Consider the following 69,396-nt stretch of genomic DNA (forward strand, 5'->3'; position numbering starts at 1 on the left):
AGGAAGACTGGACTGGATAGCCTTCGGGTGACACTTCATCAGGTGACCTCTTGAGAAGTAGTTAGGGACTAGAACCCCATCCCTCACTCCCCATTGCAGTCTTTTCATAGCAGTTCAATCCTACAGTACCAGGGATCATCAATCCTAGGAGTATTCTCCCCACCACCACCTCTGCCCTGAAGTGTGGTCTAAGTAGCAGACCCTAAGTTATCTTCTTTTCCTCCATTTCCTCTTCTAGTCATATGGGTGGGATCCACAAGGCATTCCCCATTTCTTAACTATTTTCATAGACTGAGAATGTCTCCATTGCTGAGGTAGTTACTAATTAGCTCTCCCTTCAGAGAAGTGGAATCTCTCCAATGCAGGAAATGCTATCTCACAGCTAGCTGGCCTAAATTCCAAGTGCTCCAAGGTCAGGCTCTCTCAGACAATGCATTTCTCCTTGGGAAGAAGATTTGACCCAGAGAACAGCTAAGTCTGGGCATCAGAAAACAGTTTTTAGGGACAAGCTATTTGGGAAATATGACAGAGAAGACAGAATGTTTTGTTATGTGATCATGGAAGACCTTCAGCCTTTATGAAATAGTATTTAATGGTAGGAGAGGAGAGGAAAGAATGGTTCCAGAAAAGGAGGAAAAGGAGATGGCTTTTCTAAGTCCCAAAGTATGACATCAAGACCTAGTGGATCAGAGATGAGATGTGAAAATTATCCCGAAAGAAGCAAATGATCACATGAAGGTTTGGGCCTGTGAACAATGAGGCAAAGTAGTGTGAACATCTTGCAGAGGGACAGCTAAGGAAATTCTGTCTGATGCCTCTGTCAGACAAGGCCTAATCTCCAGAGGCCTGGCAGAAGGAGCCCTATCATGGGGATGAACACGACAGATTGTCAGTGAATTGTTGAGTCTTAGTTCATCTCCTTTCCTCTAGCACTCCCCTAGTAGCCTTCTGAGGGTAACTCCCCAAATTGATGGTGCAAATTTTCCTGCAAATTCTAGGGTGATGTAGCTGCTATGAAGACATTTGATCTGAACACACTAAACAAAGGCTATTTCTTGGCCACATTCCTCTTTACGCCTATATCCTGCTTCATTTTCCCTTATAGTACTTTATGACTTGACGTTATCTATTTGTTGCATATGGCTTATCTTCCTGCAACTTTCACTCCAATAATAATGTCTATGTTTTCTTCTTCACTGTTGTATCTCATACCTGGAAGAGTAGCTTGCATTTAATTGAAGCTTAATTTGTAGGATGAGTAGCTATTTTTTTGTCAGCTGATGACAGCTTTGATAAAGTGAGACAACATCCCAGATTTTGATCAACTCTGGGACATTGACAAGAATTTACTGAGAAGCCTTGGAGCCTAAACAGTGCCAGATTAGCTGGGGAAAATGCCAGTGTGTGGAGACTTGTGAGGCGGCCAGCTGGCTTCTTCTGGTTGCTCTTTTCTGTGTCCTTCGCGCTTGCCATGTAGGCCTCCAATCCCAGATACAAATCATTGCCAATAAGCGCATGCAAACACGAATTATTAATAACACCACCACCAACCACCACACCTATTAAGGGCTTTCTGTGTGCCGGAGTATCTGTAGATATCATTCTATTATATCACAAACTCATTTAGAGAAGTGAAAGCTCACCAGGAAGACATGAGAGGACCTGAGTTTTGATCTCAGCTTTGCTAGACTTGACAGGGTCTCTCCTCCACCTGTATCTTTGGGTTTTTAAATTATTATTATTATTCATTTTTAATTGCTTAAGAGTATATTGCACACATTACACTTTAACCTTAAACACTTCTTTGGAAACGGAATTTGTCCTCACATATCACAGTGAAATTATCATTATTATATAGTAGTCTTCTCTAGTCTCTTGACTCATAAAATTTGCCCATTTTCTCAATAACATCCTTTATGATGAAAACTGAAGATCATGCACAGAATTAATGTCTTTGTAATCTTTTTTCTCTTTTCTTACCCCCAATCATCATCTCCTTAAACAGTCCCATAGTTTGAATCACTGTTCTCCTATGTATATATGTATCTATATCTATACATTTATCTCTCTATATATATGTGTACATGTATGTATGTGTACTTATATATGCACATGTCCGTGATTATATATGTCTTTTAGGTCAAATAAGGGGAAAATGTGATGCTTGGATTTCTGAGCTTGGTTTATCTTGCCAGTGCCATCCATTTTCCTGCAAATAACATGATTTTATTTTTTCCCTGTGACTGTGTATGTATATGTATGTATGTTACTGTATATGTATGTTTCTGTATATATGTATATACGTGTATGCATACATCAGTTGTTGAGTGTTTAGGCTGATGACATGGTTTGGATATTGTGAGCAGTGTTGCAGTAAGGATGGGTGGATGGGTATAGAAGTATCCTTCTTCTATATTGATTTACAGTCTTTCAGATATATAGCCATGATTGTATGGCAGGGACATGGGTAGGTCTATTTCTAGATATTTGAGAAATCCACATACTGATTTCTGTAGTGGTTGCACAAGTTCGCATTCCCATCATCAGCATTTGTTGCCTTGTTATCTTGATGGCTGTCATAGTAACTGGAATGAGATGGAATTTTAAGGTAGTTTTAAGTTGCACTTCTTCTATGGTTAATAATGTCAAACATTTCTTCGTGTCTCTATTAGCCATTTTTACTTCTGCTACGAATTATTGAATTCTTTGGTCTATTTATTAATTAGATTATTTGTTATTTTATTGTTTAATTTTTTTGAGTTCTTTTCATTCTATGAATGTACTCTTTATCTTTTGAATAGCAGGTAAAGATTTTTCCCATTTCATGAGTTGTCTCTTGGTTCTGATAATGGTTTCTTTTGCAGTGCAGAAAAATTTTAACTTGATGTATTCCCATTTGTTAATCTTTATTCATACTTTCTGATCAATTGGAGTCCTATTCTGAAAATAATAACCTGTGCCTATAACTTCCAGAGTTATCCTGATGGAGGGTTAAAATTTTAGATCTCGGGGCTGGGAAGGTGGCTCAGTGGTAGAGCGCTTGTCTTGCATGCATGAGGCCCTGGGTTGGTTCAATTCCTCAGCACCACATAAGCAAAAAGAAAAAAGCCGGAAGTGGCGCTGTGGCTCAAGTTGTAGAGCACTAGCCTTGAGCTGAAGAGCTGAGGGACAGCGCCCAGGCCCAGAGTTCAGGCCCTATGACCGGACCCCCCCAAAAAATAAAATAAATAAAAATAAAAATTTTAGATCTCCGAGTTCTTTGCTCCATTTGGAGTATAGGTGTATGTGTGTGTGTGTGTGTGTGTGTGTGTGTGTGTGTGTGTGTTTTACTCCTTTGTTGAAAATTAGATGGTTTTAGATATGGGGCTGTATTTCTGGGACTCCCATTCTGCTCCATTGGTCTTTGAATCTGTTTTTGTGCCAGTACCATACTGTTTTTGTTACTATGGCTTTGTGGTACAATTTGAAATCTGGTATTGTGATACCTCTAACATTTCTCTTTTCACTCTAGGTTGCTTTTGCTATTAGGAGTCTTTTTCACTTCCATATGAATGTTTTAAATTGATTCTTCTATTTCCACATTGGAAGTTTGATGGGCATTGAATTGAATCTGTGGATTGCTTTTGGCAGTATAGCCATTTTCACAACATTAATTCTGGCAATCCGTGTATGCACTCCCATCTATGGGAATGGAACTCTGGGTTTTTATTGTAATTTGTAAAATTGTAAAATTACTAATTTGTAAAATTGTAAAAGTACTAATTTGTAAAATTGTAAAAGTACTAATTTGTAAAATTGGATGACCTCAGTAGATTCTACACTAAAAAAAATGAACACCAATGCCCTATTTTCAAACATGTTTTGGTTCTGAGCCACCCCCCATATGTAAAAAGATTAAAAACAGAGTATCTCGGGTGGAAGCTGCAGCCTGACAGCTGTCTCCCTTCAGCATTGCCTGAAACAACTCTTTGGGAAGCCCAGGAGAATAGGTTAAAAGCCGGTGGAGCCTCTCTCACGTTCTCCAAAGCCCAGTTCAAGAAGAAAACAGACAGTGTCCTTTCATGGCTCTTCTCAGGGGAAAGAAACGATTTGTGATTGGAAACAAAAGACATTGCTGGCTGGGGAACTTCCTCTCCGCTCCAACAGAACAGAAGAGCAGGCAAAATGTACAATCTTCCAACTTCAGCTTTCAGTGGAATCACTTGAGGACCTTGCTTGGTAGGCAGGTGGCCACATTCTTCACACAAACCCTTTCCTGACTCAGTGAGTCTACAGTGAAGCCAGAGGTAGAGAGATTTTAATTGTCCTTTAGTGTAACAGTAAGCTAAGTAGTAAAACATTTATATTTTGAGAGCAATAAGCACAGGAAAACCAAGAGGGCATGCAGCCCAGAGGAACACATGCTAGTTCATCTGAGGAAAGATAGGAAGACACTGTGCTTCAGAGATTAAAATGAGGGAAGTGTGTGTTTATGTGTGCGTGTGCACGCTGCTCTGGAAGGTGTGATACTTTGGAGAATGAAGACAGAATTGTTCAGGGGTGTGGTTAGGTGGAACCAGCCTGATGTGTGCTATCTCTAAATGAATAGGTGGCAGGTCTGGTGAATGAATGGGCTGCTAGCATGGAAACCTCCAAGCCAGGCTGTGCAGGCTGGCAATGGGGCCAGCCTTCAAAACGGGCTGAGTGCTGCCTGCTGATGTTCTCAAACAAACCTATTCATGCATCTTATGTTAGGAGACCTCTCACATCTCTTTAATAGCCACAGACCTGGCCCACTACCAAGGGGTCCTCATCTTCGTAATGCTAGAGCTCATGATCTTTGCCTCACCAGTCTTCAATGCAACCACAGCCTGATCCACTGATTCCTCACTATGCACCACAACCACTCTATACAGTGAGTGTTGTGCACATAAAGACACCAAGCAATTTGGCTCCAGATGCAGGGTCTTCTGCACTGTTTACCCTGCTGTCTCCTTACAGTTCTCAGGGTAATTTACTGCCAATAAGTGCTACGATGGCCATCTCATAGGAAGTGCTTTAAGAAGATTTTGCACCTGATCTAGGGTAAACGCACAGCTCGTTCATCCTCATTATTAATAACTGGGAAAGAAAGAAAATGCTTAAATGGGGATTGTTCTGCCATGTATAGTGGCACATGCCTGTAATCCCAGCACTTGGGCAGTAGAGATAGAATAAGCTTTAAGTTGTACCTTCAGTACTACAAAGAAAACAAAACAAGCAAGAAGCCTGAAACTATCCCAGAAACCTGGATATATATCTTCTCATCTCTTTTACAAGGTGGGTCTTCTCTCTCTCTTTTAAAGAAATTTCTAATGTTTTATCCCTCTGTATCCAAGAACTAATTTTCCATCTGATTTTATGCCTTTGTGCCTGAAGAACTTCTTTGCTAATTTTTTAAATTTAAATTTCATTGTAAAGGTGATGTACAGAGGGGTTCCAGTTACTGGTTTTTCTCTTGCTATGCCCACCCTTCATTTAAACTTTTAGTTTCTGCAGATAACATTGTTCTGCGGAGAAAGATGAAAAGACCAGAAGGACTGTGCTTAACTTTTTAGCACATACAAGCCAACCTTCATCTCTGCCTATTCTTTCTTATTATAGTGCATGACTATCTTATAATGTTCTTCCTGTGTACTGAATCTCAGCTCCCTCACACCTTCTGGAGGTGAGGGGCAGATAGAGGAGAAGACCATTCGTTATTCATCTTTGTGTGTGTGTGTGTGAGAGAGAGAGAGAGAGAGAGAGAGAGAGAGAGACAGACAGACAGACAGACAGACAGACAGACAGACAGAAAGACAGAGAGACAGAGAGAGAGAGAGAGATTGGAGACCAGCCTGGGCACTGTCCCTAAACATTTTGCTTAAAGCTAGTGCTCTACCACTTGAGCCACAGCTCCACTTCTGGCTTTTTTTTTTTTTTGGGTCCGGTCGTGGGACCTGAACTCTGGGCCTGGGCGCTGTCCCTCAGCTCTTCAGCTCAAGGCTAGTGCTCTACCACTTGAGCCACAGTGCCACTTCTGGCTTTTTTCTTATGTGGTGCTGAGGAATCGAACCCAGGGCCTCATGCATGCAAGGCAACCACTCTACCACTGAGCCACCTTCCCAGCCCCTCTGGCTTTTTTGATATTTATTGGAGATAAGAATCTCACAGACTTGCTGGGAAGGTGGCTCAGTGGTAGAGCGCTTGCCTTGCATGCATGAGGTCCTGGGTTCGATTCCTCAGCACCACATAAGCAAAAAGAAAAAAGCTGGAAGTGGCGCTGTGGCTCAAGTGGTAGAGCGCTAGCTTTGAGCTGAAGAGCTGAGGGACAGCGCCCAGGCCCAGAGTTCAGGCTCTCACAGACTTACCTTCCAGGGATGGCTTTGAACTGCAAACCTCAGTACCTCAGCCTACTAAAGAGCTAGGATTACAGGCGTGAGCCACCAGCACCTGGAAATCCATCATTCCTTCAGTCTGTCTCTCATATCCACATCGCACATCTTAAGAAAGATCACCAGCAATAAGTTTTCCCTTTGTGTTTTCCCTTTTCTCATTCCAAATTTCACTTCCCCCTCAAAGGTAAACTTGAGATAGAATAACATAATTTCTTGAACAGGTCTACAAAGTCCTAGTTTTCTAAGACTTTTCTAGGACAAAGTCTGTTTTTCTAGCCTCACCCTACCTCTTCCCACCGCTCTCTCCTGCATGGTCCCCCTGCTCTGATGCTCTCTCTGCCACAGTGTGCTCTGCTGTCTCCCACTTCAACGACTGTGCAGCCTGCTCCCACTGGGAGAAACATTTTTTCTCTCTTGTTTCTTAATGACTCCTTCGGGTACACTTCAACAATTTGCAGTTTCAGCTCTCTTCAGCCACCTTCATGGTTCAGCTGGATAGTCACACTTTGAACATGGACACTTAAGAGAGGAAAGGGAAAGGGAAAGCCCCAAGGCAAAAGGAGTCTCCGGGATGGAAGACACATGCTGGTCTTCATATGTTTTGCCTTGGGAAGGAGGTAATTTATTTGGAATTTACTTGTTCATGCCTCTGCTGTTATGAGTCTCCATCATTCCAAAGAACAGCTGAGGAGACTAAAGCAAAGGTTTGGCTAGGCCTTCCTCCCACACTGTCCATCAGAACACATCCAGCTTTCTACTGTTTTCTATATACCAGAGCTTTATATCAGAATTAGAGTAGAAGGTTTCTCATTGGTTTATCTAGTCTTCAAGACCAAGACTGAAGAAAGTACAGGTCTATCTAAATGTTGCTGGTACAACTAACTACTTTATCATATATAATAATATCTTAGTGGGTTTTTTCCCCTGAACTAATGTGGGTAGAGAGAGTCTTTCTGGGAGGTGATCCAAGAAGGAATGAGGAGAATGAGACAGGGAAAGGAGAAAAACCACTAACAGGTGTGTCAATAGCTGATCACTGCTATGGACAACTGGTGTGCAATCTCTCAGAAAAACCATAAAGAACATGCCTCAGAATTGTCCCATGGAAGGGCAGGGGAGTGGGGACATCGATTTGCCAACGCAGTGCTCCATTGGCTAATGTATTGGTCACATGCATTCTTCCCAGCTGCACCTCTGTATGCCTGCATGTGCTGGGTGGCCTCCCTCAGTTGCAGAGAAAGTCAGGAAGCAGAAAAGCAGAGCCTACCTAAGGTGCAAACTTCAGTAGTCATAAAACTATCCACAAGGTGATCAATGGGCTGTGTGACCGAGCTCTGAGTGTGTGCTGTGAACAAGATGTTAGAATGAATCTCTTCCTGCTTGACTATACTGACTGGCAATGTGAAGAAGGTCAAAAGACTAAAAACAGTGCAACGGAGAATTTACAGTGGAAATTAAGGAGCCCCTTAATTCCTTTTTGGAGCTCCTATTCCACAGAGGGTTGAGAGAGAGCAACTGGAGGTGAGGGGAAGTCTCTTTGGAAATAACTGCTACTTTTCTGTGAGTCCCCATTCTTATCCATAAGATAACTGTTGTTCCCTCTGACAACAAGCTGAATAAAGGGGCTTCAAAGAGAACACTTGTGAAGTGTTAGAATGGTCCTGAAGATACAAATTTCCTATTCTCAGGAGCCTAAGAAAGACCTAAAACAGTCAAAACTGACTGTGGCTAGGCATTAGTGGATCATGCCTATCATTCTATCTACTTGGGAGGCTGAGACCTAGAGAGCTGGGTTCAAAGCCAGCTTAAGCAGAAAAGTCTGTGAGATTCCATCTTCAATTAACCGGCAAAAAGCCAGGCTGGAGGAATAGCTCAAGTAGTCAAGCAAGCCAAGAAAGTGTGAGGTGAGTTCAAGCCCCAGTACTGGCAAAAAGAAAACAAAAACAAACAAAAAACCCAAAAGACAAAACCCAAAAAATCGGATTATGGTCTAAGGTCTGACTCTTACTAAGGAGCTACAGCAGGTATCATGATGTAGAATTTGGAATCTGTCAGGCAAAGAATGTTTGTGGTGGGCAATAGCTGTTTTTAGTTGCCTATGGTTCTCCACAATAGAGACATCAGGAAGGGACCAGGGTGAGAAGAGACTGGAGGTATATGGCCAGATATCCAGGGACTAAGAAGGGAGTTGCAAGGACCACCCAGAAGAGAGATGCATCCATTCTGAACCAAGCTTGGGAAAGAGGAAGCAGAAAGAAACTGAACCAGCAAAGCTGTTCCTCAACAGAAAATGCTTTTTAACCTCTTAAGCCAGGCCCACAGAATGCAAAGCTGCACAACCAGATAAGAATTACTTATCACACATACTCCCATCTTTCTGAAGAGTGAATCAAGAGTTAGGGGAATGATTTTAGGGGGGTACCAGTGAAGAGATGGGGATGTGGCGGGGGGGGGGGGGGGAAGGTGAGCTGAGGGTGAGGAGAGTTGAGAAGTCTTTTTCCTCCATTGTAGACTTCTATCTCCAGACAGGCCCAAACCAGGGGAAAGAGCTCCAAGCTTGTAAATAGGTTTGACACTTTATATATTACATGAAGCAGGAAATTCTCATTTCGGAACTAAGACCAGAAATTAGGGATCTTCCTCCAGGACAAGCAAAGACTATCCTAGTGAGTAAGAGTAAAGGAGCAGTGTGAGAGAAAGTTGCATTTGGTCACAATCCATGTGCTGGAATGAGCATTACTGGGAAAATCACTCTGAGAAGTGAGTTTTTCCAGACTGGACTGGGAAAACTTAGGGAGGATGAGAGGTAAGTTTCCTCTTCCTGATAGTGATAATGAAGTGCTTATACTTCACTTGTGGAGACAGGTTCAATAAAGCTGAGCACAGTTAGCCTCTGTCGATCAGTGTACTCATTGTAGCAGCCACGAGGATGCCTCTAGGCTCTCCCTTCAAGAAAAAACTTACCTTCAGCTGCAAGAAGTGCTGTGAACTGACAACCTCCAGCTATAGCACCTTCAGAGTCCTTGCTCTTTCTCGATAGCTTCAGCCCAGAGTGGATGTCAGCATCCGGATGGTCTTGCACAGTGATTACTACTGTCTGGGCATTCTGGGCATACTGTCTGGGCCCAGCTCAGGCCTCCTTTACTGGGCAACCTTGTTCCAGGTTGACTCCTTGTTGAGCTAGCAGACTGTGAGATCTGCATCCCTGCCTGAAGTTGTCCCTGAAGCTGTGACTCATCAATCCTGCTTATGGACATTACCCCCCATTGAACTTCTTTTATTCCAGCCATCTGCTTCTCAGAGAAGCTGGCTGATGTGCTGTCTCTTTAAACTCTGAAAAACCTGCATATGATCTTGGTGGCTCCCCCCCCCCACGGCCACTTTTCTTGCTTCATTCATTCATTCATTCATACATACATACATTTAGTGCCAGTCCTGGAGCTGGGGCTTGAAGATAGATAGAAAAGTGTGAGAGACTTGGCTACTTTCCAAGCCAATCCATCATATTCTGGACAGCTCTGACTGATGGGAAGCCTTTCTTTCTTACTTTCTCACTTTCTTTCTTTTTCTTTCTCTCTCTCTCTTTCCTTCCTTCCTTCCCCCCCTCTTTCTTTCTCTGTCCCTCTTTTCCTTCCTTCCTTCTTTCCTTCCTTCCTTCCTTTCTTCCTTCCTCCCTCCCTTTCTCCCTTCCTTCCTTCCTTCCTTCCTTTCCTTCCTTCCTTTCTTCCTCCCTCTCTTTCTCCCTCCCTTCCTTTCTTTCTTCCTTCCTTCCTTCCTTTCTTCCTTCCTTCCTTCCTTCTTCCTTTCCTTCCTTTTTTCCTTCTTCCTCCTTCCTCCCTTCCTCCTTTCCTCCCTTTCTTCTTTCTTTCATTCTCTTACTCTTACCTTTCCTTAAACTGTTGTTTATTTGTATACATTTATTGTACAAAATTATGCATTTATTGTGAATTTTTCATCAATGAATATAACATACCTAGATTTTGAATTTGAGAGAAAATATGCAATATTTTTTCTTTCTAAGTCTCATTTGTTTTAAACATGTGATTTCTAGTTTTGTGTATTTTTCTGTAAGCAACATGATTTTCTTCTTCCATACAGCTAAATAATATGTGCATATATCATATAAATATATGCCATATATACTTCATTTTCTTTATCCATTCATCCTTTGATGGGCCACATAGCTGAGCCCATAGGCAGGGCACAGCCATAGTGAATAGTGCTACAATAAATATGGGTACACAGTGTCTCTATAGTAAACTTATTGATTCCTTTGGATGCATACCCAATAGTGGTATAGTTAGATTATAGTTCTGTTTGAAGTTTTTGAAGCACCTCTTTACTGACTCTCATAATGACTGGACTAATTTTTAGTTCCACCCACAGTGTATGAGGGCTCCTTCTTTTCTTTTTCAGGAAGTCGTTTCTGCTTCTCCATGATCTCTTCCTGAATCTGATTTTACACAGCTTTGACAAACAATGATCTGAGTGACTTAACATCTTTCTCTAATATTGATAACCTAGATAAATTCTGGTCAAAATATTTTACTTTAATGAATTAATGAATTATTAATTAGTTAATTTAGTGCCAGTACTGAGGCTTGAATGGAATGGCTGGGTTCTGTCCCTTAGCTTTTGTCACATGCTCAGGGCTGGAGCTCTGCCTGCCACTTGAGCCACATTCGGCTTTTGGCCTTTTGGTGATTAATTGGAGATAAAGTTGGCTTCAACTGTGATCATCAGATCCCAGCCTTTTACATAGCAAGGACTCAAGAGTCACCTGTGCCTAGCTCTAAATATTTTAAATAGGGTGATTTTTCCCCCTTCTGAATAGGATCTCATTTGGAAACATAATTTAGCTTAAAGAGAAAAATATCTTTGATCTGGTCTAAAGATATCAATTGAATGTGAACATGTATCCAGCAATCATGAGAAATAGAAAAAAATGAACTATATCTGGGGAGATAAAGATGTGTATAGGATCAAATGACCACACTCAATATAGGAACCACCAAGAGAGCTGGGACACAGTATGCAGATTGCCAAACAATAGGCTAGGGAGAATTCAGGGCATGTGCTACATATATGAGGGTCTAGGCATAGAAAGAACAGGACATCTATAAAGACTTTATCAAACAGAGGGATTTGAGCTGAGTTTGGTGGATGGGCTCCATGAGTCAGTGTGATAAACCATCTTGACATCAGGCTAGAGCAGTAGCTCCCTCCATGAGGGATGGGAGAGGCTTAGTGGGGATGGAGGAAGTTGGGTTGGTAACTATTTTCCTCTCTGGTTCCTGCCAATCAGTGTCTCAGTCTCTCAGTCTCTTAACAGCTTGTCTTCTCTATAGCCTGGAGTATGGACCAAGTTACCCTGGGACTGGGCCACAGTTGCTGACATGGAAGCCTTTCCATGGCTGCTCCTCCTGCTGCTCCCAGAAGATGAATGGCTACCTGCATAGTGCTGTCTCCTTCCCCTCCAGTTTTCCTGTCTGATAGTCATTGATCCAGTGAGATCCTTCCTTTGGAAATGTCAGCCTTCCTGGACAAGGAACAGAGTGGCATCAGGGAAGGCTCAAGCAAGAAGAATGTCTGGGGATAAGGAAGGGAGAGCAGAATCAAGATGGCAAAAGAGAAAGAAAAAAGTTAGAGAGTGAAGAGACAGATGAGAGTGACCCCTGGCAGGTGCTCAACTCAGGGATAATGGGAATCTAACATCAGAAGAGGCAACTTTAGGACAAGATCTAGTGTGTAGGTCATAGAAGCTGCTCCATAGTGATAGATGCAGTTTCTGATATCGGGTTCAGCACCTAGAAGACACTAGCTGTGTTATTTCTACCTCTTTTCTACCTACATTTGCAGCCAAAGCATTCTCTGGAGATGGTGCTGATCCTGAGGAAGTAGTTGCAGTCCTTCAGGAGTCAATTAGCTTCCCTCTGGGAGAAGTGAAGAAGTTGAGAGCATCATCTGGTCCTCACAGAAAAGCATCAGTATAGTGACGCCAGGGAACAAAGGTCAGCCAGCGTCCATCTTGGTGATGGACCCTCCTACCAGGGCTGAGTGAGCTTTTTGGAGCCCATCTACTCTCTTTATATTAGCAATCTGGCCTGGGAGGACTCAGGACTTTATCAAGCTCACGTCAACCTGAGGATGTCCTCATTCTCTATCATACAACATTATAATCTACATGTCTATCGTGAGTTAATTTGACTCCTTTCCCCCATCCCCCACCCTCCTGGTTCTCATGGGCTTGCTTATGCCATGGAGGAGGGGTTAGGCTTTGAGAAGCCAGGAGTAGAAGGCAGACTGCCTCCAGCATGCCTCAGCCCTAGTATCTGAGCTACAGCAACAGATAGGTAAGTTGGAGCAAGTGCCACGGAGGGTCCCAAATGCAGTGAGAAGGATGAGAGGCTTTTTGTAAAGACCCTCTAAGGGGCCTTTCTCTCTCAGGGAGAAAGAATGAACATTTATTGAGCCTTTTATTACCCTGTATAATTTGAGGACTACTAATCTGGATCTTTCTTCAACTAAAGCCCAACCTGTCATGTTGAATCTTACTGATAAATGGCTTGGGAATAGTGATAATATTTTGTGTGATCAATGAGGCCCAAGAGGGCTCTGAAGGAGGTATATGAAAGTAAGGAAGAACAAGCAGAAGAAGAAATGGAAGCTATCAACAGCTCTGTTTTCCACCTTAGCAGTTGTTGCTGTGGCCATCCAGAAACAAGAAGTTTTATGATGGTTGATTTTTTGGGTGGTCGCTTATTTGTTGTTTGGGTGAAGGGGCTGTCAAAGGAGGATCAGTTCTTCAGTACTCCAGAGTTTAGAGGTTTGAAAAACAGGTGTCACCACTGTTCAGTGGGTCATTGGGTTTTCCTCTCACCTAGGATGACTGTTGTAGCCTTGAGTCACTGTGAATATTGAGATCTCTGGGGAAGATCACTGTGATGTGTTCCTGACATGTTCTGTAGAGACAGCGGGCATGGATGTGACCTACAGCTGGCTCTCATCAGGGGACAGCAGTGCTATGGTGCAGGAAGGCCTGGTCCTCAACACATCCTGGAGTCCTGGTGAAAATGCTCTTTCCTATACATGCAGGGCCAGCAACCCCATCAGCAACATCAGTTCCCATTCCATCCCTTCTGGGCTCTTCTGTGCAGGTAGCAGCACCCTAAAGACAATCCCCAAGCTTGTGCAAAACTCCTGCCAGACACACATACTCTCTTTCTTCCAACCCCAAGTCTTCTAAAGAGTACATGTACTCCATAGCCTAGCCCTATTCCAAGAGGGTTGAAATCTAGATGGGTGGGGGTGGGGGGGGTGGTAATCACCTTCTGGTGTCTAATTCTCCCAACTTTCAAAGGTCTTGTCTCTTGAGTGGGTTATAACATGTATGTCTAGAGACATATGCAAAGGGATATCCACCGATTATGAACCTGAGACCTCCTCTCTGGAATTTGAGGTAGGAGTTCTTAATCTTAACTTGCCAGTTCCTCTCATGAGACCTTTACCCTTTCCTTCTTTTATCCTAGATTCTGGATATCCTGAAAAGTCTTCAATGGCTTTCTGTTTCCTAGCCAAGGGATTGCTCCTCCTCCTGCTCCTAGTCACAACGCTCTGCGCTCTTTGGGTCCAGAAAAAATGTGCAAAGATAAGAATAAGGAAAATCAAAAGAAACAGAATGAAACTGGAAGAAGAAGCCTATTCCCAGCCTGGCCTGACTGCCTCCTGGGGTCCTTTGTCCTAGGCTTGGTGTTTTCTCAGCTCCAAGGGAATCCAACAAAGGGGGTAACCAGGGCTGCGAAGGGCCATCTTCCTAAAAGCATGGCAATAAAGTCAAGTTGAGTATCTGCTCCTCAGAGGAGATATGCCTACTCTTTCTGTCCTTGCTGGAAGATGGGTAAATTTTCTCCCCACCTTTACTTTCCACTCTGGACACTGAACATTTCTCCAAGAACAGGTGGGGTTTTTTGTTGTTGTTGTTTTGTTTTTTGTTTTTGTCAGTTCAGGGCTTGAACTCAGACTGGGCACTGTCCCTGAGCTCGTCTGCTCAAGGCTAGTGCTTTACCACTTTGAGCCACAGCTCCACTTCCGATTTTCGAGTAGTTAATTGGAGATAAGAGTCTCGTGGAGACTTTTTCACTCCACTTCCAATTTTTGAGTGGTTAATTGAAAATAAGAGTCTCACAGGGACTTTTCTGCCACAGTTGGTTTCAAATCACAATCCTCAGTTCCCAGCCTTCTGAGTGGCTAGGATTATAGGTGTGAGCCACTGGTACATGGCTGGTAAGTATACAATGATGGGTGTGTGTGTGTGTGTGTGTGTGTGTGTGTGTGTGTGTGAGTCATGGGGTTTGAACTCAGGGCCTCTGCACTGTCCCTGAGCTCTTTTGCTCAAGGCTAGTATTCTACCACTTTGAGCCACATTAACACTTCCAGTGGCTTGTTGTTATTGTTGTTGTTTTATTTTTTCTTCGGGCCCATCTTTGGGGAAGAAAGTAAGCCCAAAGACTCCCTCAGAATGAGGTGTTTGCTTTTTACTAGGCCCACCCAGTACTCTATCAGTATAAATCATATATGCTTTAAATTAGACAGAGTTCTTTTAACCTAACTGAAACCTCAGTTAGCTTCCTAAATGGACCGTTTCCAGTCCTTAGAATAGACACGAAGTGGTATTGTACTTGTTAAGTTTCTTTAACTCTTTTGCCTCCATTTCATCCTGGTAGATAAATTTACTAAAGTATTCTGCCCCACAGAGAAGGTGAAGGACCCTTGTTTGATCTTATTCTGGACCAGAGTTGAACATTGTGACCACAATTGTCTTCCTCATGCCAGTTGCTCTAGGCCTCTGGTGACTACTTCAAAGCAATGACAATTTCCAGGATCAGAACCCTTAACTTCTTTTTGTCGCTGGCATTGTTATCCTGTGTGTTTGTTTCTTCCCTGTAGATTTCCATGTCTTGTGTCTTTTCTCTAGGATCTTGACTGGGATTAATACCCACTCTTCACTCTCTGGCCAAGGTTCTTATGTGTATACTCTTGGTCTTTCCCTAGTCCTGTGACTAGCCTGAATTTCTCCTTGAGGGCTGCTGTGCTGCTTCCTGTGTCTATCAATTGCTCTTTTGAATTTTTCTTGTATAACTGCCAGAGAGAGAACTGGAGGACACTTAAGTGCAGGCAGTAAGTGATTCTGGAGAAGTGGCACAGGATGGGGTAGGAAGGGAGCTGGGTGAGATGTCAGAAGCCCTGGGCTTTGCTGGGTCACTTGCCTCTGGCCTAGGACACTACATTCATTTAACATCGATTGAGCCACAGTCCATTTCCACAAGGAATATACGCTTGAGGGAGGTGTAGGTACAGATACTTGGAGTTCTTACAGACATGTCTAAGCAAGTGTGTTGGCTTTCACCCAAGAGGGTTAGTCAGGGAGCCCTGGAGAACTTCAGAAGTGAAATCTGACAGGTAGAGGACCATGTGACAGGAGACATAGCTGACTTTCCTCTGGGACTCTTCTCCCCTTCTCATATGTGAAGGACAGAATGCTGACTTCCAGAGTGTCTTCCCAAGAACAAGAATATGAACTCTGTGAAGGGTGCGGGAAGACACTAGGGAACCATGGAGACCAAAGACACCCAGCTTTTAGGAAAGTAGGCCATGTGCATTGGATCTTGGAACAATGCAGGGAGAGGCTCTGAAAGCAGTATGGGGTGGAGTCTGAAGCTAAGACTCAGGCTGTCTCTATGTTTTTATGAAGGAGATTGTGGCCCTTGGGCTTGTATAGAGTCTGGTGAGAGTTCCTAAGACTGTTCTCTAAGGGCCAGAGCTCTTGTCCCGGTGGAAGGCAGTCCTTGGCTTGAGGATGTTTCTCTGTGCCTCCCTTAGGTTCTGAGCAGTATCTGCACAGACACAACCTCTGATCTTAATAACATTTTTCAGAGGCATTACTTCAGGTCTTGGGGCTATGTAGGGAATAAAACAAAAACAAAAACAAAACCACCCGGAGAAGTGTAAGACACTGCCTTCTAACCCCAGCACTACAAAAACAGAAAACCACTAGGTGTCCATTCATCTTGCACACAGAAATTCACCCCCATTTTGCCTCTATTACAGAATCTGGCACACAGACATAAGTAATGGTCCCTGTAAGTCTTGTCAAAGATTTTCCTGGAGTTGGCAAAGTCTCTTCTCATATTCAAGCTCAGAAAAGACAAAGGCTGAGGTTCCAAAACAGGTCAGAACTCCTGGAAAAGTGAAGTTTCAAAGGTTGACTAGAAACTCCGAGAGGTCCAGGCTTCTTGATTCAGTCTTCCAGCCTGTTACTGTTTGCTCTTCCTCATCGTTTGAAATAGGTGGAAGGACATAATATTTAATCACATAATAAATGTCATGTATTGGGCTCACAGTAAGAGGCAGAACCCTGCCATCAAGGAACTCATGCAGTGTGTAAAGACATGATTGCAAGGTGTGGCAAGACCTATGGTGGAAATGCAGCATGGTAAATGGAGAGGTGTCCTTGAGGAAATGAAGCAATATAATTTCTCTTGGTGATCAGTAGTGAATCCAGGGAAAGGAGAGAAAGGCTTTCTAATCGGACAGAAGGTAAGTGCGAAGAGACAGAGCAACTCACAGAATTACATACTGTGAATAAGGGACAGATGAATGGAGACCTAGGCAGGAGCTTTTTCATTAGACTTGGGTGTGGGAGTTGAGGGTAAGATCCACAGCCCTATGGGGCTTCATATCTCACTAGGACAAAACACACAAACAGTTAATAACAATAATAAGAAACCCTATTTTTTTTCCTAGAATGTTTAAGGGGACCAGTGCTCAAGGGCATGTTGTCAACAAAGTCCCTGGAATCCTGGGTTTTTCTGATATTTTTGTCAGCAAGTTGAAAATACACAGGCAAGCTGTTACTATAGTAAAAATCTTAGTTGGCTGAATAAACTTTCCCAGAGAATGTTAATGACTAGATCAAGGACGAGCTTGTTTAGGACAAACTAAAGTCTAAAAGCTTCATTTTGAACTTTGATGATCATTGTTCTCATTATCAACTTTCATTTCTGGGGTAGTAAGGGAATAAGTGATAGATCTAGGATCTTTTTCTTAAAAAACTATGTTATGTTTTTAATCAGAAGAAGATGAGCATGCTTCTAGAAAAGCATGAATATGTCATAAGCCTTTAAAAATTGAAAACCATGTATTTATCATACACTTGTGTGTGTGTGTGTGTGTGTGTGTGTGTGTGTGTGAATGTGGCAGCAGTGGGCTTGAATTTAGGGCTTACCTGCCTGGACTGGCTTCAAACCTTAATCCTCAGATCTCAACCACCTAAGTAGTTAGGATTACAGGTATGAGCCATTGATGCTGGTGCTCTACTTGAAAATCATTTTAAATCTCCCCAAATGAGATTGTCTTATTTTCCCAAAACTACTAGAGATGGCAAGAATGAAAGATTTGGATCAGATGTGAGGCCAGTTCTTCTGCTGGCTAGCAAGGAGCTAAGAACTCAATGAGGCTTCGAGGCTGTGTGTGTGTCCACTAACATGATGTCTTTAGGGTTTTGTCAATTGTTAGAGCAACCAATTATACTGAAAAGCCCCTCCCCTTTTTTGGCTTTGCTGGAAGTGTGGTGGGAGATCCCAAGGACCTCTTCTACTTTTGTCAGTGTCAAAAAGCAAAACAAACAAAACCCCATCCGTTTGCACCTAGAAGATTTCTCCAGTAGTTATTCAAAAGATGCAATGACCACCAAAGAAATGCTGTACTTCCTGGCCCAAGACATGATCAGATAAGGTTGTGTGTCCACTTGGAGCGAAGATTTGGCAAGGTTTATCTTGCACAGCAGTGTTTATATGCATCTTTCAGGGTCAATCCTTCATGACCTTGTCACCGTGATTCCATGAATCAGATACTTGGTGTCTGAGTGGTAGGTATTTGGACTGGGGTGAGATGATTCCATTGGAACTCAATGAATGGGAAGTAGTAGTTACACAGGCAACAATTACTGAAAGGTATGGGGGGACGGCAAATAACAGACCTGCATCTCGAGTCGGGTCAAGCTGAGGAAGTACAAATCCCTGAGGAGTAGCTACACAAAGTATCTTGTCACCAGAGAGTGAAGTCTCCAAGGTAGTAAGTTTCAAGTCCAGTTTGAATTTGAATGCGCTCTGCCTGTTCCTCGGCTGGAAATCTCAGCAAGTGACTTCAGCTCGTCGGGTCTTTGTTTTCTCATTAGACAAATGAACGTACCCTTCACGGAAAGTCTGTGAGGGTTATAGGAGATTTACAAAGTATCTAGCCCAAGGTGTGGCGCCCTGCTGGGCTCCAGTGAAGCATTAGTTATTTCGTGCTCCCTTTTCATCTCTGTTGTTTGGAAGCCTGTCATTTCTGCCCTCCGGGCCTGCTTCTCTTGTTCCTTCCTGCTACTATAGTAGCCTGGGAATCTATTAGGCACCCCCAAACTCAGAAAGCAGCCTGCGCCAGGTGCACGCTAGGGAGGCGCCTAGGCAAGATCTGGGAGCTAGCCAGCACAGACAGGTATTTCCAGTCTGGCGAGAGAGGAAATGGGTGGAGTTGGGGATGGGGACCGGGGAAGAGGAGATCGGATGGATGAGCCCAGGTCTGGGTGGAGGGAGGGAGGGGGTGGGGAGTCGCGCTCTCCCCGGGTGCGCCAGCCCGGGGCTCAGATTTCAACCCAGTCCTGTATTTCCGAGAAGGGCGGGGGTCGCAGGTGGGATGCCTGCCCGGAGGCTGCACAGCGGCGGGCTCCGGTAGCCCGTGCACGGGACTGACCCCGTAAGCCCCTCCGGCTCGCAGTGGGAAACCGCGGCCCGCCTTCCCAAGCTGAAGAGCTCCACGAGGGGGCGACCTGAGCCCACGTGCAGCTGAGTCCTTCTCCTCGAAACTACAACTCCCAGGCGGCCCAGGGGTCCTGCCCGCCTCGCCAGGCCTCTCTCGTTTCCGATTGGTCGCCTCGGAAAGGGGGGGTGGGGGAATTGGCGGTCTCCAGGGCGACGGGAGGCGCTCGGGGCATCCGAGGCGGGGAGGCAGGTCCGCCCCCTATTGTGTGGCTGCGAGAGCGGAGCCCGAGCGGTGCGGAGCAGGTGAGGGTGGGGGCGTTCTGGGGGGGGATAGAAATGGGGTGCCGGCGGGGGGCACGGGCAGCCGTGTGGAGTTGTGGGGGGCCCGGGAGGAGCCGGGGAGCTCTGGAGAGTAGTGGAATTCTTGGAGCGAGCAGGACGAAGGGAGTTCTAGGCAGTGGAGTGGCATTCTTGGTGGGTGGATGGGGTTCCCCGGGAACTGGAAGAGTTCTGGAGGTAAGATGGGGGAGTTTTTAGTGGGTTCCGCCAGCAAGGAGGAGTTCCAGGGGCTGGAGATGGCGAGGGAGAAGGGAATGGTTGGGTAGAGTCTCAGAAGTGTGGTTTGGGCTGAGCCAGGAGAATCCCAGGGAGGGGGAAATCCTGGGAGCAGAGAATGGGGAGGAGACCTGTGGGGAGTTCTCTGAAGCGCAGAGAACCTGCTACAGCTGGAGACAGATCAGGTGTGAGAAGCTGGAATTTTGGAGGGACTGTGATGGAGGCATGGCTGAGATGGAGTGCTATGTGGATTAGGGACTGCTGGACGGGGAGACTAGAAAGGAGGGAAATGATGGGGGCCAGTATAGTTGGAAAGGTCCTAAGGAAAGTGGGCTAATTATGGGGCTGCCTGAGTTACAAGAATCGTGGCAAACAGAGCCAAAAGAGAATGGGGGGGGGGTTCCATTTGGTTTGATAGAAGGGTTGTAGGGGGAGTATGGGAGAGCTGACTGGCGGGCCATGGAAGATTGGGAATGTTGCTGCAGAATTCCCAGGAGTCAGGTATTGAATAGAGAGACAGGGAGGAGATATTTTATAGCCAGTACTGAACTGTGAGGACAAGAAGGGTGGAGGCCCCAGAGCAGAGTCCACTTAGATTTGCCAGGCCCAGGCAAGGGCCGTCTGTCTCCACATGACTGCCTTAGGACTGATGGGGCCTAGACTGTCAACAATTCCTACCCTTTGTGCCCCGGGTTCATTTGGTACACCTAAGGATACAGGCATTTTTGTCTTCTGGGGATTATGCCCCTAGCGTTGGGAAAGGGATGGCCTGGCAAACACTGGTGCCTCAGGATACTGGAGAAGAGAGAGTGGGAGGAATTGGGATGAGGCATTTGAGCCAAGGTGCCTGGCAGAGGTAGGGCTGCCTGGCAGCATCATGAAGGGGAAGTGGTGCCTACTGCCAGCCCCAGGACCTGCCCAGACTTGGAGGAGGGTGCTGGGCCCCCCCATATCAGCAAATAGGGGAGACAGCTCCTCCTCTCTCAAATTCTTGTCTCAAAGTAGTATAGGAAGGCTTTGTAAAGAGGGCATAGGACTTTACACATAGAGTTAGGAAATTGGGCAAGAGATTGTGTGGGAGGGTCTTAGGGGCCTCTTTGGGGGGCTTAAGCAGCTAGATTCTAATCCAGAATGACCGCCTCCAGGTCCTCATTGGTCACAGTTGGAGTGGGAGCCATAACATGGGTTCTACCTTGCTTTTCTGTTACTGTGTTACCATCAGGAGTAAGCAAAGAGAAGAGAGAGAAGGTTGAGCTATGAGGATCCTGATCTCTCATATTTCCCTGAATAATCTTATTCCTCCACATATAAGAACCACCCAGTTTCTCCTAGTTGTTGCCAACAATATCATAATTCAGGGTTTCTTAGAATTCCTCTGCTTTTCATAGAATTTCTCTGCTTTAGGATCCTTCCAACTCAGTTGGCTCCTGCCATTTTCTTACCTATGTAGTCTCCTCACCCTGTCCTCTGCTCTCTGGCTTAATCCCAGGGCTTTAAAATCTCTGGCCTTGGGAACTAGGGATATATTCTTAATGATAGAGTGCTTGCCTAACATATGGGAAGCCCTGGGTTCAATGTCCACCATTACAACAGAAATGATCCTTGTCTCTTCACTGGCCTCTCCCTAGCCCACTTATTTGCTTTCCTCCCTCCATTTTTCCCTAGTGTTTTTCTCTGACTGGAGTTTCTTCTGGGCTCCACCACTGACCAACTCTGCCTGTTGCCTTGCATTTGCATTTAGAGCTGTTGGAGTCTCCAGAGAACAGCCACCTCAGGTGGTACACGAGAGCTGAAACCCGAGGCCTAATCAGAAGGATTTGATCCCAGGATTCCTGGGCAGTGGACATCTCTCGGCCCCTCCATCTGGGCTCCTGTGGCTAGGAGGGGCTGGGCAAGCAGGCCAGCTGGGCTATGGTTTGGTGCTTCGGTCTGGCCATCCTCAGCCTGATCATCAGCCAGGGGGCTGACGGTGAGCTGGATCCTTGGGGCTCAACAACTCCCTGTTAGCTTTGGGGTGTGGGGTGTTCCTCAAGGGGTCCTCTGTAAGTGTGTGAGGTTAGGAGATGGCTAGGGCTGGTTCTAGTGAAGGGTTCCTCTACCCAAAGTCCTAAGGAGCCTATAGAGATACTGATGGAACTTCCCCTCCCAGCTCTCACTTTGATCCCCTGCTGTGCCCTCATGCCACCCACCATGCAGGTCGAAGAAAGCCTGAGGTGGTTTCTGTGGTGGGCCGGGCTGGGGAGAGTGCAGTGCTGGGCTGTGACCTGCTGCCCCCGGCTGGCCGGCCCCCTCTGCATGTCATCGAGTGGCTGCGCTTTGGATTCCTGCTTCCCATCTTCATCCAGTTTGGCCTCTACTCTCCCCGAATCGACCCTGATTACGTGGGTAAGAGTTCTCCTCAGGTGGGAGGGAGGGAGGTATCCCAAACAAAAATGAAGCTGGGTAGGCTGAGTGCAATCTCTAGTCCTGCTCCACTCTCATCTCCTGCTCCACTGCCTTCCTCTGCTTAACAAGCATGGCTGTGCTTCCCAGCATGTTGATTCACTGAAGGGGTCATACACACACACGTGTGTACACACACACACACCTGTGTGCATACTATAGCTGTATCATTTAGAACTTCGCCTGGTTGTTCCACAGGAGATCCTACAGTCCTGTTCCAAGTACCCATCCCAATTTTCCAGTCATTCATCGTGCAACCTCCCTGATTCCATCCTGATCTGTAATCGCTTAGCCTGAGCCTATTCTTTGGCTCTCCTATCTGCTTGTTTCCCTGTCTTCCCATCCCCCACAGTCTGAGACGCTAGTTTGGGGGTTCCAGGCTTTTAGGGAGTGGGCTAAAGGGGCAGCAGGGTGGGTGGGGCTCCAGCCTCTTTGCTTCTTGGTAGTGGAGGGATGGGGCATAGCTTGATTCTGAGTAGAAAAGAGTATGTGCACTGCACCGAGAAGGCAGGCTGGGGGTGGAGGGGCTCAATTTCCCAAAGGTTAGTTAATACATGGATGGGGCTGGCTGGGTTGCTGCTTCTACTGCCCCCCATCTGGACCCCTGCAGTGGACTTCTTGCTCCTAATCGGATGGAACTTTAAATCTGCTTGGTTTAGTATCAGGTCTCAGAGGTAGTATTAGGTCTCAGAGGGCCTGCAGGAGGTTCTCACCATGGGTTTGAGTTGCTGAGCAAGACAGAGTACTGCTACTGCTTCTTCAGAGGTGAAACTCAGAAAAAGCCACTAGGGAGGATGTTAATGGGGACCCCCACCTTTTCCCTCTTTAGTTTTGAATCATGAGAGATGCCCTGGGATTGGCTGGGCTCTTGCCACAGGCGGGCTGGGCCTCCAGGGCAGGCTGAGCACAGGCAGGTGCTGCAGAAGGAGAGTTTATTTTCAAACTGGGGACAGTTACTGGCAAACAGCCTGGTGGGAGTGTGTATGTGTCTACAGAAGCCCTCAGGGACTTGAAAGTGAGGCCCCAATTAGCACAGCAGAGGGGGAAAAATGCCTTTGCCCACCTCCTGTCTCTGCCTGCCTGGACATGGTTTAGGACTACAGAGCTGACGCTGAACAGATTCAGAATGTTGCCTGAGGGAAGGCTAGGTAGCAGAGGTAGAGGAGAAGTTCTTAGAAAAGGGCTTTCCCAGAGACTCCCCCAAAAAGGTGGGGAACTTCTCCCTTCCTCCAGCCTCTGTCCTGTCTGGCAGTCCTCCAGGCAGACAAGTTACTGGATGGCTAGTGACTATCTACCTGTAGGTTTCTTTCTAATTCTGTATTGCTTCTTGAACTACAAGGACCATGAACTATAACCTTTGGAACTTTCCTTCTACCCCTATGGTTTGTTTCCACCTCTGCCCCTGACCAGTTTGGAGCTCCTGGTTAGCTTGAACTGGTCCAGAGAGTCAGGACCCCAAGAAGAAGGCCCCTGGGCCCATTAACCCTTTTATTGCCTCACAGTGCAGAAGGGGCCTCTCAGCTTTTGTGTAGGGGACTTGAAACTGCAGTTGCTAAGCAACTGGAGGTGGAGGTTGCTAAGGACAATGCTGTTCTGTCATAAACCCTCTGGGCCAGTGGAAGGAAGATGGGCCTGGGATTGTGTGTGGGGCTGGTGGCCTAGAATGTGTGAGAACCATGAGAGAGATACAGAGCTTTCCTGACCACTGTGAAGAGGCTTTCAGGCTTGGAGGACTAAAAGTTATCTAGCAGAGGAGATTGGGTTTATTATAAACTCATACAAAAGTAGCAAAAAACAAAACAAGACCAGTCTCTTCCCCCAAAAAAACCCCTAATATAAATTGTGTGTGTGTGTGTGTGTGTGTGGGGCAGTCCTTGGGCTTAAATACAGGGCCTGGGTGCTGCCCCTTAGCTTTTTTGCTCAAGGCTGGTGCTCTTCCATTTGAGTCATAGTTCAACCTTTCCAGACTTTTGGTGGTTAATTGGAGATAAGAGTGTCATGGACTTTACCTGCTCAGGTTGGCTTCAAACCAAGATCCTGAGATCTCACCCTCCTAAGTAGCTAGGATTACAGTCATGAACCACTGGTGCCTGGTTTGAGCTAGGATTTGGAGTCAGATTAAATTAGCTACTGTAGGTAAAGTATTTAGCAATGTGCCTGTAGAATGTCTTTACAGGGCTTTAGTCTATACTCTAGTTTTCCCAGAACGGATGTTAGTTAGACCAGTTCTTTGCATCCTTGAGACAGGCTCTTGGCCCTTGACTTTTGTGTTGTGTTTCTTGGCCGGTTCAAGATGCCGCACACCACAGAAATGACACACATTTTCTCACTGTGCTGTTTGATTAAAAAAAAAATCAGTTGTCTCGATCTCTGGTTAGGACTCTCCTGCTTGCTTTAGTCATCTCCCATTGTCCTTCAAAACCATCTGCCTAATTACATCTCCCTGAACACCTTGCTTGCTCCTCTTGTTTCATAGTGCAATGTTTGGACAGAGCCAAGTGCCATGTTTTGAACTTCTATATGGGTGAACACACACTTGCCCACATTGGCTCAAGGCAGTATGATTTTCCTCTTTGGAAAACCTTACAGAGCAGCTGCTGTCCTTTCTCTTTCCTACAACTGGCATATGGGAAGATCTGAAGTCTGGTGGATTTGGTCCTGTGGCTGGAACACAGGCTTCCAGGAGGATGGTCCAGGCCTCAGGAGGTGTCAGGACCCCTGCATCTTCCTGCCCCTCTGTGTACCACTGCAGCCCAGGTCTCCGAGAAAATTGAGGACTTGAAGAATTGTGTACTGGGTATTCTAGGACAGTTTGTCATTGTCTTCCAATTTCCAGAGTGGGAATATAGGCATTTGTGCTCAATCGCTTGTACATCACTGGACCCTAATGCCAGTGTTCAGTGTTACTAAGCTGAGTAGTTTTGGGAAGAAAATATCTGTTCCTTCATCCACAATGAAATTTTTGGGAGAATGGAATATAATGACAAGGCCTAATACATGGCCCATATTCAGCGCTCAACTCCCTTCCCTCTTCATTCTTTCCTTCCAGAGCTCAAAAAATGCCATAATGTGGCTGAGAATGTGGCTTAGTGGTAGAGTGCTTGCCTAGCATGCATAAAACCCTGGGTTCAATTCCTCAGTATCACATAAGCAGAAAAGGCCAGAAATGATGCTGTGGTTCAAGTGGTAGAGTGCTAGCCTTGAGCACAGAGAGGCTCAGGGACAGTGCCCAGGCCCTGAGTTCAAGTCCCAGGACTGGCAAAAAAAAAAAAAAGAAAAGAAAAAGAAAAAAAGAAAGAAAAAGAAAAACAACAAAAAAAAGCCATAATGAAAAGTTACTATTATATGGGACATATAAGGGGGCTGTATTTTGGGGTCTGTGAGGCTCAGTATACAGACAGCTTAGGGTTATCAAAGAATCCTGCTGGTGAGTAGAAGGGTTTGATTATGTTAAATATTTACCTGCTAGGCCTAGTCTTATCTGCTGGGTGGGGATTAAACGCCTAGCCCTTTAAGCTGGAACTCCCATCCTAAAGAATTCACACCCAGGATCCATTCTTAGAATTAAAAAAGACCCTGGCCTCCACTTCTTCTCTGTAGGATCAGAGCCAGTTGACTTACCATCTTGGGGCAGGTCATTCCAGAAGCAGCATAGTAGCAGATCAGAGAGGGTGATTATACCAACAGGTTTGGAGTTTTGACTGTGAGGAAGGGCTAGAGTGGGCATGATGTTAAAAGCCCTACCCTTGTCTACCATTGGTCTACTCCAGAGGTCACTGTGGGAGAAGGCAGCTGGTGAGTATAGAGGGAATTAGCTCAACTACCCAAGGAAGAGAGATGGCTGGCATCAGTGATGGTAGAGAAGGCAATACAAATACTTAGGAGGTAGGATTTGGAAGCTACGCTAAGCAAATAGATAAAGGAGGGGTGATGGAGGAAACAAGGTTGTGGTGCAGTTTACCAATGTGGGAGAGGAAAGGGAGATGGTGATTATCAGTAAGTGATGGGGCCTAGGGTGAGCACAGGCTCCTGATTTCAGATCTGAAGCCTCGTCCTGTGGGTAGCAGCCTTTATTTGAGTTTCCACACGAGCCAGGCACTAGGCTGTGTGCCTTCTTTCCGTTATCTCACCCTCTGCCACACCCCCAACTTTTTTTTTTCAGTTTTCATTTTCATAGATGAGGAAACTAAAACTGACAGGTTAAGTTATTAGCCAAAGGAGTCCACAACAGAGCTGGACTTGGACCTAGGTCTCTGGCTGCCAAGCGTGTATGTCTTTCTCTTTAGGCTGCACTGCCAGGGACTGGTGAAGCTGATTCCATCAGGGATTCCATCAGGGAGAGTGCTGTGGGATGCATGGACACCTTAGTCTGAGCCTGGGGGGATGTTGTGGATGTTGACTCAGGGTCCCCACAGCACGAGCTGTCTGCTTGTGCTGTGGTGTGTGGCTTTGTGGAGCTACATGTGGTTTGTCAGCAAAAGCCTGAGTGCCCTGGGGTGTGATGGGGATGGGGTGAGATGGCTGCTGACTCTGCGGCCTGGCTGGGCTGGGCTCTGGCCACCTAAGGCGCTTAGACAGCTGATAATAGAAATGAGGGATTAGAGGCTTTGACAGGCGAGGTCTAGGTCCCTGCTAGGGCCCCAAACACAGCTGGGGGTTCCAGGGACATGCCTTCTGCCAGAAGAATACCCAAGGGAACCCATACTTTGCCCTTACAAATAGACTTCTGCGATAGGCAGATCTACAGAACTTCAGAGGAGATCAAATGCTGGCTTTTCAATCCTCTCCCTCTAACCAGTCTCAGGAGCTAGGTGGAGTTCAGTAAAATGTTCTACTCACCCTTCTGGGTTCTCTGTCTCGGCTGGGTGTCAGCTGTGGGAAGGCAGAAGCAGGTGGAAGGGCTGAACACAGCAACCTGCCCTCAATGACCCGGGCTCACCTGTGTAGACCCTCACTCTAATCAGGGTAACAGAGAGTGAGCCTAGTCTCTACCACAGAGAATGGCCACTGTGAACAGGGGTGGAGGCCTCCTGCTAGATCCCTTCAGCACCCCTGACCCAGGGCTTCCCAATACCCCAGGACGAGTCCGACTTCAAGCAGGAGCATCTCTCCAGATCGAGGGGCTTCGAGTTGAAGACCAGGGCTGGTACGAATGTCGTGTGCTCTTCTTGGATCAGCACAGTCCTGAAGAGGATTTTGCCAACGGCTCCTGGGTGCACCTGACAGTCAATTGTATGAAGCTGGGGAGAAGTGTTGCAGGGAGGGAGGAACATGCAGGGGATGGGGGTGGTGGAGAAAGGGAAGGGAAAGTGGAGTTTCCAGCCCGCAGGCAGGGACAAAACCCCACCCTTCCTGACACTCCCTGTTTGCCCAATTAGTGGTTGATTCTTTCCCTTCCCCACCAGCCTGCCCTTCCAAGTCTTCAAATCCAAATCTAATCAGCCCCCTAGGCTCCGTTGAGAAACTTTCTCTTTTCTGGTCGGGCTCTGCTGGGGTCGTGAGTAGAGAATGGAGGACTGTTGTTGGGCTCTGAGTGAAACAGCTTACCCTTAAACAGAACCTTATGTTTTCAAAGCATCTTTTTACTCATGACTTCACTTAACTCTCTAAAAACAAAGTCATAATCATTCTCATTTTGGAGGTGAGATTGGGGCAGAGAAGTGGGTGGAGAAATGGCACTTGGCACTGAGTGGTAGAGTACGTGTAGGATCCTAATCTCCTAACTCGGAACAGTGGGACATTTAGCTCTCACCCAAACCTTGTCTCCTTCTCCACCCACCCCGCCCCCCTCCTCCATCCCATCTCTGCACAGCCAGGCCAGGCCAGACCAGTATGTGGAGATGGGTGGTACAATTCTCATTTTCTTCTAGGTACAATAGATTTGGAGTGGGATTCCTATGAAGCTGGGCAGGCTGGTGGAACGAGGCCGCAATCCTAAGTTGTCTCCTAGGCCTTGGACGATGTTTGGGGGGCTGCTAACTGCTCTGATGGGCTGTGATCACCCTCTTCCCAATAGCTCCCCCACAGTTCCAAGAGACACCTCCTCAAGTCCTTGAAGTGAAGGAATTGGAGCCAGTTACCCTGCACTGTGTAGCCCGAGGGAGCCCCCAACCACGAGTGACTTGGAAGTTCCAAGGACAGGACCTTGGCCAGGACCACAGTCAGCTACGAGTGAGTAGGCCAGCTGGAGCATTGAGGGAAGGTGGATCAGAGCTGGAGGGCTGGGGCTTGAGCAGGTGGGGGGCATCAGACTGGGAGCTGGGTCAGAGGAAGGGCTTTGCATTGGTTCTTTGAGTCTGGGGTGCTGCCTCCCTCTGCTGGCCAACTTTGGAAGTACCTGGACTGAGGCTGGTTGTGCAGAAAGGGATTTTACTCTTAAGGACTCCTTCCTTCCTCAGGTGCAGAACGAGACACTATGGATCCAGAAGGTGACCCGAAGCAGAGCTGGAGTCTATACATGCCAAGCCTCCAGCACTGAGGGCAGTGCCACCCATGCCACCCAGCTTCTGGTGCTAGGTGCTTTTTGGTTGGGAGTACTGGAGGCAGAAGATGCCTAGGGGAGAAGACAATGAACTGTATTTGGGAGAAACACAAGAAGACAGGAAGGAGGCTTGTTCCTGGGGGGAGGAGGTCGATACAGGTTGAGAAGTCTCTAAGTGCAGGCTGTTGCTCTCAAACCAATTGGTTTTATTTTTATTTTTTATTTTTATTGGTTGTGGGGCTTGAACTCTGGGCTTGGTCGCTGTCCTTGTGCTCTTCAGCTCAAGGCGAGTGCTCTACCGCTTGAGCTACAGCGCCACTTCCGATTTTCTAGTGGTTTATTGGAGGTAAGAGTTTCTTGGACTTTCCTTCCCGGGCTGGCTTTGAACCGTGATCCTCAGATCTCAGCCTCCTGAGTAGCTAAGATTACAGGTGTGAGCCACCGATGCCTGGTTTCAATTGGTTTTTAATAAGGATCAGTTAGTAGACAAATAGATGTTTAGTTCTCAGAAGCATGGTAGAGGAGGAGGTGAGTGTTGGTATTAGGCTGTGAGTTGGTTTTCTCATCAAAAAAGTACATATCTCCATTTCAAGACTGACAAGAATTTAGGTTCAGCCAAGCACAGTGAATGGCACACAGTAATTGCTGATTGTGGCAAGCTGAGGTGTGTGAGGCCTTCCCGGGGCCTGTTACCTGTCTGGGAGATAAAGTGGGAAGAGTTGCTCTCTATGGTACTATGAGTAGGACAGTATTGGATAATGGTTAAAGATAGAGATTCCGGCATCATCAAGCTGGGCACTGGTGGCTCACACTTGCAATCCTAGCTATTCAGGAAGCTGAGATTTGAGAATCACAGTTTGAAGCAAGCCCAGACAGAAAGTGTGAGATTTTTATGGCCAGTTAATTACCACAAAACTGGAAGTGGCACTGTGGCTCAGAGTGGAAGAGTACTAGCCTTGAGAAAAAAAAAATGCTCAGGGACAATGCCCAGGCTGTGAGTTCAAGCCTCATGACTGACCAAAATAAAAAAAAAAGCCTGAAGAGGAATCATGCTTCCCCTACTGACCTAGGGCACGTCACCTCACCATCGCTCTGCCTCTGAGCCTCTGTTTCTTCCACTATCAAAAGGAAGCAACAATTCCTTCCTCATTGCCTCTTACAGAGAGTAATAAGATGAGCAGGCAAAGTGCTAGGCACTCAGTGCCAGCCCTGGCATTCCCTCTTATACTGACTAGTCATACACTGAGACCTAGAGGACCATGTAGCTACAGTGGTCAGAGACAGGTGTGCAGGAGGCCCTAGGGCAGAACATTCCAGACCTGTGGTTCAGGGAGCTGAGACATAGAAATAGGAGTCTGCCTGATGCCTGCTGTCCAGATTGACCTGAAGGAGTTCATGAGGGCTGGTGTGTGGAGAGATGGATCCTAGGCCTAGAACTGTGAGCTCAGTGTGTTAGACCTGGAACCACTGCGGGTCCTGGAGCAGAAGTGTTCTGTGGGTGAAGATGACCTGTCTGCATAAATGGTCATTGCTGTGACATCTACACAGATGAGCCTGTGTTGACTTGTTATAGTATCTTGGGTAGGGTATGAGTACCTGGATAAGAGGAAGGGGCATGGGGTGACTTAGGGACAGGAAAGGTGAGCAGAGTTAAAATTATCCTCCCTAGGAAGTGGAGCTCAAGTGGTGGAGTGCTAGCCTTGAGCAAAAAAAGCTCAGGGATTATACCTAAGCCCTGAATTCAAGTCTTAGGACCCACACCAAAAAAAAAAAAAAAAGTTAGATGCTGGTGGCTCCTATAATCCTGACTCCATAGGAGGCTGAAATCTGAGGATCATGGTTTGAAATCAGTTCAGGCAGAAAGTCTGTGAGCCTCTTATCTCCAATTAATTACCAAAAAGATGGAAGTGGAGCTGTGGTTCAAGTGGTAGAGTGTGTGCCTTAGTTCAAGCACCAGCACCAGCACAAAGCCAACTAAACAAATAAAAAACTATCTTCCCCAGTACTTGCTAGGCAGGGGAAACGATATGAATAGTGTCACCTCTGAAGGAACAGGGAGACTTTGGGAAGGGGGGGCTTAGAGAGAGAGAGAGAGAGAGAGAGAGAATGAGCTTTTGTTATGCACAAGGGGGAGATCCCATTTCAGGATCCCAAGGCCCTAGGGCATCCTAACCTATATACCAGAGAGCATATCAGGAAAAGTTGTACCAGAACGTTCTGGGAAGACTCTGTGTGTGACTCAAGTCACTTTTCTCCTTTGTGTTCCTCGCAGGACCCCCTGTCATCATTGTACCCCCAGAGAATCACACAGTCAATGCCACGCAGGATGCTTCCTTGGCCTGCCAGGCTGAGGCATACCCTGCTAACCTCACCTACAGCTGGTTCCAAGACGGCATCAATGTTTTCCACATTAGGTGAGGTCACCCACACTTGGGGCTGTGGTGATAGAGAACTGATGAGCAGTCTTTGCGGAGCCCTTTGGTTGGGTAAGACTTAGACCCTCCTCACACATGCCATCTTGCAGCCGGCTGCAGTCCCGAGTGCGGATCCTGGTGGATGGAAGCCTTCGGCTGCAGGCTGTCCAGCCGGATGATGCTGGCCGCTATACCTGTGTGCCCAGCAATGGCCTTCTGCACTCGCCCTCCGCCTCTGCCTATCTCACTGTGCTCTGTAAGCCTGACCCCAGCTCCTTCTAGAGTCTGTTCCCTCCCCTAGGCCAGCACAAGGCCTTTTCCCTCAACCTCGACCCTGTTTCTCCTCCAGACCCAGCACAGGTGACTACAATGCCTCCTGAGACGCCCCTGCCCATAGGAATGCGGGGGACGATCCGATGCCCAGTTCGTGCGAACCCCCCACTGCTATTTGTCAGCTGGACCAAGGATGGGCAGGCCCTGCAGCTGGACAAGGTATGCACGTGGGGCAGGGGGAATACAAGTCTTAGCTTGGTAATATTGGGGTATAAGGCCTGGAGTGGAGTTAGCTCCGTGCCTAAGAAACATACACTTGGATGTTGGCAAAGAAGCATCAATCCTGTTCTGGGGGTAGAACAGCAACAGAGACCCTGTGGGGAGGCCAGGGATGGAATAAATGCCTTTCTCTCAAGCATAATTGATGACAGATCAGTAACAGAGTCTTTGGTAAGGAGCCTTGGAGGGTGAAGATCATTCCATGCAGAAATCATGACCCAGAGGCAGGACACAGTATAGGGTGCTTTTGGAATAATGAATTGGGCAATTTTATGGGAGCTGCAGAGAGTGCCTGTAGGGACACACGTGGTGTAGAAAAAGCTATAAAGTCAGGTTGGGACCTAAAGTGGGGGGGGACAACAACTCCATGCCAATTTAATACTACTTCATTCCTAAGTGACCGGGTGCTTTGCCTGCAGAGACAACAGATTCCTTGGGGCCTAGCATTGCTTTATTTAGTTATTTAGTTAGTTACTTATTGCCAGTCCTGGAGCTTGAATTCAAGGCCTGGGCAAGGTCCTTCAGCATCTTTTGTTCAAGGCTAACACTCTATCACTTTGAGCCACAGGGCTACTTCCAGCTTTTTCTGAGCAATTTATCAGAGATAAAAGTTTCAGCCTGGGGCTGGTGGCTCATGCCTGTAATCCTAGCTACTCAGGAGGCTGAGATCTGAGGATCATGGTTCAAAGCCAGCCCGGGCAGGAAAGTCTGTGAGACTCTTATCTCCAATTAACCTCCAGAAAACTGGAAGTGGCCCTGTGGCTAAAGTGGTAGATTGTTATTCTTGAGCTGAAGAGCTGAGGGAGACCACCCAGGCCTCATGACTGTAAAGATGCTGTACAGAGTGGTCACAGTTACATGAGTAAGGCAATGAGAACATTACTTGTTGATCATTGTTACCCCTTCCCTGTTGTTGTTCCACTATCCCTTCCTCCACGCCCCCTCACCAAAGTTGTAAAGTTCGTTCCCAATATACTGTCCTGTGAGTATCCTTGTTGCAATGGGCATGAGATTCTTATCTCCAATAAACCACCAGAAAACTGGAAGTGGTGCTGTGGCCCCAGTGGTAGAGAGCTTGCCTTGAGCTGAAGAGCTGAGGGACAGCACCCAGGCTCAGAGTTCAAGCCCTGTGACTGACAAAAACCAAACAAAAGTTTCATGGACTTTTCTGTCTGGGCTGGCTTTGAACCTCGATCTTCAGATCTCAGCCACCCGAGTAGCTAGGATTACAGGCACAAATCAGTGATCCCTGGCTCTCCTTGCATCTTTGAATCTCAGGGATTTTACAATAGTAGTACTCAAAATTTTGTTAAATATTTAAAAACTCTATAGGCAATTGGAGCTAGAATATTTTTTCCAGCAAAGATGTATAACAAATATCAGAGTCAGAGCTGGGGAATGTGGCTTAATGGTAGAGTGCTTGCCTAGTATGCATGAAGCCCTGGGTTTGATTCCTCAGTACCACTTTAAAAGAAAAAGCCAGAAGTGGTGCTGTGGCTCAGGTGGTACAGTGCTAGTCTTGAGCAAAAAAGCTCAGATGAGTGCTCAGGCCCTGAATTCAAGCCCTAAAATTTATATATATATATATATATATATATATAATATATATATATATATGTTAGATATATGTTATATATGTGTTATATATAATATGTATGTGATCTATCTCTATCTATGTATCTATGTATCTATGTATCTATGTATCTATCTATCTATCTATCTATCTATCTATGTATCTATCTATCTGAGCAATCAGGAGTTGAGTTCATGAGCTGGAATGGACCATGAGAGGTGGTGTGAGCTGTTGAGATAGTGTAGGTTAGGGGTTATGAAGTCTGAGCTGATGAAGATGGATGGGCCCTGTGCTCAGACAGCAGTATTCAGATGGGGATTGGAAAGGATCACACTTTATTGAGGAGGATAATGAGAGGTGGGCTTGATGTAGAAATAGGAGCTGGTTTGGGATGGAGGATGCAGAATTGGGTGATGAGGGCAGGGAGGTCACTGCAGGCAGGTAGTCCACATGGCACATCTCCAGGGGAATCATTCATGCAGGCCCCCGCAGCTGTGCAATCACAGCCTCACACACACTGCGTGGCCCCTGTAGAGGAAAGGGGAATGGAGAGCTGGAGTGCAGAGAGTGGGTGAAGCACTTAAGTTGTGGAGTGCCTGAGCAGTCTTTCTCTACTTTGGTGTTGCCTCTGGTGCCTAGCCTGGCCTTGGTTGAGTTTCTTCCTCTAGTTGTCATCTTCTCTGCCCTCCAGTTTCCCGGCTGGTCCCAGGGCCCAGAAGGCTCACTGATTATTGCTCTGGGGAATGAAGATGCTCTGGGAGAATATTCCTGCACCCCCTACAACAGTCTTGGTACAGCCGGACCCTCTGCTGTGACCCGTGTGCTGCTCAAGGTGAGGTCCACATAGGCCAGAAGCCTGCCAAGACATTAGGTTAGGTGGCGGATGATTTGTGTTTAGCTCAGAGTGATGGGGTGGGGTGGGACAGACTCTTGTGAGGAGGAACTTCCAAATCTGTGTTTCCCCTGGTGGCCACAGCAGCCACTGTCAGATGACATCCCACAGGTTTGTGTAGAGATGGTGCCAGAGAGGTGGAATGCCAGCCACCTAACACACTTACCAAATATATCTGTTTTAGCCCTGGCTAGTCTTCACCCCTGCTGCCTCCTCTCTGGGGCTGTGAGAAAGGGAGTGAAGTGGTGAGAGAGAGGGTGATTGGTAGAGGTTTGAACATCTCCAGAGAGTCTCGCAGGACCAGCAGTCCTTTGCTGTGCCACCAGTTCCCTGCAGCAAATACCTATGGGGACTGAGACAAAGCTAGGGAGTAAGTGAGAGGCAGAGATGAACACAGAGAGATGGACACAGACTGTACAATATGACAGGGAGCTCAAAAGGGATGGGCCCAACCTTAGACAGAGCTGCAAGAGCGGCCTTGAGGGAGGCCCCTCCCAATGCAGAGCTGGCCCACAGGCTCCCCCAGCTTTTATAGAACGGCCTAAAGAAGAATATTTTCAAGAAGTAGGGCGGGAGCTGCTCATCCCTTGCTCTGCCGGAGGAGACCCTCCTCCAACCATTTCTTGGGCCAAGGTAAGGTGCCTGATCCCCTATTCCTGAGCCTCTGGCCATTTAATGGGAAAGAGCATGTTCTCAGAGGGAGGGTTCCTGGAGGGTGGGGAGAAGCCATGACTCCTGGAGAGATGAGTGGCCTCCTTGGTGAGGGGTGGCTGCGTGTGTCCTCAGGGCTGACCAGTGGTTCTCTAGGTGGGCCGGGGGCTGCGGGGCCAGGCTCAGGTGGACAGCAACAACAGCCTCATCCTGCGACCATTGACCAAAGAGGCCCACGGACGCTGGGAATGCAGTGCCAGCAATGCTGTGGCCCGAGTGGCCACTGCCACCAACGTCTATGTGCTGGGTTAGTGGTTGGACAGGGAGATGGGCCTGGGAGAATTCATGTGGAACGGGAGACTGAAGAGTCAATTGTAGAGTCCCAAATGGGGGATTGAGGGTATGGGACTCATGGGATGATAGATGGAAGATAGAGCCCCCCACCCCTATCCCCTGCCCCCACTTGCTTTTCACCTTCCCTTAGGGCTTGGACCATTTTCCTTCCATTCCCCCTACCCAGGTACCAGTCCTCATGTGGTCACCAATGTGTCTGTAGCACCTTTGCCCAAGGGTGCCAATGTCTCCTGGGAGCCTGGCTTTGATGGTGGCTATCTGCAGCGATTCAGTGTCTGGTATACCCCATTGTGAGTGACTTGTTCCCATCTTCACCCTGGGTCTATCAGGCCCTCTGCCCTTTCCCCCTGATTCCTAGCTGTGTCTTCCTTCTGGGGCCCTGTTTCCAGACTCTTAGAATTCAGAGTCCAGGCCCTGAGAGGTTGGGTGGTTGAGCAGAGGGAGGAAGCCAGTTCTCTGATCTTCCTCTTCCAGCCTTTCTGAACTTCCTCTCTCATGAACTCATGAACCATTCTCCATGTTTCCCAGGGCCAAGCGTCCTGACCGAGCTCACCACGACTGGGTGTCTCTGGCAGTGCCTGTGGGGGAAGCCCACCTCATAGTGCCAGGGCTTCAGCCCCACACTCAGTACCAGTTCAGTGTCCTGGCTCAAAACAAGCTGGGCAGTGGGCCCTTCAGTGAGATCGTCTTGTCTGCACCAGAAGGTGAGAGACCTTCCATCCCAGAGCAGCAGACCAGATACAGGAAGGAGAAAGGCTGAGGGGAAAGGTGGTTAGATGCTTGGAAATGGGGGTCAGAAGTGGGCAGAGGTACTGGGCAGCCTGGGGTACAGAAGGACTCTAGCAGAATGGCTGAGTCCCTGAGGACTGTGGAAGGCCAGGGGAGGGGTAGCATGAACTCTTATCTTGCCCATCTGCCCTATTCAGGTCTTCCCACCACACCAGCTACCCCCAAGCTTCCTCCGACAGAGATGTCACCTCTCTTGTCACCTCCTCGAGGTCTGGTGGCAGTCAGGACACCCCGGGGAGTTCTCCTGCACTGGGATCCTCCAGAAATGGTACCTGAGAGGTTGGATGGCTATGTCTTAGAAGGACGGCAGGGCTCCCACGGCTGGGAGGTGCTGGACCGGGCTGTAGCCGGGACAGAAATGGAGCTGCTGGTGCCAGGCCTCATCAAGGTAGATGCTGGGGGTGCCCTTTGAACATTGTTTAGTGTCCCATCCATTCTCCAGATCTCATTGTCTCCCTGATCTGACCATCTTCACCTCCCCTTTTCTACCTCATCCTTACCTCCCAACTGCAAAGTCTTGGTAAATGGGGTTTGCCATGGGCACTTTTGGTGTCTGACCCCTTTCCTGGCACTTCACCCTTAATCTCCAGGATGTCCTCTATGAGTTTCGTCTTGTGGCTTTTGCGGGTAACTACGTCAGTGATCCCAGCAACACAGCCAATGTCTCCACTTCTGGTGAGGACTTAGTGGGAAGGAAGGGTTCTGGGAGGTTTGGGGGTTCTCATCCCACTGACTCGCCTAGTCCCTTTCCTAGGCCTGGAAGTCTACCCCTCACGCACACAGCTCCCAGGTCTCCTACCGCAGCCCGTACTGGCTGGTGTGGTAGGTGGGGTTTGCTTCCTGGGCGTGGCTGTCCTAGTGAGCATCCTGGCTGCCTGCCTCATGAACCGGCGCAGGGCTGCCCGGCGTCGACGCAAGCGCCTCCGCCAGGGTAGGTTCCAGCACCCTCATTCCTCCTCTCCCTCCTCTCTCCTGTATCCTCATCCCTTGGGTGCTGAGAACTTAACTACTACCTGAAGAGTCTGCCCATCCCTAAGCCCCTCCTACCTAGGAGAACAGTCCCTCCCTTCTGCATGGTCCATGTACCTGCTTGTAGTCCTGGACTAGGCCTTGCCTAGTCTTCCTAGCTAGACAGGGTTTGGGTTGGGCACCTACTGTCAGGTGACATCAGTGCCCCAGGGCTCAGGTTTTAGTTGTGTCACCTCCTGATCTCACATCCTTACAGATCCACCTCTGATCTTCTCCCCACCCAGGAAATCAGCATCACAGTAAGTCCTTCTGTCTCTCTGGTTTCCTTCCACCTTCCCTATTCTACCCAGCAGTATCCTCTGCTTCCTGTTCTGTACCTTTGGGACCAATAGGAGGGTGGGAAATGAAGTTAGAGGGAGGTGAGGTGAGCGAGCAGAGGCATCATCCTGAGGCAGTCCTGCGCTGTAAAGTTCCCACCACCGCGTTGGTTCTTCCCTCGCTTGCTTTCCTGGTTCTACCCTATGGTACAACAGGGTGGTTGTACAGCAAACCTCTCAAGACTAGACCCTGATGTCCTGTCCTTCCCCAGCGCTGCTCCTGGCTCTGGCAGTCCTGACAGTGTGGCCAAACTGAAGCTCCAGGGCTCCCCTGTCCCCAGTCTACGGCAGAGTCTGCTTTGGGGAGAGACCGCCCGGCCTCCTAGCCCTCGTCCAGACTCACCACCTGGTCGGGGGCCCTTACCTCTGGAGCCCATTTGCCGTGGGCCAGATGGGCGATTTGTGATGGGGTCCACTGTGGGGGCCTCCCAAGAAAAATCAGGTCTGGAGCAGGTAGAGCCTCGGAACCCAGCCCAGCGTCTGGCCCAGTCCTTTGACTGCAGCAGCAGCAGCCCCAGTGGGGTACCACAGCCCCTCTGCATTGCAGATATCAGCCCCGTGGGGCCCCCTGCAGCAGCCTCCCCCGGCCCCCTGCCAGGACCTGGACCTCTGCTCCAGTACCTGAGCCTGCCTTTCTTCAGGGAGATGAATGTGGATGGGGACTGGCCTCCGCTTGAGGAACCCAGCCCTGCTCCTCTCCCAGATTACATGGATACGAGACTCTGTCCCACCTCATCTTTCCTTCCACCCCCAGACTCCCCGCCTCCATCCTCCAGGGTGGCATTTCCTGGGGCTGTGATAGGGGCTGGGCCCACCTCAGAACCTCCTTACACAGCTTTGGCCGACTGGACACTGAGGGAGAGGGTCCTGCCAGGCCTTCTCCCTGCTGCCCCTCGGGGCAGCCTCACAAGCCAGAGCAGCGGAAGGGGAAGTGCTTCCTTCCTGCGGCCCCCCTCCTCAGCCCCTTCTGCAGGGGGCAGCTACCTCAGCCCTGTTCCAGGAGATACCAGCAGCTGGGCCAGTGGCCCTGAGAGATGGCCTCGAAGGGAACATGTGGTGACAGTCAGCAAAAGGTGAGGGCAGGGCCTGGCAATCCTTGCTCTGGCCCCAGTTTTGTCCTGTTATTCTGCATTTCTCCTCACCACCACCCTGCTCTTTTTCCACTCTCGAATCAAAAGACCCTGTCTTCTTTTCGAAGTATTTGCTAATATCCAGAGATTTCCACATGAAACCTCGGGCTCCACTTAAGTTGAAGACCCCAGGTTGAGACTTTCCTGTATACCTCCATTCCTCTACCCACTGCATGCATTTGTCTCTTTTAACAGGAGGAACACATCAGTGGATGAGAACTATGAATGGGACTCAGAATTCCCTGGGGACATGGAATTACTGGAGACTTGGCCCCTGGGCTTGGCAGGCTCTCGACCTCGACCTGAAGTTGAGCCAGAGCTAGGTATAGCTGTCCCACATCCCCTCTGCCACCATGACCCATCTGTTACCAGTCAGGACCTAAGCTCCAGGCTTCTTACTGTGCACTGTGTCCTGCTCCCCTGGTTCACTACACTGCAAGGCCCTTTGGAATATTAGGCTTGAGCTCTTTACCCAGTGAACTACAAGGCCTCCTCTCTTCTTGTCCTGCCTTCCTTTTGCAGGTGCTAAGACTTTAGAGGAAGGCTGCCTTCTGAACACTGTCCATGCTGCTGGCCCTGAGGCCCGCTGTGCAGCCCTTCGGGAGGAATTCCTGGCCTTCCGCCGCCGCCGAGATGCCACCAGAGCCCGGCTACCAGCCTATCGACAACCAAGCCCTCATCCGGAACAGGCCACTCTGCTTTAAGGCTGGGATAAGGTGCATGGACCTGCAGAGAAGCCTACAGTGTGACCTAGCTGCAATCTCAGAGGCTGCTCCTGCCATTTTGTGCTTATGCACAGAGCTTGAGCTTGGGTGAACTTGGTATGGAATGTATGTGCTGGCCCCCTAGGTGGGTCTGGATTGGAGTGGGGCTCTTAGTTTGCCTGTGTGTGTGTGTGTGTGTGTGTGTGTGTGTGTATGGTTGTGGTGTGGGTGAAGTTTTTTACAGGTGAATAAAAGTCTGAAAAATGTTTCTATGTACTATGTACCTTTGAATCTAAGAGAGGTGGGAAATTTACTGGACCCTTAGAGAGTAGTTTAGATAGCTGGGTATGGTGGTCCATGAGAGGCTTAGGCAAGAGGATTAAGGAGTTCCAGTCCTGTCTAGGCTACATAGTGAGTGTGAGGTTAGCCTGGACTGCATAGCAAGACCCTATCTCCAAACCAATCAAACAACAACAACAAAAACCCCAAATTGAACAACTAAACTCATCCTCAGGGTGAGAAAAAGCAAGAGGCCAGACATTAAGCCCTGAGAAAATACAAAATTCATGGAGACCTGCCTTTGCCCTTGAGGAGTTCCTTCTAGCCAGTGAGGCAGACAAGTAAAGAAATGGTTACAGTATGATGTGATAAGTTCTCATGATAAAGCTGTTTATTGGTTATTATGTCCAGCACAAAAGAAAGAGTTCAGGTCAAGGTAACATTTAGTGAAAGTTTACAGTGTGTTCTGGGACAAACACTGCTTCTGGGAGAGCCTTGGGATCCTCACAGGTGGTACTAATGATAATAGAATTCACTATGGGCCAGGTACTGCTGGAAGCTCTTTACCTGTCCTGTGTTAATTTTCTGCTGCTCTGGATTTGTTTTGTACTGTTAGTTTGTTTTGTAGACTAGGGACCTGAAGCATAAAGTGTTTTAGGGATCTGCCCAAAAGCCACACAGTGGGTAAGGGGCAGACCAAGTGAGATGCCTGTTAAGGAAAGAAAGGCATCCTGGGCAGAGGATTCACATATGAAAGGTTCAGAGCAGTAAAAGGATGCTCCCTAGGTCTGGGTAGGATAAGGAGGGGACAAAGAAAGCTAAGGTCAGAGGGACTGCTTGTTGATATGTGAATAGTAGGTTCAAGGGAGCCTCTACCCTAGGTGAAGAGGTCTACTGGCAGTTGAGAGTAGAGACTCTACCTCAGGACTCTGCCCAACAAACCTGAAAGGTTTGCCCATTGCCTCCTAAACTAGGTTGATCACCATAAGACACAGAGGAACTCCTGCATTCTCCCCTTCCCACTTTTTGTTTCCACAACGGCATTGGATTGTTTGTTTACAAGTTATTTGGAGAGGTTCCATTCGTCAGTTGGTCTGTGTGTATGTGTGTGCCTGCACGCACAGAGCGCTGGCATTGTGAACTTGCTAGGCATGTGTTCTACCACCAGAGAGAGGCCTTCTCTTCTGATCCCTCCAGAGATCAGATCCAGGTTACCAGGTCCTAGATGAGGCGATGAACGAGGTGATGAAGAAGTCACTGTCTGAACCCTGGGTCCCATACTGACATCGCCCCTGGGCTCAGGGAAGGAGTGACCTCACTGTTAGTTTCTGCCCAGGCTTGAACTAGATGGCAAGCAAGACCACGTGGGAGTGCTGTCCTGGCCTGCTCGCCCCAGTGAAGTCACACCCCAGACAGTTGGAGGGTGAGGCTCTTCCTGTGCCTCTATTTACCTTAACAGGAGGCTCCGTTTCCACAAAAACACGCCCACAGTTATGAGCTAGTCTGAGCAGAAGGTGTCCTACTGGAAAGCAAGATCTATGCGACCCTGAATAGAGGCTAAGGTTCTCATGCTGGAGACCACTGTGGAGGCACCGTGGATTCCCTAGAACCTCTTTTTTTTTTCTTTTTTTTTGTCCCAATTGTCTCAATCTCTCCTGTCTTCTACCCTGCGGTGCCTTTAAACCCTCTAGGCCCTTGCCCCGCCCCTGGTCCGCCCCGTCCAAGGCGGGACCCTTCTGAAAACCTCTGGCCCTCCCGGCCCGGTGCTCCACTCGCGCTGCAAGCCTTGCGGAGTGTGCACAATCAGCCAAGTCCTGTAGGTGGGTGAGCTGGCCCCAAGGGACCGAGGGTGGGGGCAGGGTGAGGACAGGGTGCGGGGTGTACATGCGGTGTCAGAAGCAGAAGGCCGGAGCTTAAGATTTGTTCTGGGGATCTCGAGGATCAAAGGCTGGCGCCCAGGCAAAGGTCCGGAGGACGGCTCGGCTACGCCAAATGCTGCCAGGTCCTGACCCGGTGCGTGGTTAGGCAATGAGTCGGGCGAGGTTTGCGGGTGCACCGACGGGCGTCCACGCCGAGCAGGGCCCTCGGGATCGAGCCCCGCCCGTCCACCCCAGCGCCGTCCCGGAGACCGGGCGCGGAAAGGCGGGCGTCGGCTGTCAGCAGGGTGGCGGGGAGTGGCGGCGCGGACCGCGTTCTGGCGCCAGGCCCGGTGCGCACGGCCCGGCCCGGGCTCCGTGCTCCCGGGCTTCACTTCCTGCTTTCCGGGGCACGTGTGGGCACTGCCTGCCCTTTGCGCCCTCGAGGGCGCCCTCTGTGCACCTCTGCGGACTCGCCCGGGATGGGTGGGTGGGTGGGGGGTCTCCGTGCGTGGGTCCTGCAGCAACCTCGCCCTCTCTGAGACCCCGTCCTGTCCAGGAAGAGTCTCCTCACCTCGGGACCGCATCCCCGACTCCGTTCCACGCGCCCCGTCGGTGGGAGGCGGGGAGGGGGCTCCCAGCCGCTTCCCACGTCCTCCCATCCGGGCCCGAACCCCGCCGCCCCCTCCCCCCGGCTGTGCCCCCTGCTGCTGGGAAAGCCGGTGGTGGCCCCGGGCGGGCTGCCCAGACCACTGCGTCACCCGCGGCGGGCGGGCGGGCGGTGGGTGACTCATCCGCGGTAACGGCCTAGGGCGTGGCCATGGGGGTGGGACGGCAGCCGGAGGGGCTGGACCTGCAGGCCGGAAGAGGACCGCTCCTTTCCACGGTCCTGCAGGCTTCCTGGAGCTGGTACCCTGAGAGGTCCTGGGCGCGCGGGGTGGGGCTGGGGGTACTTGAATTAGGGGGACAGAAAAGCAAAAAGCGGCTATAGAATGTGGAGAGGCAGTGAATGGGGAGGCCCCCCTCTGTCCTGGACGGGCGCCCCAGATCGCCATCCCCAAGCGCTCCCCGGGGACTGCTCTCCCACCTCCAGACCCCTTCCCATTGCACTGGGAGCGGGGCGCGCGCGGGTCTAGGCAGGGCGGATCTTCCGGGCGCCCTCATTCCGGTACCTACACAAAGTCTTTCTCCTCCACTGCCCCCTTCCTACCCCGATGCCTCCGTCCCTCTGTCCCTCTGTCGCCCCCCTCCCCAGGGGATTGACCTCTCATCTTTTTTTTTCACTTCCCTCTTTTCAAATGTGAGACTCCCAACACTTTCTCCTCTGGGGCGATTTCTTCTCCTTGATCACTTCCCTGAGTCCGCTTCTTAACCACCAAACTGGAGACTTCTTAATACCTCCACATGCTCTCCAGGCCCTCCTTAGCTGCCTCCTGGGGGAATCTCTCACCTGGTTGTCCCCAGGGCTTGAGAACCCTACTCAAGGCCCTGTGCTCTGAGCCTCCACTTTAGAGTCTGATTGGAGAGGGTGTTCCTGCCTGAGTCCTCAACCACCCTGCCTCCATTCCTCTGTTTGGTACACAGGAGCCATGGCAACGCTTCCACTCCCTCCCCTCCTCCAGAGCTTGCCTTGTGGCTTCCGGTTGGTGTGGCTGGGGCTTTCTCTTCAGCTGTGGACTCTGGGTGGTGTGGGGGGCTGCCCTTTGGGGAAGGGGGTGGGTAGAGAATTTCCCTAGGGCAACCCCCCTAGTCACAGTTCTCCAATTGTCCTGACTTGGGCCTACTCCCTGTGACATTTCTGCTAGAATAGTCCCCAGAGTTCCCTGGTGTCTCATCCTCTAAGTGAATGGAGAGTCCCCTTTGTCTTCCCAATTAAACAACCCAGCCAAGAATCCTGAAATCTACCACCCCCTCCCCATGCAAACACACATTACCACTCTGAGTGCCCTTTTTCTTCAGCACTGACTTCAAGAGGGATGAGGTAAGCCACCAGCCCAAGGTCTGGGTGGAGTCCAGTGCTTTTTTTGCGGTCCCTCCTCCCCTTTCCCAGCTATTATAACCTCCTGGGTGGGTTGAGGGTTATTCTCACAGCTGCATTCAGCTCTAGAGCTTAGGTTCTCACCCCCCAAGTTGTTGTTCAGCTATTGTCTCCCCTTGGGATTCCTGACTCTGGGCATCTTCCCACCTGTCCTTCAGCTGGGCTAATCTTTTCTCCACACCCCAGTAGGAGACTGGCTGGTTTCTCTTCCTTTGAGGCTTGTCTGGAGTAGGTCTCCTGGGTGTCACCAGGGTGGGTCTCTCCAGTTGCAGCAGCTGCAGTCCATCAGCTGCAGGCTGCCTTGAGGGGGTGGGAAGGAGAGACAGCTGCTGGCCAGGCTGGGCCTGTCACATCCCAGAATTTCTGTCCTGTGGCTCTGGCACCTAAAGACTGGAGAGCAGTGGTCTCAGAGTGGAGCAGAGACACTGCAGCTGGAGGCCATGACCCTGCAGCTGTGAGCCCTGGAGAGGCAGCCTCCCCTCCCCTCTGTTCCAGAGTGGGCCTAGGTGGAAGGAGACACTGGTGGGCTCTGTCTCCCCCTCTTAACCCCTATGTCTGAGTTAATCACTATCCTGCCCTTGCTTTATCTGTGTTTCCTCTGACCACAGACTGATGGGCAATCGTGAAAGAGGCACATGACCATAGTAAATGTGCTTCCATATGAAAGGTCTGGAATTGGGCCAGGAAAAGGGGGCTTGCTGTTGAGAGCAGCCCTTAGTTTTCTCTCTTCCTTGGAGCCATTCTCTGGGGGTCAGAGGTTTACAGGCTTACATAGACGGAGTAGCAGCTGAGGCTGGACCCGGGAGGGTGAGGAAGTAAGTCTTCTATTCTGCTCAGGCCTCAGCCACTCCACCCCCTTCCTTTTCCCAGCTGATTGTGTGTGTGGCCACTGATATAGGTCAGGACCCAGACTGACATTTATCTGACCCCATTTTCAGGCCAGGGGAAGTAGGGAGTGAGTTGTTGCTAATGAAAGTGACTGATTTATGGGGAGGATCTTGCTGGAAATGTGCAGCTTGATAACCTAGAGTAGAAAGGAACAGAGTATAGGGGAGGGGACTGACCTGGGACATGCAGCCTTTGGGGTTGAGAAGTATGAGGATTGTCAGAGGCAGCCTGGCTCCTTTCATTGTATGGTCAGAGCCCCAAGGCCCATTGAGGGGGCGGTGGACTGTTTAACCTGGGGTATATGGGAGAAGGATCCAGAATGACTTCATCCTTAAGTCTGATCTGGCCTAGGTCCAAATGTGGGGAGAAGGAGTGGCTTTCTTTCCTCTCCTTGAATGTAGGTGGCAGTCTTGGGGCTCTTCCTTTGTGAGCAAACCAGAGACAGCTGTATTTTAGAGCTGAGAGAAGAGCCCATCCAGGGAGGGGGCTGGCAATAGCAAATGAGACACTGTGTGTCCTTCTCGGCTCCTGGCTACCCTTAGCATCAGCAGTATTACCAGGACATGGGTATGGATGGGACCTTGGCAGTGAGGTGGTGGGTAGGGCAGGCTGCCCACAGTGAGCAAGGTACTGCCAACAGGCCAGTGGCCAGAAACCACCTACTTCTTGCTAACCAAGGTCCTCAAATGAAACCCTCCTGTGTGCTTCCCCATCCTGCCCTCCCTTCCCAGGTTCTCCTAAAAAAATGCCACCCAGGATTCCAGTATTAGTTTCCTGTTTTTGCTGTAACAAACCAGGAAAGTAGTGAGACACATGCAAAATCTCCTGATTCTAGAGACCCCAAGAGGGGTCTTACTGGCCAAGGTCCTAGTGTCGGCAGGACTCAGAGCTGCATTCTTGGGGGAGGGGCTAGGAGACATCCATTTCCTGATCCATTTCCTGCACTTTGGGGGCTGCAGCAGGCCACCTGCTTTGCTTGCTTCAGGCCCCTGCCATGACTCTACCTCCGCTTCCTTCCTCTCTTCTCCCACTCTTGACTACTTGCCTCCCTCTTCTACTCTGAAAGACCTTGGTGATTATATTGGGCTCACCTGGATGATCTAGGATAATCTCCATCTCGTGATCTTTTCATCACATCTGCAAAATTCCTTTTTGTCGTGTAAGGTGATGTATCCACAGGTTCTAGAAATTAGGACATGGATACCTTTGGGGCGGAAGGCATTATTCTCCTTACCAGCTCCTAGAAGGGAAAGGAGGATGTGTCGAGGGCCTGGTTTCTCACAGAAAGTTTCCTTTGCCTGCTAAAATGTGGTGAAGGGTCCACCCACGCTGACTTCTTCCAGAAAGTTTTCCCAGACTGCTGGTGCCCTTCCTCTTCTAGTAATTTAAACAACATATGATCTGAACTGTGCTGTTTAATATTCATTCTGTACAGTCCTTATCCACTCAGCTGTACCATATTTGTCTCTCTTGATGACAGTGTGGGTACATTAGTACCTCAAGTCTTTTTCTTAATCCTCAGTATAAGTAGTAGGTGCTCAGTTAAAACCCAGTGATTGATGGAGGGTAGGTCCATTCAGCCCTCTGGGGCCTGTGTAGGTTTCAGAAGCTGCTCCACATTCTTTTCCTTTCTCTGAGTTGTTTTCTTTTCCAGAAGAACAGCATAGATGAGAATGAACAGTTTGGTTGTGCAAAAGCCAACCACCCTACATTCCACATATACCCCGTATTCTATTCCAGCAGATCTTATATGCTTTATTTTCACAGTAGAACCATTTGCTCAGATAAGATTTAGAGAGAACCTTAATGTGACAGGCAGACTGCTTGTCATAGAAGTGTAGGAACTGCAGACTATGTGAAGCCCATACCTCGCAGGGTTCTGAGCAGCACTGCTAGCCCATTTCCAGGAGCTAGGATGAAAGTCCTGTCACATGTCAATAGCTCTGATCCTCGCCCTTGAGTCCTACTCTAAGGGATGTGTATCTCCGTAGGCAGAATCCCCTGCTGTATGGTCTTCGGAGCGTTAACCTGCTATTGTCCTCTCCCCCAGCTCTCCACAGCCACCACAAGTGCTCAGAAATGGCCAACAGGGGACCTTCATATGGCCTGAGCCGGGAGGTGCAACAGAAGATCGAGAAACAGTATGATGCGGACCTAGAACAGATCCTGATCCAGTGGATCACCACCCAGTGCCGCAAAGATGTGGGCAGGCCCCAGCCTGGGCGGGAGAACTTCCAGAACTGGCTCAAGGATGGCACGGTGAGAGCCAGGTCCCCACTAGCCTAGAGGAGCAGGGGGCCCAGAGCTGAGACTGGGGTTTGTTTAACCTGAGTAGGGAAGAATGAGAACATGCAGTGCTAACTTCTTCCTCACCTCATATCTTTATTGAGATTTACCTTACATGATGGGACAGTAAGTGTAAATGTCCCCTGCAGCAGAAGGCCCCAGGTGACTATGAGAAAGAGTAGCTGTGCAGGGAGTAATAAGTTGGACAAAAAATGTACTTACTGCCTTACGTATGTAACTGTAACCCCTCTGTACATCACCTTGACAATAAAATTTTAAAAAAAAGAATAGCTGTAAGGAAAGAGAGTGGGAGGGTGGATTCCAGAAAGTTGTCTTAGAATAACAAGGAAGACTGAACACTGGCTTATTCTGGACTTGAGAAGCAGGACACTGGGCAGGAAGGACCATGAGGCTCCACCTGGGTTGGGAACCCTCTTTGATGACTGTGTCTGGTGCTGAAGATTGTACATACTGGTCTACAGTAGACACACCCTTACCTCTGCATACCTGCTGTCCTCACCCAGGTTTTGTGTGAACTCATTAATGCACTGTACCCTGAGGGGCAGGCCCCTGTAAAGAAGATCCAGGCCTCTACCATGGCCTTCAAGCAGATGGAGCAGATCTCCCAGTTCCTGCAGGCAGCCGAGCGCTACGGCATCAACACCACTGACATCTTCCAGACTGTGGATCTCTGGGAAGGTAGGCCAGGGTCCTGGGCTGTCATCTAGGAGACAGACCAGGGTTTGGGGGTAGGCCATCTTGACTAGAGAGAAAGGGTGGGTTTTGGAGTTTGGTCTCTTAAGACAAAGAACTCTGGATTAAGACGTTAAAAGGTGTTTGGAAGCCTGACCTATCTACTGAGGGATAGAGATGAACCCTGGTATCCAAGATCCTAGCCCTGCTGAGGTTCACATACATTCTTCTTTTTGCCAGGAAAGAACATGGCCTGTGTGCAACGGACACTGATGAATCTGGGTGGGCTGGCAGTAGCCAGGGAGGATGGCCTCTTCTCTGGAGATCCCAACTGGTTTCCCAAGTAAGTATTGCTAGAACAGCCCAGGACCTTTGTTGGCACAGTACACCTGTCCCTAGGAAGTGAAATGTCTCCCTGGATGTCAGTCATTTACACAGAGCTTCCTGTAACTCATCTCACTTAGCTTCTTACAACTCATAGGGGTGGCTGTCCCTTTGAAGAGATAAAGAAGGTAGCTCCAGACAGCTCAAGGCTTTCACTGGGAGAAGTGCTTCCCCTTGAGCTCTGTCCAGGGAAGAATTAATTGTTAGGGAACCTTCTGACCTCCTCCTAACCAGTACTTTTTTTCCCCCCACCAAGGAAATCCAAGGAGAATCCTCGGAACTTCTCAGACAACCAGCTGCAAGAGGGCAAGAATGTGATTGGGTTACAGATGGGCACTAACCGTGGGGCGTCTCAGGCAGGCATGACTGGCTATGGCATGCCACGCCAGATCCTCTGATTCCACCTTACCTATGCCCCTTCCCTCCCCTGAATGGTTAATATATATGTATATATATATGTTTTAGCAAAGACATTCCCTGAGAGTCCCTGGAGCACTCAAGCTCCCCTCTGCCAGGGTGTGTGTGGGGGAGGGGCATCCAGCCTGTCCTGTCACGGGTGCCTGTTGGCAGCCTTTTCCCTACGCTTCCTAATACATTCCATCCTTACACTCATCAAAACTGGACCAAAGTTTTCTCCTAGGACCAAAGTTTGGGTATTTTAGCACTCTCCTCTCCACTATGCCTCTCCTCTTTCTCTGACTTTTTTTGACCTTGAACTCTGTGCTCTTGGTCCATTCCTTGGCTGGGAGTCAGCGATGCTGCCTGTGGCCTGATGCACGTTGACCTTCATTCCACAAGTGTGCCTTTCCCGCAGCTGTGGCTACAGGGACTAATTTATAGGGAGGGCCTTATGGTGGCTGCCACTTACCACACATCTGGGCCATCCTTTCCTGGCAGAGGCCCCTTGGCTTCTCATTTTCCATTGCCCTTGCTGTGGCTAAGGGGTGGGATTGAGGGGGCGGGGGGCAGAAGGGCCGCTCACTGTGGTCTCAGACTCGAGGAATATGAGTTCAGTGATTTAAATAAAGAATCCCAGTCTTTTTTTGGATGGACTCTGGCTGTGTCTAAGGCTACTGTGCCCACTGCGGGGAAGGGAGGAAAACTGACAAAGTACACAGACTGGTACAGGGAAGAGGGCAGAGTGAAAGGTTGCCATGCTAAACCCTTAGTTTTACTTTTCCTCGCCATTCTCTGTCATTTGGTTTTAGAGAAGGGACAGGACCTCCAGCTGTCCTTTGGGTGAGAGCTTTAATGCAGAAAATGTGGATAATGGTTACAGGAAGGTGAGACCCTTATTACCTGGGAATGGAGCAGACCTGCTGGTGCTCATGACTGGACCAGCCCCTCCAGCCAGAGAAGCTCAACCACTGTAGGTGGGTGGAGGAGGATGCTGCCCCAATCTTGAGAAGTGCAGTTGTCTCCTGTGAGAAGCCTGCCAGGCAGCCTCAGGGCAAGGTGGAGTCCACTGCTGGAATTCCATTGTACTACCTTGAGGGCTGAAGGTGGGGTTTGTATTGGAGTGGAGGGGAATTGGGAGAGAATGAGTTGGTGGTAGCTAATGGAAAAAAAAAACTTGTGTTGGATCCAAAGCCATTGTGAGCTGCAGGCTGGGGAGAACCTAGAAGCGACCCAAGTCCCTTACCTGGGCCTTGGACCAAGATCATCAACCTTGTGTCAAGTTGTCTCCTGTTTCCTGCCAGCTCAACCCAGAAATGAATGTTTTGCCAATTGTTTACAACCTCTAGGTGTCACCTTCACTCCCAGGAATCCTAGGTCAGCCTCCTATATTGGATCCCACATTCAGTAGCCATTTCAAAGGCCTGGTGTCTAGGGTCCCTCTTTCTGCTGCTTTAGTATATCTGTATCTCCTTTGGAAGAGAAAGACACACATTATAGCTGAGGGTGTCAGATGACACGTGGTTTATAGCCACTGTGCTTTCATTCCACCCCCGGCCCACTTCTCTGCCTCTAGCTAGAAACACCTACTGTGTGTCCTGTCTCATACCAGTGTTTTGTAATTCTCAGCCTTATCCTGACACCACTACATTCTGGGAGAGATGGTTATTTGCTGCTGCACTCCCATGGGTTGTAACTCAGATAAGATAGGCTGCAGTCTATGTGCAAATTCCTAAAGGGTTAGCTGTCACCCCCTCCCCCACACCTTTATCTTCTATTCAGGAAGGCTTTGTGAAATAGAGAGGCCAGTAAGAGAATGATGTCATTGTAGAGAAAACAGTGAACTCACTTTTATACTAGGAAAAAAAATTGTGACCTTTCCTGACTTATGACTACTTTTTTTTTTTTTTTTTTTGGGTCCGGTTGTGGGGCCTGAACTCTGGGCCTGGGTGCTGTCCCTCAGCTCTTCAGCTCAAGGCTAGCGCTCTACCACTTTAAGCCACAGCGCCACTTCCGGCTTTTTTCTTTTTGCTTATGTGGTGCTGAGGAATCGAACCCAGGGCCTCAGGCATGCAAGGCAAGCGCTCTACCACTGAGCCACCTTCCCAGCCCCCTTATGACTACTTTTAAAGCTACAAATTATTGGCCACATTCTTGACAATTTTCTGAGATGCCCCAGTGCTAGTACTGACTCATCCTAGTAGACTCTCACAGAAATCAGGAGGTAGAGATCTGAGTACTATTGCTCTCAGTTTATCTCCTGGGTCTCACAAAGGGCAAAAACTTGCCAAAGAGTACATGGTAACTAAGTGGAAGAGCAGAGGTTTGAGCCCAGATCAACATAGCTGAAGGTCCAGTTCTGCCTGTGCTGTTACAGGCTAGGCCACAAGTGGGGCTGAGAAGTGACTGGGAGTAGGGAAAAGTGTTCCTCATCTGTAAAGTAAAGAACACAATTCCTAGTGAAGATAATGTGAGAGCTACGTGCAAATCGCTGCATACGAATGCTCACACATGCTCATAAAACAGAAGTGTGTTGCTGGGTGCCGGTAGCTCATGCCTGTAATCCTAGCTACTGAGGAGACTGAGATCTGAGGATCGTGATTCAAAGCCAGCCTGGGCAGGAAAGTCTGTGAAACTCTTATCTCCAATTAACCACAGAAAACCAGAAGTGGCGCTGTGGCTCAAGCGGTAGAGCGCTTGCCTTGAGCTGAAGAGCTGAGGGACAGCTCCCAGGACCAGAGTTCAAGCCCATGACCGACAAAACAAACAAACAAACAAACAAAAAATGGAAGTGTGGGGAATGAAATGTGGGGTTTGTGTGGTTGATGGGCTAGAGGAAAGCAGCACCACGTTCCTTCTGAGCACCGTCCAAGAAATGTTAGTTGCCCGCCCTCTCCTAGAGGAATGCTCACTTCCCTTCTGGCTGAGATCACCACCTGTCATGGTTGGTGAGCCTTCAGCTCTGTGTGTGTGTGTGTGTGTGTGTGTGTGTGTGTGTGTTGTATGTTTGTGTGGGGTTGGGAAAGGTGAGTGTGTGTATGCTGGTCCTGGGGCTTGAACTCAGTGCATTTTTGCTGAAGGTTAGTCCTCTATCACTTGAGCCGCAGTTTCACTTGCTTCTAGCTTTTTTTAAAAAATGGAGATGAGAATCTAATGAACTTTCCCAGTGGGGCTGGCTTTGAGCTTCAATTCTCAGATCTCTGCCTCCTGAGTTGCCAGGATTATAGGCATGAGTCACAAGTGCTCAATTCAGCTCCTTCCTTTTGGAGATGGCCTCCGGTTCACATCCCAAAACTTTTCTTGTTTTTCTGTTTGCTGCTTGTTAACATTTTATTTGATCTGAGGTCACAGTTTCATCCCTGGCTTGGCCTCTTTCATTTTTTCCTAGCATGATTTTAGGCCCTGGAGCCCAAGATAGGGTCCAGCTCTGATGCAGAAGGAAAAGTCCTCTGTATTAGTCCCCTGTTCTTGCCATTTCTCAGCCCATTCTCCGTGGCTTTCTAACACTGGTGTTTCTAACACTTCACGTGCAGGATTGTTCTAGCTGCCTGAAATACTCTGCTTTGGGTGGAGGCATGATTTGTATTTTTTTTTATCAACTTCAGGACTTTATCCAAGTCCTTGTTACCCATCCTGACCACCTTACAATTACACATGCCACCTCAGTCTACAACCCACCCTGCTTTCATTTATTACCATCTGGCACCAATATGTTTTACCTATTTTCTGTCTCCACCCTGTAAAGGCAGACTTTTGTTTGTTTTGATCATGAATATTGTAGATGCTAGATACATAATTGCTGAATGAGTGAATGAATCTCCTGGCCTGCTAACACAGTGCCCAGATAACCCAGAGCCATAGCAACCCAACTAACTGGTCACTTGATCCAAAATGGAATCCAGCTCATTTGTCAGTTCTCATGCTTCCTCATTGCTCATATCCAAAAAGTTAAAAATCCTAAGAAACTTCACTCCCCTGAAGCCACAGGACTAGAGGTTGGGAAGGAGCTGGAGGGTGGTGTGAATGCTTTGGGCCAATGGGAAGGATATTAAGGATTTGGAGTCAAAGCATGAGAGGGAGGCAGGATGAACAGGTAGGAGACTACTTTGGTTCATTTACTCTTCATGGGTTGAAGTGGAAAATTTCTGGGGAGGTGGAGGGAAAGTAGACTTGGCTCACAGTAGCCAATGGAAAGGAGAGTTGGGAAAGGGAGGAGTAAGAGAATTTCAGAATTTGAGATGCTCCTCCCCATTTGGCTCACCTGGGGATAAAAACATAGGCCTATTCATATTTGTGTGCACACAGATGTGAGGGGAATTGTCATATTAGGGTTGGGGGGCCTCAGGTAAAAGGCCATGGATCTGTGAGTGGGTGAGGAGTCTGCCTGTGAGTGTGTGTTTACCCAGGATTGAGGATAATGGGTGTGCAGAGGTGCTGATCCTGTGTGCGTAGGCATTCGTGTGTTTGTACATGGCTCTGTGGAGAACAATATGTCCCATTCCTGCCTCTATGGCTGAAGCTTGAGAAATTGGCAGAAGGCCCAAGGAACAGTGGAACAAGGAAAGGGCTGGACAATAGGACTCCAGGGAGGGAACAATAAAGGGCCTGGGATTAAATATGTTGAAGAAAAGGTTGAAAGAGTAAATTAGTAACTGTCTCCTTGTAAAGAAATAGGTTATAGCCCCAGTGGCCAGGGAAGTAGATTGCAAGGGGTGGGGGGAATGGGGGAAAGGGGGGGTCCTCTACTTGCTTCTAGAGAAATTTAGTTTAGACAATGAAAAATGATCCTCTTGACTCTGAAGGTTATTAGCCTCTGGAATCTCTGAAGGGTCAAGTGGAATGTCTTCAATAAATAGGACACATCTCATTTCCAAATGCAGGAAAATCACAGTTCTACCTGGGGAAACTCAGATACATGCTGTTTTTTTTTCATTCATATATTCATGTAGCAATTACTGAAGTTCTACTCTATGTCAGGCCTTTTGGGAATAGGGGATATTGATGCTCACAGTCTCTGCTCCATGATTATGTGCTGCTGGAGACTATACGTTCCTCCATCTCTTGCCAGTCCCCCTAATGCCCTGGTTGAATTCCTGAATGCCACAGGGAAGCTGAGGCTACCTCTTTCAGGGATCATCTCCCCTTCTGCCCTGGGGAGTTAGGGAGCTTGTCTGAAGGACTTCTCTAGGAAAAGAAGTCACTGGCTCTGTTGGAAGAGGTCAAGGGCTATTGGGGTAGAGCCTAGGATGGGAGTGGTCTGAGGCCTGAGTCAGGCTGATCCCAGGGATCAGCTAGGACTGAGAGAACAACATCACTGGGTCCTTGAAATGCATGTGGAGGGGCCATAAAAACACTGTGGCTCATGCCTATCATCCTAGCCACTCAGGAGGCTAAGATCTGAGGATGGCACTTCAAAGCCAGTCTGGGCAAGAAGGTCTATGAGGCTCTTATCTCCAATTAAATACCAGAAAACTGGAAATGGAGCTGTGGCTCAAAATGTAGAGTGCTAGCCTCGAGCAAAAAATTGCTCAGGGACAGTGCCAAGGACCCAAGTTCAAGCCCCACAACTGGACCCTCCCACCCCAAAAAAAAAGAAATAAAAGACCCACTCCCTTGGACATTGGAGCTATCACACTGCTTCAGCCCTGTGTTTGGAGGACCTGAATTTTGAATTGATTTTCTTTTTTGGAGGGGGCAATTCTGAGGTTTGAACTCAGGGCCTTATTCTTTTTTTTTTTTTTGGTTGCCGTGCTTGGACTCTGGGCCTGGGTACTATCCCTCAGCTCTTCAGCTCAAGGCTAACATTCTACCACTTGAGCCACAGGGCCACTTCCAGTTTTCTGGTGGATAACTGGAAATAAGAGTTCCATGGACTTTCCTGCCCAGGCTGGCTTTGAAACATGATCCTCAGATCTTGGCTTCCTGAGTAGTAAGGATTACAGGCGTGAGCCACCAGCCCCTGGCTCATAGGGCCTTATTCTTACTGGGCAGGTACTTTATCACTTCAGCCACACCTCCAACCCTTTAATTGGTTTTCGTGTGTGTGTGTGTGTGTGTGTGTGTGCGCGCGCGCGCGCGCTCTGGTAGTAGCATTTGAATGCAGGACTTTGTGTGCCTTTGGTCAGCTTGAATGAAGGACTTTGTTTGCCTTTGCTTAGCTTTCCTTCCTTCCTTCCTTCCTTCCTTCCTTCCTTCCTTCCTTCCTTCCTTCCTTCCTTCCTTCCTTCCTTCCTCTCTCACTTTCTTTCCTTTTCTTTCTCTTCCTTTCTCTGTTGTGGGGCTTCAGGACCTTGTCGTGGTCCCTGAGCTTATTTGCTCAAGGCTAGCGCTCTACCACTTGAGCCACAGCACCACTTCCAATTTTCCAGTGGATTATTGAAGATAAGGAGTCTCACAGACTTTCCTGCTCAGGCTGGCTTTGAACCATGATCCTTAGATCTCAGCCTCCTGAGTAGCTAGGATTATAGGTGTGAGCCATCGATGCCCAGCTTGGTCAGCTTTCTTGTTCATCGCTGGCATTCTATTACTTGAGCCATACTTCCAATCCAGCATTTTGTTGCTTAATTGGAAACATTTCTGCTTGGGCTGTCTTTGAACTTCAGTCTTCCAGGTTTCAGACTCCAGGGTAGCTGGGATTATAGGCATAAACCATCAGCTCTTGGCTTGAATTTATCTTTTATGAGAAATGGTTCAATGTGGGACATAAGCATGGTGATGGTATGAAGATGATATTACCTTTTATTGGCTACTCACTATGCTAACAGCCTTACTTGTATTTATATTTTTCATCATTTCAAAAATATTTTTCTTTCTTGCTTTTCTTTTCTTTTTTCTTTGCATTACTGAGTTTGTACTCAAAATCTTGTGCTTGCTGGGCAACTGCTCTACTAAACCACATCTCCACCCCTGTTTTGCTTTATTTTAGATTTTTTTTTAAGGGTCCGGTTGTGGGGCCTGAACTCTGGGCCTGGGCGCTGTCCCTCAGCTCTTCAGCTCAAGGCTAGTGCTCTACCACTTGAGCCACAGCGCCACTTTCGGCTTTTTCTTTTTGCTTATGTGGTGCTGAGGAATTGAACCCAGGGCCTCAGGCATGCAAGGCAAGTGCTCTACCACTGAGCCATCTTCCCAGCCCTATTTTAGATTTTTTTTAAGAGTCTTTTTTTTTTTTTTTTTTCAATCCTGGGTCTTGCCTTGGGCCGCAGTCTTCCTTCTATACCTCCCATGGAGCTGAAATTATAGATGTGGACTGCTACATCTAGCTTATTTGTTCAGATAGTGTATCAGAAATGTTTTTACTGAGGTTGACCTTGAACCGAGATCCTCATGATCTCTGACTCCCAAGTAGCTGGGATAACATGCTCAAAAAAGTATTTCTGGGTAAGGTACCTTCTGTTATAATAACCCACCCTTTTTCAAGCCTGGATAACCCCCAATTCCAATCCTGAATCTCTGGCCTCCAGAATGCTGTCTGCCTGATCCTGACCACAGCTGAAGAACATCCCCACTCCCAGTCATCATTGAGCTTCTGTGAATTGCCACCTGTGTGTATTTCTGACCTGTATAAACTCTGCATTCCTGGAGGTTGGACTGCTCTTGGTCCTCCTGGGACAAGGTAGTCATGGCCAACCAAATAAAAACTCCTTGTCACCTTTGCCCATGCCTCCATGGATTTTCTCTACCCTGAGGTCATTATACTGGGTGCTGGGGGATTTAGAAGTTAACAAGACAGTCTTTGCTCTCCTAGAAGGAAAGAGAAAAATAAGGGGCCAATTATAATACAGTGTGGCATGATAAGGGGTCTAGGTGTGACACCATGATGGTGTTTGGCAGATAGTGACATTTGAATTGAAAATGGAAGAGTAATTAGAAGGATGAAGGGGCAGCCAGCTTTGGTGACGACATATTCCAGGCAGAGGTATGGCAACTACACCACTGTCATGGGTGAGAATAAGCAGAACTAGATTTTAGACCTAGAGTTTAGTGATGTAATGGGGATATAATTGGGAAGGGAAGGGAGGCTTGGATCCTCAAGGAAGTTTCAAAGTTAACGGTTTGGACATTTTATAAGGGCAAAAGTTAAAGGATTTTGAGCAGATGAATGGAGAGTTGCATTTTTAGAGAGTTCTGTGAGGGTGCAGACTAGAGAATGGAGGTTATACAGTTGTTCAGGCTGACAAAGAGGGAAAGGGGTTAAGAAAGACATCCTTTAACTTCAGTAACTGAGCAGATGGTGCTGTTCCTGGGATGGAGAATCCAGGAGAAGAAGCAGATTCCACTACAAACTATGAATGTCTCCCATTTTACAAAGGAGGACACTGTGAAACTTGCCACGCTCAGCCAATGGACCAACTGCGATGTAACCTTTTAGTAATAGAAATCAAAGTTCACATTATTATTATTATTATTATGCCTTGTCCTGGAGCTCCTCTGTAAGATGACTGACCCTATGGAAGGGTTCGGCCTACAACTACTTTGAGCTGTGGTTTTCCTGTGAATGGAGGCCGAAGCCACAGTGGAGGAAGGGCGAGGTCAGGTTTGGAAAGGGGTACAGGAAGTTCAGCTCTGTAGCAGTCACCTCTCCAGTCTAACTAAGATCTGGCAGCTTTAGATGGGAGCCCACAGGGTGCCTGAGGCTCAGCCCCTGGATCCTGCTGCTCTCAAGGCTCTCTGACCTCCTCAGCCTCTTTCAGAGAGCCCCATTTTCCTTCCAGCGGTGAAAAGCTTGTAAGACAACCAGGGCAATACCCAAGAGGTACACTTGCATATCTATTAATCCCAGAAAGGCTTGTAGCCTCCTGGTAAGGCTTTAGTTTCTTCCTACCCTTTGGAGAGAACAGAAACACGGAAGCCTAGGGGGCTGTGAGTGATTTTTTTTCCCCAGCAGCTCACGGTTCTTGAAAGTTGATAGCATGTTTTCTACATCTTCCTGTGACTCCTGGTTCTTAGCACAGACAGCACTAAGCCAAGAGTGAACGTCTGTTTTAGACTGGTTCTGTGTGTATAGCATCTGTATCTCTAGATTCATGGTGTTGAAAATGTCCAAAGTCAGCACTACCAGAGATGGAATTGTCCTTAGACTCCACTCCTAACCTTGTCACAAGGAGTTCCACCTTCTTGAAACACATCTGTTCTAGAAGCAAAGCCCTCTGTTTGCCAGCATCCAAACCACTGGGATGCTAGTTAGAAATGCAGCTTCCAGGAGACTTATTAGATCCACAGACAGAGAATTTAAAGTGGGAGGTAGAGGGACTGACCCAAATTTGTGTTTTAAACAAGTTTCTTCCAATAATCCTTAGGCAGCATTGTCCTTGGAGGTTGGTGAGAATTTCTCCAACAAGAAAATTAAGGTCTAGGAGGGCCCTGACTGCAGCCGGGAACAAGAGTTGTCCCTACCAGCTCCCTTCCCCTTCCCCTCCCTTCCTCCTCCCCAGCAATGTTTGGTGATTGTGGTGCGGTTGCCAAGGGAACCAGGCTGTGCAACTTCCTGTCTTTGGTGGTTTTCCCCTCCTTGGCCTTATCTCAGCATCCGCCACCCAGTCAAGGGCCCTGCGCGGTCACGTAGGAGGGGAAGCTGGTGCCAGGAGGCATGTGGAGGCGTGTCCAGGATACCAGGCAACGTGCTGGCCCCAGGAGGGTAGAGATTAGGGTGTTCAAAAGGCGTGGAGGTTGCAGGTCTTCTGTGATCTGGGAGGTCTCTGGAGGTCTCCCCAGGGGGGAAGATGTGGAAGGAGGCAGCAAGGCCTGTCATGTCAGTACTCTGATATTTCAGCCTTTCTTGGTCCCTTCCCTCCTGGACTGAAGGAGTAGTCCCTGGTGTGTGCCCCTCCTCTGCTTCCTTTCTCCCCTCTTTAGGTCTAGGGTCTCCAGCAAGCTTTCCCCAGTGGTCCCCACTTTCAGTCTCACCCTGATGCCCCTGCCACACCAGCTCCATCCATTCATTCCCATTCCTTCTGCTTAGTTGTGCATCATCCTTCTATTTGCTTTTTTTTTTTTTTGGCCTCTTCCCAGCCCCAGTGGAGACCCTGGGGCAGTCTTTCAAAACAGGAAAATGAAAGGGAGTCTGAAGATAGAAGGAAAGCAGTCAATGGTTGGAATAAGATAATTCATGCATGTAAGTATTTATTTATATATGGAGTCTTATTTTGATTTGGGAAGACTTTAGGGCAGTGTGGGGAGTTCATGTGTTCTAGAAAGAAGGGACACAGTGAAACAACCTCTCAAGCATCCATGAAGCATAGAAAGTACAGGATCTGATTCCTGATGACTTTTATGTTATGTTAAGAACAAAGAACAACCCCTCCTATTCCCATAGCTGGGGGCAGAAAAAGAAAACAGCTCAGCTGGGTGAAGTCTAGCCTTATCTTTACCTCTCTCTCTCTCTCTCTCTTCCCCCCCCCATGGGCTAATCAACCTCCTCAGTGAGAAAACCAGCCCAGGTCAGGGGGCAATCCTCACCCAGCATTCTCTTGCAGCTCTTGGGAACAGAGCTTGGAGAGCTTCTTCCAAGCTGTTCTAGGTGGGATTATGGCAAAGATTTAGGCCACGGAGGATCAAATAGACACCCCTAAAATAGAAGCAGAGGAGGCTCAAGACAATGAAGGGTTGGTCCAGGGAATGGGGTGCAGGGTTGTAGACTGCAGAACTCCTAGGACTGAGCAAAGAAGAGAAAGCAGCGTCACTAACAAAGAACCACAAGCATGCAGGCAAGCTCTTCCACAGGAACATGGGAACTCATTCTAAATCCATGACCTGCCACCCCATTCCACTCCTGCCTTCTGTTCTTCCTCACCTAGCTGCAGTGTCTGCCAGCTCAGGGTTTCCCACTGTGTTTCAGATGGACCGGGGAAGGGGAGGGCTGGAGAGAGAAGCAGGGAACCAGCCTTCCTTTTCATTGTTCTTGGACAGGAGACATGCTTAAGTGAGAAGCCAGACTTTTCATTTGAACCAAAAGGCTGGTCTCCCAGGCTCCTCCCATTAAATGTGCTTATTCATCAGAGTCAAACTTCCTGTGTCTCCTGCCTCAGGCAGTAGGGTGAGCATCTCAGAGACCAGCAGGGTACTGACCAGGTGCCCTTGAGGCTTCAAGGCCCAGAGGGAGGGAAGGAGGGAGTGCCAGGACCAAGTCTAACCCAGGACTGTTGGACTCCGCTTTGGCTCCTCAGCTCCCACCCCTCTCCTGGCTCGGGGACTGATCCTGGGCCTGCAATCTAGATTTTGTTCTGAGTTTTCTTGGGCGTGGTGCCATGGCAGCAAGGGTCAGGCAGCTGGAGGTGATGAGGTCAGAGTCAGACTGAGAATGGGGACCCTTCTCTTCAAGCATCTTTAGCCTGTAAACCCTCTCCATTGCTCTCAGCCCAAGGCTTACTAGGCATTGAGAATGAGTTGCCCACTCCAAGTCTACTAGAGAGTGAAACCAGAGCTTGCAGATCAAAGTAGGAGAAGGAACAGGACTGCAAAGAAGCACACATAGAAATTAGAGGGAAAGGAAGGCGAGGGGATGACTGGGCAGAGTTGGCTGAGGGAGGGAATGCAGAGGAAAGACTCTTATCCCCCCACCGGATGTGGCTGTGCTTTTGAGCCAAGTTTTGCTGAGAAGGGAAAGGTTGCCTCCCTACTTATCAGGGCTGGAACCTAGTTTTGTGAGGCCTGAAGCTTATGCCCTTTAGGAAGTTCCATCTGAGAAAGCAATAAAAAAGCATTAATATAAAAAATAATTACAGAAATAAATATTTGGAATAGTAAAAGAAATAATAACAAATTATAAATTTTAAAAATCTGGAAAATAAAAATCACAACATATAGAAAGTTAACATTAGATTTGTATGAATTAGCTACCTAAAACAACTAAGAAACAGTTTTGTTGGTTTGTTTGTTTTTTGGTCATGAGGCTTGAACTTGGGGCTGGGTGCTGTCCCTAGCTCCTTGTTCAAGGCTAGCACGTTACCACTTTGAGCCACAGTGCCACTTCTGGTTTTCTGGTGGTTAATTGGAGATAAGAGTCTCAGAGACTTGTCTGCGCAGGCTAGCTTTCAACCATGATCCTTAGATCTCAATTTCCTGAGTTGCTAGGATTACAGGTATGAGCCAGTGCCTGGTCTGGTTTTTGATTTTTTTTTAAAACTCTACCTTTTTGATTATATAATTTTTTCATATGACAATGATTTAATAATTTTATTTTTGGTCGTGGGGCTTGAACTCTGGGCTTGGGCGCTATCCCTCAGCTCTTCAGCTCAAGGCCAGTGCTTGTCTCACAGAGTTTCCTGCCCGGGCTGGCTTTGAACCTTGATCCTCAGATCTCAGCTTCCTGAGTAGCTAGGATGACAGGAGTAAGCCACTGACTGGCACCAGCCTTAATCATTTTTTTGGGAGACAAAAATAAGTCTGTTTTCTAACATGGCTTGATCAACATTTTCATTATTATTGATAGGTTAAAATACTTCATTTCTCAGTTTGTTGTGGATAAAATCATGCCCTTTTTTTTTTTTTTGTTTCTGCTAGTCTTAGAGCTTGAATTCAGGGTCTGGACACTGTCCCTGAGCCTCTCTGTGCTCAAGGCTAACATTATACCACTTGAGCTGCAGCACCACTTCTGGCCTTTTCTGTTTATGTGGTACTGAGGAATTGAACCCAGGGCTTCATGCATGCATAGGCAAGCACTAAGTCACATTCCCAGCCCAAAACCAGACTCGGTTTTATGACTGTTGTCAAAATTTGGGCGAAATCTGCATTCAACTTCCTTCTCCAATAAGTTGTAGGATTTCAGAGCTTTGTTCAGTAATTAATCTTACATGTTGAGTTGATAGCACCCATTAATCAGTATGTCAGAAGCCCTCCTCTTAGCGTGGTAATAAGAGTTTCACATACTGTGTGTCAATGTATTTTATGTTGTCAACAAGAAACTTAATATTATCCCAATGTGTTCATGTGATTTTCTTCTCCTTGTTAAGTAAATTACCAAACAATCTAACTGCTTACTTGTTCTATTCAGTATTTGTCTATTCTGCTTACTGAATTACCTTTCTTGTATAATCTGAAAATTGTGGTAAAATTTGGTTCTGAATTTCAAAATAATTTGTACCAATTTCATTGCTTGTTTTTGTCACTTTTGTTTCACAAATGATTACTTTTTTTTTTTTTTTTTTGGTTGTGGGGCTTGAACTCTGGGCTTGGGCACTGTCCCTGCGCTCTTCAGCTCAAGGAGAGAGCTCTACTGCTTGAGCCACAGCACCACTTCTGGTTTTCTAGTGGTTAATTGGAGATTCTAGTGGTTAATTGGAGTCTCATGGACTTTTCTGCCCGGGATGGCTTTGAAACGTGATCCTCAGATCTCAGCCTCCCCAGTTGCTAGGATTACAGGTGTGAGCCACCAGCGCCCGGCATAAACGCTTAATTTTGTCAATTTTATGTCCCTTAATACATAAATTTAGTTCTGACAAAAGAGTTAGGCATGTGGATCAAGTGGTAGAGTATCTGCCTGGTGAACTCCAGTTCAAACCCCAGTATTACTACTACTACAAAAAAAAGAAACAACAACAAAGAAAAATAAAATATATTGCTAACATATGTCCAAGTCAGAAATATGTTAAATTTAATTTTATTAAAAAGTTCAAAGGAAGTTTGGCATGCATATTTAAGTTGTATCAACTTTTTGATTAAATGGTTTACATTTTCTTTTGTCTTCTTAAGTCTTTGAAAATATACTACAGGACCTTGGAAATATCCTTGTTATGTTCCACAATGAGGCAGGCAGAAGAAATTGCCCTATCCTGACCTCCAAGCACAAGTGTCCACCTCTCTACCACTGGAGCAGCTCCAGTCCTTTAGTCTGTTTCTGAGGTAGTATTTCCATAACTTTTCTTGGCTGTCTTCAGTTTGCAATCCTTCTTTCCCCACCTCCTGAGTCTTTGATTACAGATATGTGCCACCACCAAATGCTCAACTTATTATTATTAATAAATTATTTATTTTGTCGGTCGAGGGGCTTGAACTCTGGGCTTAGGCACCGTCCCTGCGCTCTTCAGCTCAATGCTAGTGCTCTACCCCTTGAGCCACAGCGCCACTTCCAGTTTTGAGTGGTTTATTGGAGATAAGAGTCTCATGGACTTTCCTGCCTGAGCTGTCTTTGAACTGTGGTCCTCAGATCTCAGCCTCCTGAGTAGCTAAGATTACAGGCGTGAGCCACCAGTGCCTGGCCAACATTATTATTATTATTATTATTGTGCGGGTTCTAGGGCTTGCACTCAAGGTCTTGCACTGTTTCTTAGGTTTTTTTGCTCAATGCTAGCACTCTAGCACTTGAACCACAGTTCCACTTAAGGCTTTCTGGTGGTAAATTGGAGATCAGAGTCTTATTGAATTTGTAGCTTCAACTCATGACCTTCAGATCTCAGCCTCCCAAGTAGTTAGGATTACAGGCATGAGTCACTGGTGCCTGGGCTAAATGTTTAATTTTGAATCCCCAGAATTGTGCATATTTACCTTGCACAGCAAAAGAGACCTTGCAGATATGATTAAGTTATAGGTGGTGAGATGGGAGACAATGTTGGATCATCCAGGGAGGCAGATCTGATTTAGTTCTACCTCTCCCTCCAGACTAAGATGTAACTACTTCAGAATGGCTAACCACATAGCCAATACTGGCTTTACAGATGTAGGGAGAAGGGCTGTGAGTGAGGAAGAATGAGCAGCTTCAGAAGTGAGATCCTTTCAAAGGAAGTAGCAGAACCTGTGCCAAACTCTAGAACTCAAAAATTTTTTTTTGCTACTAAATTTATAGCAATTTGTTACAGCAGTAGTGGCAAATGAGTATCTAAGACCTAAATAATTTTAAGGTTTTTTTTTTTTTGGGGTCCGGTCATGGGTCCTGAACTCTGGGCCTGGGCGTTGTCCCTCAGCTCTTCAGCTCAAGGCTAGCACTCTACTACTTGAGCCACAGCGCCACTTCTGGCTTTCTTCTTTTTGCTTATGTGGTGCTGAGGAATCGAACCCAGGGCCTCTGGCATGCAAGGCATGCGCTCTACCACTGAGCCACCTTCCCAACCCGTAAATAGTTTTAAGGTGAAGAGACCATCTCATTATACTTGGGAAAATTCAAGTGCTGAAAATACTTTGTCTAGGAGAGGAATGTAAAAGGAAAATATAACAGTGTGGGAAACATGGAAGTAGTTACCCCATTTAGTTGGTCCACAGGCAGCTTTTCTCTGATGAGAGGTTTTAATATATATGCAAAAACATAAGCTGCCTTACTGAGTTTCTTTCTGGTCAAAGGGAAGTTTTGTTTTGACCAAAGCACTGATAACACTAGAGTCCTTGCTTACAATTTTACACCACTACCGGTCAGAAGAATTTCTTTCATAGACTGGCTTCTGGCCATGAACATTTCAAACCTTGTTTTCCCTTTCCCCTTCAGATCCTTTTTGTGTTTCTCAGAGCACACAGTTCTATGGGAGAAAATGGCTGGTACTTTGCCACCCAAACATCCTATGAGATGACATAGAAGCTGAATGGAAGGAATGTTCCAGGAATCCTTGCCTATTCCAGGACAGCTGGCATGTAACATGTAAGTGTTGGACACCACACAAACATGTTTCACTAAATTCAAAGTGAATGTTTCCTAAATCAACTTACTTTTCATAAAGTTAAATGAATACACAACTAAGTGGACATGTTGCTCAGGGCTCTGCTATGAGTTCTCCAGGGATCCTCCCTGCACAAAGGAGGCCTGAAGTCTGGTGGGCATTGTTAGTTAGCCTTGAGGCAGAGTCAAACAAGACACTTCAGCTGGACTCCATCGGCCCCTGCTCTGCCTCAACTCCATTTCTTTCAGTAAGAGAGGAAGCCTGCAATGAGAAAACAGCCCAACCCTGAAATTTGCACCGTTACTCTCTTGGCCTCTGTTTATGGGGATCATGGCTGAGAATTTGGTAGAAAATCTTTAAGAAGTATCTGATCCACAGTTGGGTAGTAGGGTGGCTATTTGTCTTCTATCTCTCCAGGCTTCAGGTCAGGGCTGCCAAGGTCTGGCACCACTAACAGAAAACCTTAAAGGCAGCACTTAAGTATCTTCTAGAATCCCACAGGAGATGTCCTGTAGAAGCATCAGCAACAGGTGGCCCTGTCTCCCTTCTTCCATCTGTTCCCCAGTGCTCTTGTCATTGCTCCTCAATGGTTAGGTTATAGGAAGTTCCAGAAATTTTAGGCTATCTTTAGGGTTGAGAGAAGGGTTGGGGTGTGGAAACATAGTCACCAAAAGCTCAGAAAATTAACACCCAAGTTAGAAAAATGACTTGGTTTTGTGAGAAGGCTTCATGAGGCCTGGGGCCGTGCAGGACTGCTAGTTCATTTCTGTTCCTGAAGGATTAGGAGGTAAAGGGGTCAAATCAAATCAGGGGAAAAAAATCATAAAACTCCTCAAAATACACAAATGAGGAAGTATTAAAAGGCAACTTTCCTAAAGCCAGTCCCATAGATTTTTGACTTAGTCTAAGAAAGGGCCAATATTTTAATTTTTGATAAACTCTGGAGGTCTGATGCCTGCTTTTTTTTTTTTTTTGTCAGTTGTAGGGCTTGAACTCTGGGCCTGGGCGCTATCCCTCAGCTCTTCAGCTCAAGGCTAGTGCTCTACCACTTGAGCCACAGCACCACTTCCGGTTTTCTGGTGGTTAATTGGAGATGAGTCTCACAGACTTTCTTGCTCGGGCTGGCTTTGAACCTTGATCCTCAGATCTCAGCCTCCTGAGTAGCTAGGATTACAGGCATGAGCCACCAGCACCTGGCTTGCCTACTTCCCTCCCTCCCCCCTCCGGTCCTGGGGCTTGAACTCAGGGCTGCAGTGCTGTTCTTGAGCATTGGTACCTAAGGCTGGTGCTTTACACTTCAGCCACAGTTCTACTTCTGGCTTTTTGCTGGCTATTGGGAGTTTTCTCATAGAGTTTTCTTCTAGGGTTGGCTTTGAACTGCCATCCACCTAAGCCTTCTGAGTAGCTAGGATTATAAGCATGATCTACAGGTGCCCGGCATGATGCCCACATTTTACAGGGTCTGCTTCTGGGACTCAAGCACATGCTTAGGACTGGAAAGTTCTTTGGTCTAACCTACTATCTCCAGTCTTGAAATTTGTTTGATGCCCCTTGTTTCTCCCGCCAGTTTTCACTTGGCACCTCCAGGGCACTGGGGCAACAGTAACCATAGTAACCTAGGTCGGGATCCTTGGGGGAAACCCTGACCCTGAGCCTGGCTCTGGGGTTACCCTGGCAGTGAGCGCCCCCCGCCCCCGCAGGGCTCATCGTAGGCCCTTTTAGGGTTCAGCCACAGCCAAACTGAAATGCTGAGCGTGTCTGAGCCTGGCAGGTTTTCTGAGCCCTTGCTCCCGCTCCAGCTCCGGGCGTGAAAGGTTGGGGAGGGAGGGAGCGAGTCCGGTTCCCAAACTTCCAGCCCTCGGGGTGCCGCCCTCGCCAGTTGGGCGGGGCGGAACTTGGGGGCGGGGCCAGAGCACCGAACGCGGGCTCTCGGTTGCTGTGGCAACGCGTCTGCACCCCAGCGCCTGGCGGCGGTGCCCCCTGCAGACGGAGGCTGAGATGGTGAGGCTCTGGGTGGCCGTAGCTCTCGTGTCCTGAACGGGGCTGGCCTCGGAGGCTGGGATGAGGAGGCTGGCAGGAGTTGGATCTCAGTCTAGGGGTGCGGAATGCCAGAAAAGCAGCGAGGAAAGCCTTGAGGGTGGAGCTGGAGGCGGGCGGGATGGGGGCTTTGGAAGAGAGATTAGGATAGATTCGTAAAGATTGCCAGTGTGGAGTGGGGCGGAGTGGGGAGTTGTGCAGAAAGAGATGTCCCACCCCCTTCCTTTTCTTCTTATTTAGTCAGGCCTGCTTCCCTGGAGGAGATCGTGGGGTGAGGGGTGTCGAAAAACCCCAGTGGGGAGGGAGGGCAGCTGGAGGGCCATTAACTTACCAGGGTGATCATGAACAGGCTGCCTAATGTCCGCTGAGCCCCGGTTTTCTCTTAGCAGGGCTTTGAGTCACCCAGTCGGTACTCAACAAATATTTGTGGATGGACGAATGAATGAGGAGGGTCTCAGGTTTACAAGGCACTGAAGAGAGAGATGGGGACCAATGTGGCAGGCTTGGGGAATCCCTGGCCTCAGGAAGGGGCCTCCAGGGCCTGAGTGGGCTGGTCCTAAGGGGTAGGAAGGCCCTGGGGGGCCTAAGATTAGGGGGGCTGATTGTGGGTGGCAAAGGAACTTGTGGAGGCATTTCAGCAGTGGTGGATCCCAGAGATTCCTGGCAGGCCTAGTGTGTGAATGGAAGTCTGGTGTTATATGTGAGTTTTTGAGAGAGCGTGAAGGAGTGAGAAGATGTAGAGGTAATGCGGAGGCTCCCAGTTCAGACTCTTACAAAAGTAATGATTAATATAACACAGTCCAGGAACAGGGACAGGGATGTCAGTGCTGACTGGGGTATCGTGTTCAGGTGGCATCCCCACCCATGGGCAACCTGGTCCAGTTGAAGAAAGGAAAATCAGGAAGATTACTCGGAATAAAAGGCAAGGGCTGGTGTGTGGGAATCCCCATGTTCTTAGCAAGCAAAGTTTATAGGAAAGGAAGTAGAGCCAGACCAAGAGTTTGAAGCCTGAACTTACAGTGGCTCTAGGCAGGAAAGAAACTAGATCCCACAGGTGGGTAGGACATTTAGGAAAGGACATACCTTTGTCTTTGTTCAGTTGACAGGTGTTAGCATTATGTCAGAGAAACTCCACACCAACCTATTCCAGTCCTGTGCCATCTCTGTTTTGCTGGAGTTGAGTGAAACACCCTGGCTGTCGGCATATACAATGCTGTGGTTTCTGTGGGTTGCAATCCCTTGCCTTCAGAGTTGGGGTTCCAGGTTCTGCATTAATACTTTGTTCTCAACTAAAATAAGTGTTATTATTTTTTACTGATCACAAAAATAGTTACCTACTCATAGCAGAAAATTACTCAATAAAAAAATCTTAAGATGGTAAAACTCACGTAAAATTCTGGTTAGACATTTCTGTGAAGGTTCTTTCTGTGATCCATCCTGAATGTACACCCTCCCTCCAAACACTTCTCTAGGCACATTTACATATGTATTAAAATACATTTTCCTCAAAACTTAATATATTATGGAGATTGCCCTATATCAACAATTGTGTCAATAACCTTTCTACATTGGAATTTCTCTTCCAGCCCCTTTCTCTGGCTAGATGTGTGTATGTGTGTGTGTGTGTGTGTGTGTGTGTGTGTGTGTGTGTGTGTGTATTAGTACTGGGCTTTAAACTCAGGGCCTGGGGCTGGCACTTAGCCTTTTTGCTCAAGGCGGGCATCCTGCCACTTAAACCGCAGCTTTCCTTTCAGCTTTTTGGTGTTAATTAGAGATAAAGAGTCTCACAGATTTTTCCAGCTGGGACTGACTTTGAACTGAGATCTTCAGATTTCTGCCTTCTGAGTAGTCAGGATTACAGGTGTGAGCCACTGATGCCTGGCATCTGTCTGGATTCTTGTGCTTCTGAAATGAGATGGTTTTAGGAAGAGAGGGGAGTCAGCTGGGTCACCATGATGAGTGCATGAAAGTAAGGCTGACTTCATTACCTGACCGCAATCCGTCTCGCCTTTGCCCAGCTTCCCCTGCCGCCCCAGCTATTGGGAGCAGGGCAGAACTGCCTTCCCTTCTTAAACTGCCTTCCCCACAAGCGAGACAAGGCGGGCTTCTTTAGCCACTGTTCAGCTTCTTAGGAATATTTATTTGGTCATGCAAGAAGTAAAACCAGCCCTTTACCTCCTTGAAGAGCCTCTTGGCTACTGCCTCTGGCCCAGGGGGATTCAACTTTCCATTTCTGCTTGGTTTTTCATTTTTTTCTAGTCCATTTACACAGTGACCTCCCTAGTTCTTCTTGTTACTCTTGGCAAAACTGGTTATTCTAGCCCTGGGATATGGCTTGTGGCTCCAACGTCAGCAGTTTTCAAATGAGGTTTTTTTCTCAGACATCCAAACCTAGAGCTCCGAGCTTCCCTGTGGCCAGCCCATGGCCACTTTTCTGTGGTCATCTGTTTTCCTTCCTCTGTTCAAACTCCTAGGCTCAGGCAGTTGATTATTTCCTGTGGTGGCTTCTTTCTGACCCGGGCCCCAAGGGCACAGGGAGGAGAGCTGCTGCCATCTTGGCCTCGAGGGTCCTGCAGTCTGGTGGGCGCTTCACATAGGGAAAACCTGTAGGAGGCCTTGAAAAGAAACAGGAAAACAAATGCAAAACAATAATAATACTTTCCATCTGTACTCTAAAGCCCTTTCGCTTACATTTATTATCCACAGTGCAGACCACATAGGCAGCTTGGAAAATGTGGAATGGTGGAGTGACTTGGAACTGATCAGATGTGTTTCCCAAACCTTCCAATCTCAGTCCTTAAGTGGCCATTTTGCTCAGTTTCATTCGTTGTTCTTCATCAAATGTGTATCGGGTCCCTACTGTATGCTAGGCGTGACACCTCCTTTCTGAATTAGATACAGAACTCACACCGTCCTTCACGATCCATGGTTTTCCACCTTCCCGTTATTCTCAATGCTTACCCCCCCATCCCACCTACTGCAGTTTCTATTCATTTCCTCTTAGTCTATTTTCAGTGGAAAGGGGAGCGTTTGCTCACCACCTATCGTATAATAACCCTTCTGAGACTGTTATTAGGCATCCTCTGTGCTGCTATATTTACCTCCTAATAAATCTGAGCTTTTCTGCCCTGCTGTACGGGGGCTGACTAAGGTTGCAAAGAGAGGCTCCGTCTGTAATCCTTTTGCTGGCAGTGCCAGGCTCAAGAGGAAGGCAGGTACAGTGGTGCCCATTGTTTGGATCAGAGCCAGCTGTAGAATAATTGCCCAGTTTAATGTGAAAACCTGATACAGGTGGAAAGGCTGGTTGGTAATGGCAGATCACAGAGAGCTTTCCAAATAATTGTCCAGTGTCAAGTGACCTGGGATGAATGGCCCATTTTTGTTTACCCTGTTCTCTTGATAGCTGATGATGTTCAGGCTTGGAGGGGCTCAGTCTTTCTAGCCCATTCCCCAAGGTAGCCTAGCTTCAAGAGATGTGAAGAGGGAGGCGTGAGCTACTCCACAGTGAGCTTTGAATCAGCTTTGGAGTCATCCAAAAGCCCTTGCAGAAATTGTTTCCTGGGGATAGCTTTGTATCCTTGGGACCAAACTGAAGCTGGATCGATGGATGGCTGTATTTGTTGGGCTCTTGATTGTTAACAAACAAAATAGAACCTTCAGTAGAAAGGAATACATCGAAAGGATTTTGGAGAGCCAACAGACTCTAGGCTTGGAAACTAGGCTTGGAAAACAGGAACAGAGGAATGCCCTGATGCTGGAACCAAGGCAAAAATCAGAACAGAATGGATCTGGCAAGGCCCTATGAGGCACTGTTATCCACCAACACTGCTGGCTTTGGATGTGGGCTGCTGCTGCTGGCATCCTTATCAGCGTTGCCCTAGAT

At 48.0% G+C, this 69,396-nt stretch overlaps 4 protein-coding genes across 5 annotated transcripts in view; all 4 read left to right on the top strand.

Moving 5' to 3' along the window:
- Window positions 1-11,791: 11,791 nt before the first annotated feature.
- Slamf9 (SLAM family member 9) lies at window positions 11,792-14,139 on the top strand. Its single transcript, XM_013030496.1, is given in 6 exon segments — window positions 11,792-11,832; window positions 12,253-12,329; window positions 12,332-12,436; window positions 12,439-12,588; window positions 13,301-13,552; window positions 13,925-14,139. Coding segments are annotated over 6 exon segments (840 nt in total).
- Window positions 14,140-21,652: 7,513 nt separating this feature from the next.
- Igsf9 (immunoglobulin superfamily, member 9) lies at window positions 21,653-39,300 on the top strand. The gene is made up of 20 exons (XM_013030547.1): window positions 21,653-21,719; window positions 21,947-22,135; window positions 27,272-27,424; window positions 28,209-28,363; window positions 28,591-28,708; window positions 30,946-31,087; window positions 31,198-31,343; window positions 31,437-31,579; window positions 33,904-34,044; window positions 34,621-34,737; window positions 34,912-35,062; window positions 35,276-35,399; window positions 35,638-35,813; window positions 36,036-36,286; window positions 36,489-36,573; window positions 36,653-36,829; window positions 37,124-37,166; window positions 37,457-38,317; window positions 38,570-38,697; window positions 38,897-39,300. The coding sequence occupies exons 1-20, from the start codon at window positions 21,662-21,664 to the stop codon at window positions 39,076-39,078; spliced, it is 3,540 nt and encodes a 1,179-aa protein (XP_012886001.1). The 5' UTR covers window positions 21,653-21,661; the 3' UTR covers window positions 39,079-39,300.
- A 1,793-nt stretch (window positions 39,301-41,093) lies between these two features.
- Window positions 41,094-48,554, top strand: Tagln2 (transgelin 2). Of its 2 annotated transcripts, none has more exons than XM_013030682.1 (5): window positions 41,094-41,177; window positions 46,190-46,398; window positions 46,950-47,124; window positions 47,359-47,461; window positions 47,759-48,554. In XM_013030682.1, the coding sequence occupies exons 2-5, from the start codon at window positions 46,219-46,221 to the stop codon at window positions 47,898-47,900; spliced, it is 600 nt and encodes a 199-aa protein (XP_012886136.1). In that variant the 5' UTR covers window positions 41,094-41,177; window positions 46,190-46,218; the 3' UTR covers window positions 47,901-48,554. The 2 variants fall into 2 exon arrangements, with proteins under 2 accessions (XP_012886136.1, XP_012886137.1); XM_013030683.1 differs by lacking the exon at window positions 41,094-41,177 and adding an exon at window positions 42,090-42,134.
- Window positions 48,555-57,941: 9,387 nt separating this feature from the next.
- Cfap45 (cilia and flagella associated protein 45) overlaps window positions 57,942-69,396 on the top strand; it is a 39,324-nt gene continuing 27,869 nt past the window's right edge. The window contains exon 1 of the mRNA XM_013030549.1: window positions 57,942-58,009. Coding sequence (XP_012886003.1) covers window positions 58,004-58,009 — 6 coding nt within the window. The 5' untranslated portion in view covers window positions 57,942-58,003. The remainder of the gene's footprint in view (window positions 58,010-69,396) is intronic.

Source organism: Dipodomys ordii, unplaced genomic scaffold (genome assembly GCF_000151885.1).
Source record: "Dipodomys ordii isolate 6190 unplaced genomic scaffold, Dord_2.0 Scaffold131, whole genome shotgun sequence".
Lineage (NCBI taxonomy): Eukaryota > Metazoa > Chordata > Mammalia > Rodentia > Heteromyidae > Dipodomys > Dipodomys ordii.

Coding starts and splice junctions, on each gene's coding strand:
- Igsf9 (XM_013030547.1), top strand. CDS start 21,662: ATGGTTTGGTGCTTCGGTCTGGCCATCCTCAGCCTGATCATCAGCCAG. Junction 35,814..36,035: donor CGTCTTGTCTGCACCAGAAG/GTGAGAGACCTT, acceptor TGCCCTATTCAG/GTCTTCCCACCACACCAGCT. Junction 36,574..36,652: donor AGCCAATGTCTCCACTTCTG/GTGAGGACTTAG, acceptor TCCCTTTCCTAG/GCCTGGAAGTCTACCCCTCA.
- Tagln2 (XM_013030682.1), top strand. CDS start 46,219: ATGGCCAACAGGGGACCTTCATATGGCCTGAGCCGGGAGGTGCAACAG. Junction 47,125..47,358: donor GACTGTGGATCTCTGGGAAG/GTAGGCCAGGGT, acceptor TCTTTTTGCCAG/GAAAGAACATGGCCTGTGTG. Junction 47,462..47,758: donor GATCCCAACTGGTTTCCCAA/GTAAGTATTGCT, acceptor CCCCCCACCAAG/GAAATCCAAGGAGAATCCTC.